Source organism: Liolophura sinensis, chromosome 12 (assembly GCF_032854445.1).
Source record: "Liolophura sinensis isolate JHLJ2023 chromosome 12, CUHK_Ljap_v2, whole genome shotgun sequence".
Taxonomy (NCBI): domain Eukaryota; kingdom Metazoa; phylum Mollusca; class Polyplacophora; order Chitonida; family Chitonidae; genus Liolophura; species Liolophura sinensis.
In genome coordinates this window covers 19614388-19673953 of record NC_088306.1, presented here as the reverse complement: position 1 = coordinate 19673953, position 59566 = coordinate 19614388, and the positions used below count along the sequence as shown (strand labels likewise).

Below are 59566 nucleotides of genomic sequence, written 5' to 3'. Positions count from 1 at the left end.
TGGAGCACTGATGCTAATTTGGTGTCCCCGGTTGCATGCCTCCCATGGGCGTGGCCATTTCCGGGATGAGGGTCCTTAGTGGGTGCTAACATAGCTCTGAGCTCCAGCCTCCGAGACCATACGTAATCATTTCGGAGAACATGGAATCGTTGATCCGCTGTGGGGACAGATATGTAGTCTTACGACACAGATCGCACCTGCTACCTATCAGAGGAGGGTGACACGAGACGCTGAAGAAAGTAGGAGAAACTTGAGACCTAAGCCCTTTGCATACTTAATCCCCTCCTCCCCTCCCCCACTGATTGACCCATCAGACACACACACAGTTTCTCTCGGTCTATCCCTGACGACTTGTACTGATAACAGTCACCCCATGCACTCGACCAGGCATTTCATTTAGAGATTTCCATCAGAACAAGTGGGGTTTTTGCTTCCACTCTCCGTGAGGATGTTTGGGACCATAATCAGTCCTGCAGAAAAACTCTCAAGGGTTAGTACAGAGAAATAGGACCGGTATAGACCGGTTGAGAAAGTCACCAACAACATGTAAGTGCGAGGGAGAGTTGAAGACATCAGCCTAAGGTATTACTCTCTGTGCCCAGCCCACGAGCTTTGTAGAGCGCACCTGCTAAACCTTGAATAAAGCCGGGGAGCTTTAATACCTTCGCGGTTCGAAGGTACCACGGATACGAAACAGTGACGTAGGCCTCCTCATGAGGAGAAGGACTGGCAGTAGCTCTGTCTCATTCAATTCGGTAAGTGTCTAACATCTTTTCGGGTATAACTGAAATAATATATGTAGTTCCATTAACTTTGAAATAGGTAAGTATTTAGCTGCTCTACTTACTGGATAGACGCACTGGGTCGGCCTGAATTCAGTTATGGCTCGATCGACTGCGGTATTAAGTCATGGGATTTGTCAGATAGCTGGCGGTCTTTAACTGTGGGGCTCTTCGGCTTTCTGTATCCATGAACCTGGCCGCCAGCATAAATATGTGAAATATTGTTGTGTATGACGTTAAATAAATAAATGAATGAATGAGTTAATTAATTAGTTAGTTAAATAATTAAAAGTAAATCAGTAAATAAATAAAATTAATTCCGTAAATGTTTATCTGGAAATCTGAGTCACATAGCATGTTTGTAGAATCACTTTTCTCTTTTTATTCTGAGTTTGATGTAGTTTTCATAAGTAAAGCGATCGAATTCCAACAGTGGGTCCATTTTGCTCAAATTAGTGTTGCTGCCCAACTCAGTGTGATCATTTTTGTTCGGTCACACATCACCATTATACGCAGACCCAATTCTGGTGATAATTGGCGTCCGGTACAAAGTTACCATTGTACACACACGCCGAACTATGTGATAATTGGTGTAAGGTTACATATTACCGCAGATATCCGGTCACATATAACCTGTGTACATGTACGCCGAACAGTGTGATATTTGGTGTCCGGTCAAACTTAACCAGTGTACACAGATGACAGTGTGATTACTGGTGTCCGGTCACATTTAACCTATGTACACGGACAACATTGTGATAATTGGTGTCCAGTCACACATGACCAGTGTACATGGACGACATTGTGATAATTGGTGTCCAATCACACATAACCAGTGTACATAGATGACATTGTGATAATTGGTTTCCGATAAGACATAACCACTACACATGGACAAACGTGTGACAATTAGCACACTTTTACACATGGCGGTATAGAGAGTCATTCCTTCATTATGTGTAACATTGTTTCCTTTGGAGCATCCCCCCCCCCTCCCCCCCCCCTCCTCCTCCTACATCCTTACTGCACTGTTATGATAAACTTTCTGCTCTATTGCTGCATCAATAACGGTAAATAGCATTTCTTGAAAATTGACTATTTCTATGTTGTACAAACACTTGATAAAATATATTCATACTATAAAAGGTATATGTAAAAAAATCTCTATTATAAAAACACTTTCAAATATGAATATATGCCCTTGGCTCAAGACTAATTATTTTGCACCTATTTGTGCTATCTTTTGATGAAAGTAATTTCTAAGGTGCATAATTTTGAAATTCCTTTATTTATTAAAATCCTTTCCTGTCACCATAATGCTGGCTGCCGTCGTATAAGTGAAACATTCTCGAGTACGGCGTAAAACGTCAATCAAAGAAATAAATTTATTAAAATCATACAATATGTATAGCTATAGGGAGAATTCGGTGAACGGAAATGCGGATGTTGCTTAGTGACAAGAATATTTTCCTGATCAGTGAATAGTTCACTTAATTTCTCTTTAGCGAGAGTTTGAAACGCCCCTCTGTTGCTATGGTGATTGGCAATAATACTTTTTTTTCTCTTTATGAACAGTAAGTTAGAGATGAGAGTACGGGAATTAGTGAGCGCTGTTCTGGGGCTGTCCCTGTGCTTCCCGCCGGAGATCCTCGTCCATGGACGTCCGGACTCAGGTCAGTATGCTGAAGACATTCCCGCCCCTAATCGCTTCCTAGGCCTTGTAGAGGCTAGCTGTAACGGTAGCCTTCCACCCGTCGCCTTGTCGGTATGCAGATAACATGTGGAGTTAAAACAGAAAACATGTTTACTTTTGCTCTGGGCCAATTCTCCTACACAAACATATTAGTTTCCGCTATATTTGTGCATTGGTCCGATTGATTTCGCAGCAAAAAGCCAATAACTGTTTTATCGACTTTTGAACCATGTATGGACGGAGGAGGATTCCATCCTGCTCATTGTCCCCTACTCTATATTTTCTATTGCCTTGTTCAAGTGATGTAATATGCTTGAGCATACCAAGAAAAAATGGTTTGAAAATAGTTCCTTATATCAGAGGATGATTATTCTGGGATCCTTTTTGACCGGAAATAGCTCAGCGTGCAAAAGGCATTTCTTTGCTAAGACATTTGAATGGAGACAAATGCCTTGTTTCTGTTTAAGGGTTTTGCAGATCCGAAACTTATACAAAAACACATTCTTTATCAAGGCATATAATACGGTAGTTTTATTAAAGTCTAGTCAAAAGGGCTTTTAGCGGTTCTATCTTAAACGCCTTTTATTCTGCAAACTGTCAGACTATTAAAGGTTGTGGGAAAATCAACTCTTAACGAGATGCCTTGGGCTCAATCTGAAGAAATAGCAAGGGTGTGTGTTTATGGGTGTGGGGGGTGGGGTGGGGTGTGGGGGTGGGGGGTGGGTGGCATGCTAGAGACGGCATTGCACACTGAGTGAAGACGGCAGAAATCTTATCAGATTGCCCTGTACCAATCTAGATTGTAAGTCAGAAATTGTCCTGTACCAGATTGTCGTGTACCTATAGCAAAATTTTACGTCAGAAAATTTGACCTGACGGTCCTGTACCTAGTGGGATTTTACGTCAAAATTTTTATCAGATAGTTCTGTACCTAGCCACATTTTACGTCAGAATTTTGTAAGGTTATCCAGTATCTTGCGAGATTTTACGTCAGAAATTTTGTAAGGTTATCCTGTATCTTGCGAGATTTTACGTCAGAAATTTTGTTAGGTTATCCTGTATCTTGCGAGATTTTACGTCAGAAATTTTGTAAGGTTATCCTGTATCTTGCGAGATTTTACGTCAGAAATTTTGTAAGGTTATCCTGTATCTTGCGAGATTTTACGTCAGAAATTTTGTAAGGTTATCCTGTATCTTGCGAGATTTTACGTCAGAAATTTTGTTAGGTTATCCTGTATCTTGCGAGATTTTACGTCAGAAATTTTGTTAGGTTATCCTGTATCTTGCGAGATTTTACGTCAGAAATTTTGTAAGGTTATCCTGTATCTTGCGAGATTTTACGTCAGAATTTTCATCAAGTAGTTCTGCACCAAGCCAGATTTTATGTCAGAAGTTTTACCAGGTAGTCCTGTACCTAGCCGGATTTTTACATCAGAAGTTTTAACAGGTAGTACTGTACCTAGCGAGATTTTACGTCAGAAGTATTATCACGTTTTCCTTTACAAAGCGAGATTTTACGTCAGACGTTGTGAGGCAATGTTGTAGCTAGCAAAATTTTGTGCCAGAAGCCCCACATCAAACAAACCAGGATACGAACCGTCTGTGCATTCGTTGCGTTTATTTCGATTGAGGAAAACGTTATTTTCTCAAATTTACGGATTGGACTACTCCGTTGGGTGAAAATTCTTCAATTTATTTATTGACACGTTCGACTTTGAGACGTTTTAAGATAACTTCGCAAATCTGGGCGATGTTAAATCAACTGTGAGTTAGATAAGGTTCAAAAGAGAGAAACATCCATTTTGGATTTCTCAAACAAACTTGCGTACTCAGTGATCAATTTTGAAATAGACTGGCCCGAAGAGGTTAGCTATATTAGAGACTAGCAGATGATAATGTAGGCCTATTAAGACCCTAGCATCACACATCTTGAACCCTTGTCGTGAGTTCTTATCTATAAGCTTGATCGACAGATATACCAGTCTGATACATAATATAAGTAATTAAACATGTAAGAATGTAATGTAAGACGTGGTTCCCATATATCGAAGTGACGTCATTTTGTGACGTAACGTGGCCTCTGTTCGGTACATGGTGAAGCAACCTGTCAAACTTTTCCCAATTATGATTCTCAGTTATGGGTTATTTTATACTTTATCACTTTAGTGCCCTATTGTAACATTTGCTATCAAGCGAAACAACATTTGCTACCAATGAAATGACCAATTCAAAATGGTGATACCATCACATTAGACCACTTTGAATCACTTATGTTAAAATGAACAGATGTTACCGAAACATCGTGTTAATGTATTTCATTGCTGTTTTACAATGTATACTCTACAATATTCTCCTTGTTTGACTGCGCTCACGTCTGCATAGTTAGTGGGACATTAGTTAGGAGCCCATCAAAGGTGTATGTGTGATAAGCCGAGCAACCCGGAAGTAGATTATGACGCGCGGTTTCATTGGTCAAGGGCTACTTGCCTGAACTGCAGCCATCTGGACCGGTACTTGTATAGTTTAAAGTTTATATGTGTACTTGGGGTGTTCAGCCATATGACGATGATTAAAGTTTGTAATACTTTAATACTACATGTATAACTGCTCAGTGGTTGAAGGCGTCCTTATTTAGCCTGTTTAGAGACTAGGTTTTATCCTTGTTATGCTTACCTGGCGTCATGCAAGTGGAACATTCAAGTGATCACGATGTAAAACACCAATCAAATAAATAAATAAAAACAAATAGCCCCGTAAATGCAGTTTAGGAATATGTGTCAATGGGGATTTGGCAAACTGACCGGCCTACCTACATGATGACAACCGCTCATGAACTTGATCGCCGTCATGTAAGTGAAACATTGTTCAGCACGTCGCAGTCACAGCCTATATATATATATATATATATATATATATATATATATATATATATATATATATATATACGCATAATGTTGTTGTTGGTTAAACACAAGTGTAAAAGTAGAACTCATAACAACTTCCGGAGCAAATGATTGGCACACATGAACCTTCTATTAAAACATAATAAAGCTGATCAGATCATCTTTGTATTTACAAAACGACTTAGTTTATGTGAAAATGCAAGGTCCGAATAAATGTGTAATATTAACCATCAGATCTTTCTCTTTGGTTATTGACTGTTATCTGAATGATTTGATTGGTTGTTGAGTGATTGTTGTCTGAAAGATTTGATTGATTGCTGTTAACTGTTGTCTGAATGATTTGATTGATTTCTGTTTGATTGTGGTCTGAATGATTTGATTGTTTGCTGTTTGATTGTTGTACGAATGATTCGATTGATTGCTGTTTGATTGTGGTCTGAATGATTTGATTGATTGCTGTTAACTGTTATCTGAATGATTTGTTTGATTGTTGACTGAATAATTTGATTGACTATTGTTTGATTGTTGTCTGTTGTCTGAAATAACTGACTTAGCGAAAGGTAAAGTTGATATGTACATACATAATACGCAGTTGTATGCAGCTCAGAATTCATAAAATAATGCAGGCTGAATTAATGTTGATAAATAAAACTTTGGGGTGAAATAGTCTTAGTGGTAGTGGTGGTAGTTGTATTTATTTATTTATTTATTTATTTATTCATTTATTCATTCATTTATTTAAGAGGTAATTGACTAAGTGCGGCAAAGTTAATGTGTACATTCACAATATTGCAGTCGTAATGTCTGGTAGTTGTATATGCAGAGAGCAGAAATACACGTACAAACTTATCAGGCTGTTTCTTCGACTTTCACAGAATTACACTAATTGACAGTTCTCAACACCTCGGACTGTACCTAAGTTTTTGTTTAAGGCCTCTGCAGAGATAGGAGTTCCTGGATTGTTGAAATAATGAACTCGAAACCATAATCAGATTGTCAGTACACGAGTATTAAGTTTTTTCACGTAAATATACTTCTACAGGCTTCAGAGCAGTCCAACCAGACACTAACGATAAGACAAGCTATCATTCATACCGTCTGTTTTGTATCAGAGCTTCTTGTCACTTAAAAAACGGCCCTTCTCTCACACCAACCCCTTCAGATTCGCGACCGCATGAGGGTAAACGAAGTTTTTGGTGTTGTACGGAAGCAAAAATACCGTTATTCTATCTGGTTCAGTCAAGGTGGTTATCCGATATGCTTAAACATACGGAGTTATCTTTCGCACCCGTCTGTTTCGTATTTACTGTTTTAACCCAGAGCTCCTAGAGCTAATTAGGCAGCCTTTGCTAATAAGACATTTAAAGAGCTTGTACACAGACTCAGCTTTTATACGTGCTATTGTGCTACTTCCAATAATGTGGTAGAGGCTGTACTTCGACAGACAGGACAGTGGCAGTGGTGGCGCCAGAAACACACGCTCTTTGGCAAAAACCTTGGATGTTGATCTTTTACCCATGCAATAGAAACGCATAAAAGTCTCTCTGACCATCGCCTAAGACAAATATTCTTGACTACGGTAGACCGTTAAACACCGATCAAACCATTCATCAATCAATCAGTAAATCATTCTGTACCAATGGTTATCATTCCAAATACAAAACCAATAACACGATAAAAATGATTAAACAAGGTGTGTAGATGTCATAGGGCTTTGAATAATGCAGTTAAATCGGCATTTTGTGATAAAAAAAAGTCACCGGTTAGTTACTTGCCAAATTGAATGTCAGTCAGGCATTCCAAGCATCATGCCACATCACCCTGCCCAAGTCAGTGTGCATGTTAACTAACTTCTAGATATATGTAGTATAGATATCAAAGACCAACAGACTAAAGGCGTGTAAGAAATATTTTGTCAGTCAACGAACCACATTGTCAGTCAACCACTCTTCAACTAACCAACCAGTCGGCCAGTCAGTTAGTCAACTGATCAATCAATATATCAATCATTCAATCAATCAGCCAGTCAGTCAGTCAGAATACAGAATAACGAACTAATTGGCCATTCTGTCAACCAGTCGACCAATCAGAGAGTTAACCGGCCTTTTAACCAGTCAGCCAGAATGCCAACCAACCAATCAATCAGCCATCGTGTCAACCAGTCCGTCATTCAACTAGTCGTTTAACCAACCAATTAGTCAGTCGACCATCCAGTTAGTATATAACTCATTTAGTTAGTGTCTCGAATGAATAGGCATCCGCTACCAGTGTCGCTGTTACAGCTTATCGATTCCAGACGTGCCAGATGTAATTTACTTTTCTTGCAGTTCGCAAGAAAATAAAAGAGATAAATCCTTTAAAAAAACACCCTGTACTTCAGAACAAACCTTAATTATAGAAACAACGTAGCTTTCTTTCAAGATTTTATCACGAAAAACACTAAAGCTTAATTAATCTAACTTTCAGCGCCACGGACATTCATTAAGGATCAAAGCTAAAACCAGGCGTAAAAATACACCATTAATGAATATTTTGATTAAAACTGCAAAAGATCCCAGGAAGTGGGTTAACTGTGTAGACCACGACAGGAAATTCTTCCCATCTAGAATAATGGCCAGAGATTGTGTGAATTATACGAATAATTACCAGTATGTCTATAGCTTCTTGTAATTTTCTTAACACTTATTTTATTTATTTATTTCACTGGTGTTTAACGCCATACTCAACAACGTGTCACTTATGCGACGGCGGTCAGCATTATAGTGGCAGGAACCCGGAGAAACCCAAGACCATCCAAAGCCCTATCCGGCCGTACGTCGTGCATGCGGATGGTCGTGGGTTTCTCCACGGGTTAACAAAGAAATCAAAAACTATGTACTCTTTTGTCGCTTCCTCTTTTACCTCACACTAATCGTTTTATGTGAGCTCATCAAAAACTTAGATAGTAGACCTACACGAGCCTTTCTGTGGGACATCGGGTTATGCGACTTGGACCACCCTGTTCGACAAGTAGCACGTACACGAGGTTCTTTTACGCCGGAAGAGCAACCCATGATTTACTTAGTAACTCATCCCTTCTGTCTTTTTCCATGAAGCCTCTACAGGGTTAGCCATTAAGTCCGTTTATAGTCTGAACAGACGTCCACAAATTGATAGCTTTCTTAAATCCCGAGTGGCGGGAAATTGGGAGGGGAAACTTTACACGCCAGCTAATTAAAGAAGAAATTCGACCAAAGAACCTAAACCATTTCTTCCTCGCACTATTAATTTGTGATCTTTGTTTTCTTCTCCAGTTTCGTTTGTTTTATTTCTTTGTATTTTGTTTTGCCTCTTGATTCAGTGAATCAGCAATTCACATTTTACTTTTTATACCATTTGGCGATGTATAGTTCCAAGGTTATACAAATGTTGTATGGTCATTGCTGCTCGGGAAACTCATCAAGAAGTTATCTGATGCCATTACACGTGCTGAAAAAGCCGTTCCTCTCAGGAACAACCACTTCTCCACATCAACACCACTCTGGCTAACTCGAGCGTGTCGGTTCACCGAAGTGCTTAACAGGGTGGCATAAAAAATAGGAAGGATTTCCGCCCTCGGAGAAGGATCTACATAATCTGGGCCAGATGTGAAAAATATCTATCTGCTCAGACAGATAACAGTTCTTTTTTTTTTTTTGATTCCCTAGCCATTTTATATGACCTGCTATGTGTAGATAAGGCTCCGTGTCTTATGAATGCTTTCTCGGAATTATTTTTATGGAAGACCAAGTGGCTGTTAGAAAAAAACGAACGGCGCCAGAGGTGGTATGGTCTTTTTTTGCTTCAAAGACGTTTGCATCCATCAAATTTGTTCTACGTGAAAAAGGTATCATTTTGCCTTGGTAATAATTCCTTTAGGGCTGTATCTGGTGTTATGTGATGTGCGCATGAGTTCTGGCTACAAGATTAATTTGGATCTGTTTGTTAGTTATCAATATAATATAATATCGATATTATTAATACATGTATCGAGATAACGCCTTGTATGATTTCGTACAGGAGGTAGAAAGAAGTAGCCCGGGTACAAGTTTAACCATTTAGAGCAATGGACTGCTGGCATTATGAGCGCATATATTTCTAGTTACCCGCGCTGTAGATATGAACTAGAAACTCATCACCCGATGTCATAAGGTTTTTGGTATCATTCTGTACCAGATATCGCAGGATATATATGAAATATATATTAACCTCGATACTATTTAAGAGCGAAAATACCTGTCTTTCAGACACCTTACTAAATGCAGCTGATGGGCTCGTGACCACAAAGTGCGCCAGCGCGAAGCCAGCTCTTAGCGGGGGGTTTATATAATGAGATTTGCTATAGGTTTATGCGTCGAAACAGACTCTTGTATAATAGCTGTTAACCAATATGGACGTTCCAGGGCAATAATCGCAAGGCCAATTCCCAAAAGGACGTCTAGCACAAACCACCTGACAATATGTGCAGGTGGTTTACTCCTAGCAAAATGTGAAGAGTTGTTCAAGACGACGTTAAAAACCAAGTCAATAAATAAATAAATAAATAAATAAATCAACCAGTCAGTGAATCAACCAATAAACCTGTAAGTAGCCAGCAAGCTTCAAGCCAGAAGAAAAAGAATTCGCAGACTGTACCCTGGATCTAACAGAATGACAGAGCTCTGTATTTGTCAGCATTTCTCGATCGTTACTGACAGAACAAAAACAGGACCAGCAAGAAACGACAGAAACACTATGCTATAGAAACGACGCAAAATGCCTCTAGGTGGAGACCTTGTGATGACCCACATGTTGTCCTAGCCATGTCAGAAAGGTCGTATTTACACCACTGCAACTGAGTGGCGGCGGTAGACCGGAAGTAACCGGAGTGCACCCCGACAGTTAAGCGCACACAGGCCATTATAGCGTGGAATTTATGTATTGATAGGAAAATGCTTTTATCGCCTTTTGTGTGCAAATTTAGAATTTCAGAAAGTAAACGGGGACATAAGTTCTCGGTTAGCTTGTCAGCGTATTTAGCTGTTTGAAAACTAAGCGAAGCTGAGAAAGTCAATTGTAAATTCTTCACAGTACTTTTATCTGTTGTAAAAATCTCTATATATATATATATATATTATCGCTCAGTTCTGATTCGGCTAACGTTTTACCTACACGAGATATCCGCCTTCCCGGTTTACCCGCTATAAAGCTGGAATAGACAGATAGGCCCTCTACCGGTGGTATAACATGAAGTTAGGCCTGTAGTTATGGCATTACACCGCGATGCCTTAGTGTGACGTTCAAATGTGTTATAGCTCCTACAGTCGTATACACAGGAAGTTGTCCTTTTCCCAGCGTTCAACAAGAACAGATAAAAGGCACTTCTGCCGAAATGCGTCAAATAATATCTTGCATAAAGCATCTTTTTGGCAAAATGCCATATGTTTTATGGAAAGAGAGTGTTGTTGTTTATTAGGGGTGGTGGTCTTCTTATTCTTGGTCGTGAAAGGGTGAGTTTTTGAAATGCGCATGCGCTGCAGCTTGATGCCGCACATATAGATTTTTCTTATTTTAAGAATGATCAGAATGCAATTCTCACTGGGCTATTTCCCCCCCACCCCCCCACCCCCCACCACCAAAAAAAAAGAGAGTAGCATGGATTACTTAATTGGTAAATATCAAGTAGAAAGTGGATTTTCAGTACCGTAATTAAAAAACTGCCACCCCTAATAACGACAATTCTATTACTTAAAAACCACTTTATAATTGACAGATACTAGTCTGATATATTCAGCTAAGCTGTGATATCCCTGATCATCAGACGGGTAGGCCTAATGCATGTTCGGTCAGCTGTGTCTCCTACCATGGGTCCATATGTACTTCTGGCGATGTTGTGCTTGCGGTGGCAAGTTCGAAACCGGTGATGATCTCGGCAAATTTTCAGTACTAGAATCTGTGCTATATCCAGGGCGCAGTTGTTCGAAGGTGTATCATTTAAAATTTTAGCCCAACTCAGCAGCCAATGCAGCCGTCCAATTCAAAGTATAACAGTAGCAAACTGAGTTCATATTTAACTCACTGTTCAGAACACAATTTCCTGGGGTTAAGTACAAAACTGAAGACTGGGCTTAAAGTTAAATCTGATATTAAATCTTAACCAGTTTTGAACAACAGGGCCCAGAAGTGTATCCCCTAACAACGATAATAAAATTGTAATGCTGAAAGACAAGTGTATGCAAGCATAAGCCTGTTGAAATGACATTAGAATACGCCGATATATTCATCACGTAAGTTTTAATTTATTTATTTATTTGATTGGTGTTTTACGGCCTACTGAAGAATATTTCACTTATACAACGGCGCCCAGCATTATTGTGGGAGGAAACCCGAAAGAGCCCGGGGGAAACCCACGACTATCCGCAGGCTGCTGAAGAACCTTCCCACTTACGGCCGGAGAGGAAGCCAGCTTGACCTGAACTTGAACTCACCAGCGACCGCACGTAGTTTTAACCAAGTATGCTAGTTTGGCTGTTTTATTGTCTTTATTTTATTATTATTATTTTTTTTTTGGTTTTTTGTTGTTGTTGTTGTTGTTGGTTTTTTTGGAGGGAGCAGAATATAGCAATTTGGTATGAAACATCTCCCATACCTGTGGATAACTTAGTCTACATATCTTTGGTTGTATCCAGTGTTTTACCACACTTACTCCTTAGACGGGAACACGAACAGCTAATCTCCGCTGCTCGATTTTCCTGGAGTGTTTCAGTGTTAGTTCCCTACCATCTGCGCACTGTGTCCCTCTCCCACGACATTAGGTTAGTAAATATTCCACTCAGTGACCACCCAATATTTCTAACGTAACCAGAAAGCTTACATTACTATCAAGAAAGCTGCTTTAGGACGCGGTATCAACATCTTTCAACACCCAAAGGGTTTTTTTTTTTAATCCAGAAAACTTTAGGCATCTGTCAAACAGATTTGAGGTTCGTGGCTGTGGCCTGTATAAACATAACGCGACTAGCTTTGGGAAAGGGGGGGGGGGGGGGTGGAATGTAGGGTTAAGTTTTACAACAAAACGGGGAAAGTACTTCTTCAGCGAGGACAAAATTATAACGTAACAAACCTACCGTATAGAGATAAAAAAACGGAACGCATTTGAGAAAGGCAAAATTAAAGACTAACAAACCTAGCACATCGTCCCATAAAATTATTATAAAGGCTGGACTTCAAACGGTTACTTCTAATTTACTTTTCAGCTACGTTTGTTTTGAAGAACCTCAGGCTCGATATGTAAATTGCTTTTTCAAGACGTAGACGTAGTTTGAAAATAAATCGGTACCAAGAATTTATAATCCGCATTTTATAGTGCTGGGATAACATGTTTTGATTTTCTGCTACTTCACCTACAGTGTCATTTGGAGTCAATGTATTCGAATAGCTAAAACAGGCTATCTGAAAATGCCTGCTAGGTCCATTCTCTGAGTCTTGCATTGTAGACTGACAATACTCACAAATAGTACTAGTAATCAGAGACATAATATATTGTGTTCAATTAATGAATAAAAAACACTTGATCCTCTGAATTTTTCTGGTAAGAACATATACATCAGAAATTTCTTGTGTAGAGGATAGTAAATAGACTGCATTAGAAAACTACAAAAAGATTAATACCTAAATATTCGATTTAATTATTTTAACTCAAATAAGTCAGAGTCACAGAAAGATTAAATTTCTACTGAGAAAAGTGTTCTTTTACACAGGCCTATACGTCTTTTATATAGCACGCATATTCATATAGAGTGAGTTTTACGACGAACAGCTTTTCGAAACATAGAAAAAAAATCAATCAGTCAGTCAATCCATAAATCGTTCTTTGTAGATCACAACGAGGCCAAGGAATTACGTAGACTGGAGAACACGTTTTACCAGTTTGCGTTACGACAGTACCCAGAACAGGCCACGCTATACAACCAGCACCAGCATGACGACAAACTGGAGGAGTTTACTATGGAAGCCTTCCGTAACAGAAAGGTAAGTCGTGTACCAGTCATGCCGACAAGCTGGGGAGTTTATCGTAGAAACCCTTTCGTAACAGAAAGGCAAGTCGTGTGCCAGCACGATGATAAACTGGAGGAGTTCACCATAGAAGCCTTACTTAACAGAAAAGTAAGTCGTTTACCAGCACAACGACAAGCTGCGCAGTTCATCATGAATGTCTTGTACCAGCACGACCTCAAACTGTGGGAGTTTACCATGGCAACTTTCCCTAACAAAAAGGTAAGTCTTGTATCAGCACGACGACAGACTGGGGGAGTTTATCATGGAAACCTTCCCTAACAAAACGGTAAGTCGTGTACCAGCACGACGACAAACTGGGGGAGTTTATCATGGAAACCTTCGGTAACAAAAAGGTAAGTCGTGTACCAGCAAGACGACAAACTGGGGGAGTTTATCATGGAAACCTTCCTTAACAAAACGGTAAATCGTGTACCAGCACGACGACAAACTGGGGGGAGTTTATCATGGAAACCTTCGGTAACAAAAAGGTAAGTCGTGTACCAGCAAGACGACAAACTGGGGGAGTTTATCATGGAAACCTTCGGTAACAAAAAGGTAAGTCGTGTACCAGCACAACGACAAACTGCGGGGAGTTTATCATGGAAACCTTCGGTAACAAAAAGGTAAGTCGTGTACCAGCACGACGACAAGCTGGGGGAGTTTATCATGGAAACCTTCGGTAACAAAAAGGTAAGTTGTGTACCAGCACAACGACAAACTATGGCAGTTTACCATGGAAACCTTCCGTAACAGTGATCTAAATCAAAGCAAAAGCAAAAGTGCAAACAATTATTACAATGAAAGTAGTCCGTAAAAGAAAAGCTCGTCTGTATTCCGTGACAGAAAGGTAACATAGTAGTTAAAAATAGTGACTGGGATGGTTTTACTCTGATGTCCCAATTATAACGATTATCTTTTAAGCACACTGTTAGATCCATCGGCCTTCTGAGCAACTAATTTCGACAGGAACGTTTGTTGATCGCAATTTGGGATGTTTTCGGAAAGTTTTGTCTTAACCACACAGCCATTTGGTAATCTGACGAAAGCAATGAATAATCAGCCCACACTGTCAACTTCCATATTAAAGTCATCGTTTATCTGTTAAACCAGCTGGAGTGTGACGTCATCCTGGAGTCAGCCAATCACATCGATCCTTCCAAACTCTCCTACTGGGATCGAAAGGACTTAAAAATTCTGAAATTGTCTTTAGAGACGTTCATTGAGGGCTATCAGTGGAAGAGGTATGCATTACTTTATTTATTTATTCATTTATTTATTTATTTATTATTTAATGGCCCAATCTGTTTATCTTGCCAGATTGTGATTATCATAATTCATCTGTAATAATGGTTCTTGGCGACAATTTCCATCAATAAAGTTATACACCTATATTGTCTATATGTAACAGGGGGATATATACCTACTGTCTACCTTCGAGCTGGAGGGGGAGTTGGGGGGGTATCCCTGTAGTCTAGTAATAGGCGCGTGGACTCTAATCCCAGAGATCAACGATTTAAATCCCCGACTGGTAAAATCCTCAAGATATACATTTACATTTTTAAGTTTAGGCCAATATATGAGTTGGACAATTTTGCTCAGTCACAAATTAAGATTGCCCCAAATGCTCCAAAATATTTTGCCATTTTGATCATACTGACAAATTAATCATGGACCATCCAGTAATCTTTTGTCACATTTTTAACACATAACAATATGAGGTTGTGCATTTAACAAACGACATCGCCATTAACTGTGGTTACAGTAGTAAAAGTTATTTCGCACTGTGTGAAAATTTTAGTGAAACTGGGTGTGTTTGAAAAGGCCACAGGCCTCACGCTCAAACAGTTTTTACATGTATTTCAGGCATTTTATTGCAAGAAAGCAAAAAAGTCTTAAACGCCTTCCTCACCTGCAGATGATTTCAGGTTGCCCAGGTAATGGAATTTGTTACTGAGATCCGGTCAATGGATTTCGTACTTGCTCTGATTGGCTAAAAGTTGATGCCATGCTGCACGAAAGAAAACTCCGATTGACAAAGCCTCGATTTGCGAGGATTTTAAAGTAAAAGTAGGTCAACCAATGCGTTAAAACAGATATTTGCATACCAATGGCCAACCAAGATGGACCTTCCAGATCAATAATCGCAAGGCCAGTTCCCAAAATGACGTTTAACACAAACCACCAAAGAATTAAGAAAGTATGTAAAGTACGAAAATACTATGGAATCATGGAAAGAGAAGCAGTCTAGTGAAGGAGAGAAATCAGTATCCAAACCGTATACCATGCTACTATACAAGTTGTCGATAGTAAAATATGGATCTCAGTTGGGTTTGCATGGGAACTGTTCGTGTATCCAATGTGACCATATGATTCAACACCGTGAATATACAGCCCCTAGCCCCGGGTTAAGCGCAATTAGATACAATCATGAAGCACCACCGATGTAAATATATTCCTCTGTGGAAATACACTACATGTATTTATTCATGCTGGTGTTACATTCCACTCACTGGGGATCCGCTATTGTTCTCCAAATCAGCATGTTAAGCAACCTGTTTTAAGGGGAAAGTGTTTATTGGGGGGAGGGAGGGGGTCGGGAAGCAGAATTCCGTGCCACTTTTTCTGCTGTAACAGTGTTTATCTGGGAAACGTTGACCATATGTGGCCTTATTTCGAAAGCAGTTTCCTGTGGTAGCGCGACTGTGCCATTTCTTCGCTATATCGAAAACAGGATAACTCCGTGTCTCTGTCGCGTTGTTGAACGTTAACATTCAACCGGAAAAGATCATCGGGTATGGAGTGGTGATGTATTTGTGATGATGCTGCGATATGTAGCTATACCAAACCGTCGTCCTAATAGCATTGCAGCATTGCTTCATGGCCCATTGATGCAGCAAATATCGGTTTCTACGTAGAAACCTGAGGTTGGCGATGGAGCGATGTCTCCGTTGTCGCTTTAGATGGCGTCCATACATTAGCAGTAATGCATGCAGCTTTCAGTACTGCTTCGGCTCAAACTGCGGTAGCTCTCAATCAGTGAGAAACAAAGTTTGATTTATTTATTTATTTGATTGGTGTTTTACGCCGTACTCAAGAGTATTTCACTTATGCGACGGCGTCCAGCATTATGGTGGGAGGAAACCAGGTACGATGTTTGAATCTAGGTTTGAATCTAGGCGGCTATTGCTATAGATCAGATATAGCAGACTATAGTTGGAGAGAGCTCCGTTGGTTTCTACCCCCCATTAACATCACAAGAGTTGTATAAGTGAACTATTCTTTGGTATATAAAAAGTCAAGAAATCTTTTAATAAATAGGACTATACTAAATACATATCAATTTATATCTGCGGATGGTCGTGGGTTTCCCCCGGGCTCTGCCCGGTTTCCTCCCACCATGATGCTGGCATCCGCCGTATAAGTGAAATATGAGTACGGCTTAAAACTCTAATCAAATAAATAAAGGAATATTAATCTATAGAACTATTGAATGTCAATCAGCAACTCGCTTTAATTTGAACTTATATGTCCCGTCTTAAACGTTTGGTTGCTAGAATTCAGCAATAGTAATCTAAGTACGACGACTAATTGAAATTTCAACACTATCATATCGGTTGAAACAATTTTACAAAATAAGAACAGAAATCTGCATCAGAATGATGCGACCACTTGTATGACTACTGTTTAAATATGACCGTAGGTAATAGTAAATGTCGTGGGAATGTCTTCCAGCAGCCTGCGGATGGTTGTGGGTTTCCCTAGGGCTCTGCACGGTTCCCTCTCATCATAATGGTGGCGGCCGTCGTATATGTGAAATGTTGTTGAGTACGTGATGGCAGGCAATACACCGGTGGAGAGTGAAATCAAGAGACTTTATTTGTTTATGACACAATTATTTAGAATTTTTCTTTGGAGACGCACATCAGTAGGAAGGGCAGGCGTTATTTTATTTGTTCATTTATTTATTTATTTTGCTGTACTCGTTTTTTTTATTAGCTTTATTAATAAAATGTTCAAGTTAATGGATGATTTAAGATAGCATTCAGGAACACGCGCCACTTATATCGGCAGTAAAAAATCCTATATGACTTCTGAAAATGTAGACGGTTTTATTCTCATGACTGTTCGAAGAAAATTTTAACATCGTTGTTTATATTATGCCATGTAGTTAAGCCTATATAGGGCGAAAACATATGGATCTTTGTGGACTTCGTCTATTACTATTGCTCGCATTTCCTTATACTCCATGTTTGTCACGGAAAAGCACAGAACAAATCTAATAAGCAATTCTTCTCTGATATCTCAAGCATGCTAACATAACTATCGGACCAATCTGACGTCACCATAGTTACGCATTGTCCAACTTCACCGTTCGAATCCAAGTTCCATTGCAGCTGATCGATTTTTGGAAGCAAAAAGACGCTGACTAATTGAATTTCAGAGCTGCATGCTTTGTATCTAAATTATCTCCACATTTACCTACTCAACCGTAAATATGTCTTTAAACCATTCCCGAGGGAAAGCTTCGCAAGTCTTGGCCGGTTTGTTGGCGGGAGAATGAACGGCCTTCTGTGGACCGACAAAAAAGCAAATTGGCTCTCCACAGGCACAGTTCTCATCTCAGTCTTCCTAGAAATATTTGAATCCATTTGAGGAACATATGTATAAATAACTATGTCTGAGCAGAATTGTTCGATTTACCATGTGTTGGCCCATTTGAAATTGTCTGTCCTCATGTTTTGTTTGTTTTCGCCTGCAATTGTTCTTTTGTTGCTATGGTTATTGTCTTCTATAATACAGAATAGAATCTTAAATCAATGTGTACGCAGAAATTAGTTGATCAGAATATCGCCTCGTTAACATAATAGTACAAATCCTAGTGGTTCTCATTCTTAGTTAAAACTATTTTAAGTCAGATTTCCTAGGATTTCAAAGGGATTCCAGTCCTTCTCGGTTAACTAGACGGTCTATCCATTTGGATTACACTCAAAACTTAATCCGTTAATTTTAAAAGAAACTCTTTGTATCTAAATTATCTCCACATTTACCTACTCAACCGTAAATATGTCTTTAAACCATTCCCGAGGGAAAGCTTCGCAAGTCTTGGCCGGTTTGTTGGCGGGAGAATGAACGGCCTTCTGTGGACCGACAAAAAAGCAAATTGGCTCTCCACAGGCACAGTTCTCATCTCAGTCTTCCTAGAAATATTTGAATCCATTTGAGGAACATATGTATAAATAACTATGTCTGAGCAGAATTGTTCGATTTACCATGTGTTGGCCCATTTGAAATTGTCTGTCCTCATGTTTTGTTTGTTTTCGCCTGCAATTGTTCTTTTGTTGCTATGGTTATTGTCTTCTATAATACAGAATAGAATCTTAATCAATGTGTACGCAGAAATTAGTTGATCAGAATATCGCCTCGTTAACATAATAGTACAAATCCTAGTGGTTCTCATTCTTAGTTAAAACTATTTTAAGTCAGATTTCCTAGGATTTCAAAGGGATTCCAGTCCTTCTCGGTTAACTAGACGGTCTATCCATTTGGATTACACTCAAAACTTAATCCGTTAATTTTAAAAGAAACTCTGTTGCCCGAGTGAGGATAGAATGCATTCTGTTATTATGACTTAATGTTCTGACATATTTTATATAATATACTGTTCGTCTAATAGACTCTTTATATTGAATATGTGTGTTACATTTAACAAAGTAATCTGCTGCAATAGTAGAATACATTCCTGTATCACTCAGACAACAGACAACAGATTATTTTGGAGTGTAAGATTCGAACTGTGTCTCACACTTTTTATCCGAAAGGTGTGGAAACGTTCTAGAGATATTCACATGATGGCGTGTGGTGTTTTTCCCAGCACCATCGTCAGCTACTCGTTGTTCACTCGTCAGCTAGTTGTTGTTCACTCGTCAGCTACTTGTTGTTCACTCGTCAGCTACTCGTTGTTCACAACCGTTTTCAACATATGGTATTTGCGTTTTTAGTCTACATTGGGAAAACTTTTCTGCTTTAAATAATCCAGGCTTAAACTGTGAATGACTGCAAAATTGTTAAGTACGACATGAAACTCTAACCATACATACATACAGACCGACAGACATACAGACACAGGCTCTACTAGTTGTTGATAATTCGTTTTGGTAATGCGAAACTCTCAAGCCGATGGTCTTGTCAAACAGCAGAGAATACATGTATACGTGTAATTCGCTGGCATCCACGTGTGTTTTCTTAGGGGTTCAAGAATCTTCATGTATCAAACCCGTCCTAAAGCCGAGAATTTTATTGTGTTGCCTGCCTCACTAAAACCCCAGGCCATACCCGGTTGCATGACATGGACGGAAAGGTGCAGTACTTGGTTTATTTAGTTGTGCCAAGAACCGAGCACCGAACGGACTACACTGCACATTTTACGGTGTTGGACATGGTGGATTTGAACCTCTGCGCGGATAGTTAACTGTCCCGGTCACCTATAAATAGGGTTGGTATTTTGGATGTAAAATACCTCGATATGGGATATATGATACACTTTAATCAGAGAGGTTGCACGTGATGACATGCAATCAGACTGGAAGCAAGGTTTTGTGTGCTAGTCTGTGCAAACATTTGCCGAACTAATCGCTGCCATAAACATCACTGCGTGTCATGGAATGTTTACGCGTTGCTAAACACGAACTCTCAAACCTGTGTACTGGCAGATGGTGCTGATTATTATGATGTCTGTAGATGTGTATATCATATCTTGCTTATTTTTATCTAAGCTAGGTAAAACAAATTTGGATCATTTATGTGCTTAATTTTGAGAATTATGTGCAATAGCGTCATAAAATGTATTTTGCCATATATATATATATATATATATATATATATAGAGAGAGAGAGAGAGAGAGAGAGAGAGGGGGAGAGGGGGGGAAGGGAGAGATTTTTTTATTTATTTATTTATTTATTTATTTATTTACTTATTTATTTATTTATTTATTTATTCTGCTTTCGTCCATAAACCTCATCGCCGTCATAAAAGTAAGAAATTCAGTACGGCAGTGAACTACAATTAAGTATCAAAATAACAAAGACATTAATTTTAAGCTCAAACGTTTAAACATCTTGACCAATGAGACCCTGTGTTCGAGTGCCGCTCTCTCTGATTTGGCAGAAGCATTAGGTCAGCAAGTTTGTCAGATAACTGCCAAAGGATAGTGGTTTATGCGGAACTCTCTGGTTTCTTCCACCCTAAAACCTGACCACCTTCATATAAGTGAAAAATGTCCCAAGTAAATAAATAAATATATTTACTTGTCACCTGCTTACTCTGTTTAGCGAACACCGAAACAGGAAATACGTTCCCAATACAACATACAGGTTACATTAAACTCTGACTTCCGCACACCTACAACAAGCTCGCGTGGCGATAACCAATAAACCAATCGGAATTCACTGCGTCAACATTTTGAGCTATACAATATCGTTTGTGTGTTTGAAACTTTTAACCGTTCCGCAATGAGACTCTGCACAGGACGCCAAGTAACGCGAGGCAGAAAAGATTCTGCGAGACTAACCAGTGCTCATTTTCACGCAGAATAGAATTCGTGATTAACACGACTTGAAAGCTGTCAATAATTTTTGTCACCTTCCATTCCACATTTTTATTTCAGCTTCGGAAACCTAAACACCATAACATTTCTGGGCGGAGTGGAAAGACCCCCCAGCTGGGCGAGAAGCGCGAATTTTGAAGACCAATCAGATTATGAGAAATACCTGAAGAGATTACAGGCATTTCCTGTTCAGGTAAGTCTATTTTGTTTACTCTCCAGTCCTTAGTATTTATGGTTGGGGTTTTACCGCGTACTTTTTTTTAGTCATTCAGACACCCCACGCAGTCACATTATATTAACACCGGGCCACCCAGTCCTGTTTCCTTGCTCCAACCTCTGGTGGTGGTGGTTGGGGAGAGGGGCGGGGGGGGGGGGCTACTTACCAGTTAATGGTGGGCTACTGGTGAACTAATGGAGGGCTACTGGTGACCTAGTAGTAGGCTATATGTGATAAGCTACTCGTGAACTAATGCTACATATGTTAAGCTACTTGTGAACTAGTGGTGGGTACGGGTGAACTAAAACTAAAAAGTGGTGAGATAGTGATTGGGTATGGATGAACTGATAGTTGGCTATTGTAGAGCTGGTGGTGGGGTATGGATGAACTGATAGTTGGCTATTGGTGAGCTAGTGGTGGGGTATGGGTGAATTGTTTGTTGGCTACTGGCCAACTAGTCGGCACTAATGAACCGATAGTTGGCTATTGGCCAACTAGCCGGCATTGGTGAACTGATAGTTGGCTAATGGTGAACTAGTGGTGGGGTATGGATGATCTGATAGTTGGCTATTGGTGAGCTAGTGGTGGGGTACCGGTGAACTGACAGTTGGCTACTTTTCAACTAGTCGACACTAGTGAACTGATAGTTGGCTACTGATAAATTAAGGGTGGGGTACTGGTAAAGCCGGAATGTCCGGTTCCTGGTTTCCACATTCTCATCATTGCTCTCCGGTTTATAAATACGAACAGTGTGCGCTGAGCTTTCTTAGAATTGTTGACATGCCTTGTCATGCTTTCATGCTTAGCACATCTTTATGCTAAGTGAATGGGCAGTTTAAAACCACAGTTTCCACCATGTAAACAAATCTGACCCTGTTTTAAGGCCATAATGTATAGCGCGTGCAGAAGGTGACATCATTATACAATGCATCTGTTTGGAATATCCCCGGAATTCGCTGTCATTTGATGGTTCTTATTTTACAATTCAGGAAAGTAGTTTGGACTATCTCGGTCCTTTTAGGAGGTAGTGGTTTTGACATTTATATAGTTCTTTATTACCGGAAACAACTTTCGCATGTATTACACACCTTTTAGCGTTAACCGGAAGTGGTCCATTTTGTGGCGATACTATGGACAATATATAGCTTTGTTGATTAAGTTCAACATTGACAAATAAGAATTTGTCTCTTTTTTCAGATAGATCAGAGGATAACGTTGATGAGATTGGCTATCAAACTGAATCGTACTTCACATAAAGTATCTCTGGTAAGTTTTCTTTCAAGCTTACAGGAGTTAATGGTGGCTATCAAATTTAATCGAACTTCACGTAAAGTATCTCTGGTAGGTTTTAGGTCAAGCTTGCATGACTTCCGCCACGAAATCGTAAAACTCTCTGTTTTCGATGAAATTCTGTTCATTTTTATCCTGCTATTTAATAAACCATAAAAGTTTTCATGGAAATTTTCACGAAAAATGCTTTCCTGAAATGCGTGGCACTTTTGCTGCATATTCGTGTAACACGTTATAATTCACTCACAAGAGCAGTGTAAAAGGAAATGCTGTATTGGACTGAAGTATATAGTTCTTTTGGAATCATAATCATATTTATGTATTTGGTAGGCCCACTTTTCACAGCTTTGCAACCAGTGAATATTGTCACAATATCAGTACATAAAATGATAACGGGGCCTTCATTGCCGAAGTGGTTAGCGTACCAGCGCGGCGCAGTGGCCCAGGAGCCTCTCACCAATGCGGTTGCTGTGAGTTCAAATGAATCTCATGCTGGCTCCCTCTACGGCCGTAAGTGTCGAGCTTCCAACAGCATGCGGATGGTCGTGAGATTCCCCCGGGCTCTGCGCGCTTTCCACCCACCAAAATGCTGACCGCCGTCGAATAAGTGAAATATTCTTGGGTACGGCTTAAAATATCAATCAAATAAATACATCAGATTTTAATTAAATTATGATTTTTGTCTTCGCAGACCTTTAAACTTTGCGCGTGTATTTAGTAGTTTAAACCTGTTTCTTTCATCAGGGAACAGTTCCTCGTCATCTATATGATCACCACCGTATGATCTACTACTCGCCGTTACAATATCAGCCTAGAATCATTCCAGACAGTGTGTGGTAAGTGGTTGGACATGGGAGTATATGGCATTCCAGTCCCAAAATATTACAGTTTGGAAGGAAATACCACCGAAGGAAGTTCCGAATATTGGAGTGGGTTCATTCCAGTACAGCTCGACCCTGACGATATATCTGGCACGGAAGTGGATCGGGAACGTCCGCGTCGGAAGGACGTAATATCACAGCAAGATGTTCATAACATACGCCGATCATAAAGCCAAGATGGGTGCACCATCCGCGAAGTATAGGCGTAGGATCCAACCATCATCCGCGTAGGGCTTCACGACATGCACTAACATTCACGCATAAACTCATCTACCTTATAACAAATTCGGTGTTTTTCGACACCAACCTTGTTTATTCTTTCGTAATAACAAAAATGCTCACAAACGGTCTAGTTTCCGGTGTGGTTACTAATTCACACATAATGAAGATAATACGCAGGTCGAAGTTTGACTGCTTCCGCAATTATTCAGTAAACGCAAAACCATAACTTACATGTTCAATACACGATTTTCTTCACTGCAAAATTATCTGTGGCAGGGAATTTAAGTGTCAAATATAGTGTATATTTATAACAGAACTTGTACATGATAATTTAGGTAATATTTATAATATTAGTACAGCGCTTGGCTAAAACTTACATTATCTCCGGAATACGATTACGATTTTGGGCTAGCTCACCTTTTTAATGGCTTGAATGAGTGTGAGATAGATAAATGATAGACCATTCACTAATACTTTTCTCACCACCACACCTGCCTTACCAGGTAAGCAAACTGAAGATACATCGTGTCATATCTATAGCTAGCGTGTAGACAAAGGCTAAAGTACCCTGCAACGGTTTAAACGAGACTACATGTACCAGCCGATCAAGATCCAGGTAGGCCACCCATCATGGCTGTATGATCCGTGTAGGATCTCCCCCTCCCCCCCTCCTCCTCCCCCCCTCCTCCTCCCCCCACAGACACACACATCCGATCAAGATGCGCTTAGGATGGCCGGATGACACGCGAAGATTACATCATTAACATCGGGCAGTACTGACAAAATTTTTATTGCATTTCATACCTATCTAAACTTCTTGGACCTACATTTTACAAGAAATGTCAATTAAGAGAATTGTAAGGGGAAATCATCATTATTCTAAATTATCCACCCGACCTCATAACATGAAAACGATGCAAAGTTTTCCACACTACAACAAAAGCGAATACAATTCAAAGCGAATAACAAGTCTAGAAAACCAAATACGATCTTCTATATCTATCAATAATGTATTATGAGGTATTTGTAATTCTCAACTATCTAAATGGCATAACTGAAGATTCATGGTAGGCTGCATAATTACAACAGCATATCGAAGTTTACCGAATATCTCCCGTCGCTTATACTACAAGGAGAAGTAACCCATTCAAAAAGTCAAACTTTGGCCATGTTTCTAAATATAACGACTTTAGTGAGTTGATGGTCGAATGGAAAGAGGATTAGACTGAATATTCGATTGTTTACTCAAAGTCAGATACATGTCAGTAAACATCTGGACGTCTCAACTTTATGTAGATCACGTCTATAAAAATAACAGCACACCTTGACACATGAAATAATTTCATCCACACACACGTCAGTGTCACAGTTGGGAGTGGTTTTCATACTTCAAAATATCAAAATGCTATATTTTATACGTTGATAATTTCATCCACACATTCGTCTGTGTCTCAGCTGCATTCATCCAAATACTTTCATCCGCACATGCGGTCGTGTCACAGTTTCAGATGTGTCGCACCTTAAAGCGTGCAATATTTCATACATTGATAATTTCATCCACACATACGTCAGTGTCGCAGTTGTAAGTGTTTTTCATACTTCAAAAGTGTCGCAGCTCTAAGCGTGCAATATTTCATACATTGATAATTTCATCCACACATACGTCAGTGTCACAGTTGTAAGTATTTTCCATACTTCAAAAGTGTCGCAGCTTTAAGCGTACAATATTTCATACATTGGCATCAGTATAGCCCGTCAAGCCCACCACAAATTTCCAAGGTACTATCTGTATAGCCCATAAAGCCCAACATGGATTTCCAATGTACTGTCTGTATAGCCCAACAACCGCACCACAGATTGCCAAGTTACTGTCTGTATAGCCCATAAAGCCCACCACAGATTTCCAATGTACTGTCTGTACAGCCCATCAAACCTACCACAGATTGCCAAGGCACTGTCTGTATAGCCCATAAAGCCCACCACAGATTTCCAAGGTACTGTCTGTATAGCCCATAAAGCCCACCACAGATTTCCAAGGTACTATCTGTACAGCCCATAAAGCCCACCACGGATTTCCAATGTACTGTCTGTATAGCCCATCAAACCCACCATAGATTTCCAAGTTACTGTCTGTATAGCCCATAAAGCCCAACATGGATTTCCAATGTACTGCTGTATAGCCCAACAACCGCACCACAGATTGCCAAAGTACTGTCTGTATAGCCCATCAAGCCCACCACAGATTTCCAAAGTACTGTCTGTATAGCCCATAAAGACTACCACAGATTTCCAACATACTGTCTGTAAAGCCCATAAAGCCCATCACAGATTTCCAAAGTACTGTCTGTATAGCCCATCAAGCCTACCACAGATTTCCAAATTACTGTCTGTATAGCCCATAAAGCCCACCACAGATTTCCAAGGTACTATAAGTATAGCCAATAAAGCCCACAACAGATTTTCAATGTACTGCCTGTATAGCCCAACAACCCCACCACAGATTGCCAAAGTACTGTCTGTATAGCCCATCAAGCCTACCACAGATTTCCAAGGTACTATCTGTATAGCCCATAAAGCCCACCACAGATTTTCAATGTACTATAAGTATAGCCCAACAACCCCACCACAGATTGCCAAAGTACTGCCTGTATAGCCCAACAAACCCACCACAGATTTCCAAGGCACTGTCTGTATAGCCCATAAAGCCCACCACAGATTTCCAAGGTGCTATCAGTATAGCCAATAAAGCCCACCACAGATTTCCAAGGTACTGTCTGTATAGCCCATAAAGCCCACCACAGGTTTCCAAGGTACTGTCTGTATAACCCATAAAGCCCACCACAGGTTTCCAAGGTACTATCTGTATAACCCATAAAGCCCACCACGGATTTCCAATGTACTGTCTGTATAACCCATAAAGCCCACCACAGATTTCCAAGGTGCTATCAGTATAGCCAATAAAGCCCACCACAGATTTCCAAGGTACTATCTGTATAACCCATCAAGCCCACCACGGATTTCCAATGTACTGTCTGTATAGCCCATCAAGCCCACCACAGATATCCAATATCTGAATACCTTTAAACACTCTTCAAACAAATCCCAAAAAAGATTAATGAAAATATTTTTGCGCATTTCAGTTGTCTATGTGATGAACCTTACTTCATATGTTAGCTTTCTTTTTCTTTATGCCCGTACTTTCAGAATTTAGCTTATTCATTGCACCCAACCCAGCCTATTTCTAACTGCAGTGTTGCGTCTACATGTACTCTTCGTTTATGAACCAAAATGCATAAGTTGTTTGGATGCAATATTTAAATTTATGTTTACAGGTCCAGTATTTTCAACCGGGCCTCTAAATTAATTGACCATGACATTAAGGCAGCCTACGAAAAGTTACAAAACTTTTTAACCGGCGTAAGTTAAATAATTATTCATATTTTAATTATGCTATAAAACGACTATCCTCAATCTGTATGATCGCCATTACTTCCAAAAGACGCCATGTTTGGAAACTAAAAGTCATCCGGGGGCCACAGTGGCTCAGTCGGTTAGCGCGCTAGCGCAGCGTAATGACCCAGAAGCCTCTCACCAATGCGGTCGCTGTGAGTTCAAGACCAGCTCATGCTGCCTTCCTCTCCGGCCGTACGTAGGAAGGTCTGCCAGCAACCTGCGGATGGTCGTGGGTTTCCCCCGGGCTCTGCCCGGTTTCCACTCACCATAATGCTGGCCGCCATCGTATAAGTGAAATATGAGTACGGCGTAAAACACCAATCAAAAAATAAATAAATAAATAAAAGTCATCCGGTCATTAAGATGCGAAGCGCACTTTGTTTCTTCAACAATTGCTTGCTTGGCGAAACTTGATTCTAATGCTAAGCCGTAATTGTTTCCTAGATGCCATTTCCACTTGGCAGATGTCTAGCGGATTTTTCGTGAGATTTTAATTCGGCTTTATTTTGATTTCCGATTTTAAAATTCGGTTATGAGAATGTTACTTAGTTTGGAAGATGCTTGTTTAGCAGGCTGTTTGTGAGATTTTAATTTGGTTTATAACATTTTATTTTGATTTCTTAGATTTAAATTCGGTTGTGGGACTGTTATTTAGTTTTGGAAAAGGTTTTTCAATTAAGATACGCATTTTTGGCAGTTGTTTACCTTCTTGGCTGTACTATTTCCACCAGCCCCGAAGGATCAGTCTTTCTCAGTCCCACAAGTAAGAGAGTAAGTGTTGCTTTTGTCCACAAAAAAACCCCACTCGCTTCGTGTGATTGACAAGTGGTATAAAATGCAAGCACATGGTTGAGGATTATGATCGTGGAAACTGTTAGAGAGATAACGGTATTAAAAGCTTCATGTTACCGTGTACTGCTCTTCTCTATTAACTTTCTTACTTGTAATCGAATGTATTTAGTCAGTACTTTTAATATCCCAATTCACATTTGTCCGGCAGGAGTACCTTCCCGTCACTCGCCCTACGGTGGGAGTTTTCTCCTGGCACCGGGGTAAGGAATACTACAGAGCCTGTCTTCAGTGGCACGTTGGGGTGGATGTCTCTCCAGAGGAGGTCCATAACCTGGGTTTGAGTGAGGTGGAGAGGATTCAACGACAGATAAGAGACAATGTAAGGTCATGTAGCGGACGAAGCAATATATGAGCGGAGATATTGCGAACGAGACAATTTAAGGACGGGCAGGTTGCAGGCGAGACAATGGAAGAGCATGTGGCGGACGAGACAAAGTAAGGACATGTAGGGGACGAGACAATGTAAGAGCATTTGTCGGACGAGACATTGTAAGAATATGTGGCGGACGAGACAAAGTAAGGGCATGTGGCTGACGACACAGTATAAGAGCATACGTTGGACGAAACAATATAAAGGCATGTGGCGGACGAAACAAGTAACGGCATGTAGCGGATGACATTTTGAAAGTATGTAGCGGAAGAGACAATTTAAGGGCATATAGCGGAAAAGACAATGTAAGGGCATGTAGTGGATAAGACAGTGTCAGAACATGTAGCACACGAGATAAACTAAGGGCACGTAGCGGACGAGATATTGTGATGACGCAAAGCAGACGAGACAATGCAAAGGCATGTAGAGGTCGCTGCAAATTAAGAGCATGTAGCAGACGCCACATTGTAAGAGCAGGTAGTGAACAAAAAAAGAATCCTAGAATATTGTCTGGCTAGAACTTGTCGCCAAAACAGTAAGAGCTGGATTTGAGCGTTTGATCTCTGCTTAATGGCCTACTGGGTGATGAGAACCCTGTCTTTATTTATTTATTTATTTGATTGGTGTTTTATGGAGTATTCAAAAATATTTTACTTATACGACGGCGGCCAGCATTATTGTGGGAGAAAAGCGGGCAGAGCCCGGGGAAACCCACGACCATCCGTAGGTTGCTGCCAGATACGACCGGAGGAAGAAGTTATACTTGATATGAATATGTACATCATCCAGTTGGAGGGCTATTGAAAAGTCCTCAACGAACTTTCGACTTGCTGTGCAGACGTCCAGACCACCTACTTTTTGTCACCAATGCACCACAAGCGAAAAGGCAATTGCCTGACCAAAGCCAGATTTGAATCCCTAACTTTTGTACGTCCTAGTGATTGAAATCCAAGCATTTCACAACGAACCATTCCCCTAAAACAACATTGCCATTAACAGGTCCGTCCAATGCGCCCGGTTGTATAGACGAAAAACGCTCTTCGTTACAGGTTATGAAGAAAATTCAATTTGAAGGCTCTTTGGGGGAATTCTTCACCCATGTCCAGACCATTCCACGCTACCTCAACCACTCTGCCGTGAGTACATTTTACCAGTCCAAGGAGTTCAAGACCGGTGACTGATTTATTATTTGATCCTTTTCATGAAGAATAAAACCCTGACTGAGGTAAATTGACAAGAAGCCGCATGTCGCCGCTGCTTCGGTTTTACTGTAACAGTATGGGGTGTATACCTGTATGTCACACGTAGAAGGTTCTGTCAGTAACTTGCCAAAGGTCAGTAGTTCACCCTTGTTTCCTTCACTCTTAAAACTGACCGTCATAGTATAGGTAAAACAATGCGTGAGTATGGTTCACGCAACAGTCATATAAATAAGTCCAATTATATGACGACATTCAATGTTCATGGGTACACCATACTTCAAAGATCGATTTTAATTTTTCAAATTTTTCAAAACTATTACTTTTTACCAGTAACAGTAACTTTAATAGTAGAACTATTTTCAACGTCCATTCGTTTGCACTTCTAATGCAATGTAATTCGTCCTAGTCGTCATCTTTTCATTTGCCATAATATAACAATTTAGGTGTGATACCTCTCTCATCTTATAAGCAACCCGCAAATTAGACTGTGCTGCTTATTATAGCTGATATGTATTTGGCAAGGCATAGCCATTTTTCTTGTATGAACATTTCAATGTCATATACCGATATTTGTCTTTGCAGGCGTATTTGTTGGAAGAATACAAAAATATTGTCCACGTTAAAATACAGAAAAAGCTCTTCAAGCTGTTCAAGTACATATATGTGCCAAAAATAAGGTAGGTGGAGTAGTCTCCCTTTACATTATGTTTGCGTTACTGATCTATTTGGCTACCTTACCTTGTTGAAATAAAATACATACCTTCATATTACAGATCAGTTTTTGCTGAAGAAGAAATATATTCTCTTTACCTCATTAATAATTATTACTGAACAAAGTGAATAAAAAAAAATTAATAAGTTCTCATTCCATCTATACTTTTCTCTTCATGATTGCATCCATGCTCTCTTCGCTCGCTGACCCCACTAGACAATGTTGACCTTTGTAACCTGTGCAACCCACGTAAGTTTGCTCAGGTTTAGCCTCACCACTGTTGTCCTCACGCGGAGCCATTTAATCGGCGTTTATTATGCTCTGCCTGTATTTAGATAAGGTAATGCATGTGTACAAAACACTATGAGAAGTGAAGGATGTGGCAGAGTTTTTATGCTTTCTGACATCATTTGCTGCCTCACTGATGTGATGTGTTGACAGTGACGTGAAGCGGGCGTAGAGAGCGGCACATGCATGCGGCGTAAGGAGTATTGATTGTGTGATCGACTTAAATATTTTTTTTTCACAGAATAGTTCAGTTATTTCATGACGGGCCATGGGGCTCATACGGGGGTAACACGTTCTTTGTGAACCTTCTGGAACCGGAAACCAGGTGAGGCTCTAAACAGGGGACTTTCTCGTCAAAATGAACGAATTCGACCGAAACCATGCAGTCTTTACCATATTCTGTTGTTACTGCGGTTTTATCTGTTACTTCTTTGTAATTTATTTATTTATTTAATTTGTGTTTTACGCCATACTCAAGAAATATTTCACTTATACGACGGCGGCCAGCATTATGTGGGGAGGAAACCAGACAGAGCCCAAGGGAAACCCACGAACATCCGCAGACTGCCATCCACCTTTTGTAAACTTTTATTGTCTTTCCTGCTATTTTTAGTGTTTACTTTATGCACGGTCTAGTATTCAACACTGCAATTTTTGGACACAATTCCACACTTTACACACTGAGGGCGCCGTGCCACAGTTGAATTTATTTAATTCCAACCCGCTTGTCCTAATTTCGACATCATGTTGACTTCCTCACTGTCGTAAGTTGGAAGGTCTTGCAGGAATCTGTGGATGGTCGTGGGTTTCTAATGAGCTCTACCCAATTTCCTCAAACCATAATGCTGGTCGCCGGCATTATAGGGGAAATATTCTTAAGTATACAGCGTCAAACACCAATCAAGTAAATAAAAAATACTGTTTGAAACATGACTTCTGTAACAGAGCTACAGATGGCAATTAAAGATGGCAATTTCTATGAGATGAATGCAGTTGTAAAAGTCAAAATTACACTACCAATACACAGGTTTTATAGTTTTACAGGCCTAATTTATATCTACTTGGGCAATGTTATAAAACTTGATTGAGTTGAGTTTTATACATTCTATACAGACGATGCTATGATAATTCACATTCCTCTGAGCGCTCGTATGGGTGTTATCGCAGTCTAGCGTCCGGAGACCACTTGTCTTTCACCAGATTGAATCGTGTGTTTCTCTCGGGTTCTCTTCGGTTTCCTCCCATCATAATGCTGACCGCCGTTGTATAAGTGAAATATTCTTGAGTACGGCATAAAACACCAATCAAATAAATCAATCAATCGGTTATGGAATCAATTTTGGTTACATCTTACAGATCTACGTTGATGATGTTGCCCTTGGCCCTTCACGAGGTCAACCCGGGTCACCATTTCCAGGTAAGTCTTCTGTAAGATGTGTCGTGTTCATCAAGATTTCCAAGAATGTTCCAAGAACACAAAATGTTGACTTGAGATAAGACACGGTTTCAAATTTCTGTTTTCTATCACAGCCGGCTGAAAATAGCAAGTTTCAGTCACGAGATCGCGATAGAAGGCAATATGCTTTTCGATAAGAATGTCATATGTAATAGATCCCAGCAACCTGCGGATGGTCGTGGGTTTCCCCCGGACTTTGCCCGCTTTCCTCCCACCATAATACTGGCAGCCGTCGTATAAGTGAAATATACTTGAGTTCGGCGTAAAACATCAATGAAATAAATAAATCATATTTAATATGCAGATTCATATTTAGGGGAAATTAGTTCCTCTAATTATAATTAAAACTTGGGTTGATTCGATCAAGTTTCTGAATTCCATGGCAGTCGACTGAAAAAAAGCCAAATTTCAACGACGTGAATACAATAGAAATCATGTGGTTTAACTCAGGGATTCCGAATTCGGGTTCAAAGGCTTATGTAGGAACAAAATGCTTTTAATATAAACTGTGACGCTATCGATCAGATTTCATGTGTCTAATATAGCAAGTTAAAATTCTTACAGTTTCGTGGACGCAATTAAAACAGACGTGTGACAGTGACTTCTGGGTCTGATAGTTTGGATGTATTCATTAAAAGTTATGCTCAAGTATATTTTCGTTTTCCAGGTGGCTTATGCAAACATGCATGACGTCCCCAAATACAGAGGCCGCAACATTTATGGAGACATGTCGGCGGTGCCGTTTGTTATTCCAGCTTATCAAGTCTACATAGAGGTAAAGTCAAGGGTTATGATAAGCACAAACTGACATATCGGTATTAAAGTTTTCAGTGGTTCTGAGGCCACTGTCATGAAATTTAGTGCAAACAATTTTATCTTCAATTATAACCTGTCACTCTCAACAGAGATGCGATACTTAGCTAGCACTTTGTAAGCACTGGGCGCCGTTTCACTAAGCGATTTCCTGTGAAAGCCGAAAGAGCACCTTTCGATGTCTCGATGCATCGAAGTAGCGAAACAGCAGGGTAGAGAGACAGCGAGGTAGCAAGACAGAAGGGTTGCGCGACAGCGGGGTAGCAAGATAGCGGGGTGGCGAGATAACGAAGTAGTGGGGTAGCGAGACAGTGGAGTAGCGAGACAGTGGGTAACTAGGCAGCGTGTAGCAGGGCATCGGGGTAACAAGACAGTGCGGTAGCGAGGAACGGGGTAGCGAGATAGATGTGTGAAGATGTGCGCAAGTGTTTTCTTTTTGTAGCTTAATTGAGGATGGCGGATGACCACCTTCCCACATATAATACCGTACTTGATTTACCCCTGTGGGGCTAGGGGTCATGCTATCTGATAACAAGGCAATGGAGTACGGAGACGGCGGATTAGCTAGACAGCAAATTAGGGAGACAACGGGTTAGCGAGGCAGTAGGATAGCGAGACAGTGGGGCACAGAGTTAGCAAGATAGCCAGGTGGCGAGGCAGCGGGGTATGGCGGGGAAGGGTGACACAGGGCTAGCGAGACAGTGGGGTATCGGGGCAGCGAGACAGTGGGGTATCGAGACAGCGAGGCAGCAGTGTTGCTGGGGAGTGGAGCGAGACAGTGGAGAAGCGAGACAGCGGGGTAGAGCGGTCATGGAATAGTGCGGTGGGAGGAACGCGGTAGCGAGACTGTGGGGTATCGAGACAGCCGGACAGCGAGGCTGCGGGGTAGCGAGACAGTGGGGTAGCGAGACAGTGGGGGTAGCGGGACAGACAAGTAACAGAATAGTGCCATGGCGAGGAACGAGGTAGTGAGACCGCGGGGTATCGGGGCAGTGCGGTAGCGAGACAGCGGAGTAGCGAGGAGCAAGGTAGCGAGGAACGAGGTGGCGACTAATCCTGCGAAAAATGTCAAATGCATTACACCGTGCTTGTATATTTCAGGGCTGGGCATTGTATGCGGAATACCTTGGAGAAGAGATGGGTCTCTTTGAAAACCCGTATTACCTGTAAGTCCAGATGAATTCATGAAAATATTACAAATAAAACCAAATTTTGAAAAACCGTTCTTATTTCATCTCTGATGCTATGAGCGCCCGCTATTCTTATCGGGTGCTCATAATATTAGACACATTAGTACACATGCATACAGGCTCACTGTTTTGGTTGGTCAGGATTCCTGACTATTGGGGCCTTCCTTTGGTATTAATTTATGTCATTTATTTATTTCATTGGAGTTCTACGCCGTTCTCAATAATATTTCCCTTATATGATGGCAGCTAGTATAATGATGGAAGGAAACCGAACATAGTTCGTGGAAACACAAAATGACTGCGCAGAAAGCCAGCATTTTCTGGACATGAACTCAGAGCGATCGCATTAATTGCTGAGAGGTTCCTGGATGATTGTGCAGCTCCAGCACCCTAACCACGTCACTCGGTCACGGATGCCCCTCCCTTGATATTAAATGTATAACAGTATAAGATCTGGGAATATGTACATCTGGTAACATATGTACGACAAGAATCTAAATATTTTCATATTACTACTCACTGGATAGATCTGCAGATCAATTAATGGATGATAAAATTAAAATCAACCATTGGTTGTTTAAATTAAAATCAACTTTTGGATGATGAAATTAAAATCAACTTTTGGATGATGAAATTAGAATCAACCACTGAATGATAAAATCGGTGTTAACCTGTTTGGTAAATCAGTAATTCACTCAACGTGTATCACTGATTAAGCCTTTTGCACATTTGTTAAGTTGGTCTGCCATTTAAACAATAAATCAATAGTCAATAATAGTTGGTAATACCCTTCGTTCACTGCGTTAGATAGTCAACCATATAAACAATAACCCAGCCACTCAATCCCGCTTCAGATACGGCCGCTACATGTCGGAGATCTTCAGGGCCTGTCGACTTGTAGTGGATACTGGTATTCATGCTTTCGGGTGAGTAGATGTGTGGTTATACCCCTTATTTAGGCGGCTTCAATTTCCCGGGCAAAACATGGGTAAAGAGCTTAAAGATAAAATTACTTAAGGTTGAGATGAAAGAGTGCAAAAATTATTTGCGATTTTTCTGTAAGGAGAATAAGACACTTCTTCTAACCGCTGTTTGTTCTAACCGCATGTCGGTGCACATATTGTAAAACAAATTACTCTTCCAGCCTATTGTCCAGCATGCCACTTGTTTTTGAATAATTATGACGTCATCCGAGGCAAAGAGTTGTAGGTGTAGAAACCAGGATTCGGGAGTTTAAAATAATGGATTAGAAAAAGTATTCCAACTGCATTTTCCTTGTAATAATATAAATGTACAACATATCAATGTGTAGAGCTTGTGGTCTTACGAAAGGCAATTTTGGTAGCGAGTACGACTTAGCTATGAATTAGCTAAAACTGTTAGTTGCAGTTCTTTCGGCATCAATTGTCCAGAATTACTCACGTGTCCTAACGTCCTAACGTGAGGTGAAACTTATACAATATCTATAGTGCGATGACTGAAGAGGTGAAATAAGTTCAGGACCCAAGATCACGACGCTTTTTTAAACCTATGTCAGACGTAGTCCTAGCTTATTGCGCTGAAATTGTGACTTATTTGGCAAATATTCATCTTAGTACTAAGTTGGTTTTGGCTCCCATGACATTCTACAGTATTCCATTTGCATTATTTTAAGGTGATTGTTTTTTTAATGTGATGACAACACAGCAGTTTGAGTAATTCTAGACCACTGACGTCTAATAAATTGCAATTAACATCAGCCATGGTGCTAGGGGATGTGTAATTTGTTACTATTTACGCATTTACATGAGCAGTTAGAATAAAAACCTGGCTGAGATAAACAGACCGTATTTCACCGGTTAAGTGGGATCGTTTGCCAGCTATCACACTGTCGTTGCTGCTCTGGTTTTACTCTCTATGCTGTACGCCTATAATTATATTAATATGGAAAAAGAATATATATGTTCAGGAATGAGGCCATAATCTGACTTAAGTCTAAGACAAGTTCGTGATTCTGCAGCCTTCGGCCATACTTATCACATCTTTAGACTTAAATCCGAAATTCAAATATACCTGTAATTAAAGTATTTTGCTCGAGGACGTTTAAAAGTCCAACACTGATTCTTTCTTATAGGACAGTGTACCAATCATAGTTTAAGTTCTTCCTTGTTCTCAGTTTGGCTCTTTAGCCCTTGCAGTTTAGGACTTAGTCTTAAGTTGCCTAATAAATACGGACCAAGGTTTTTAGCTGCATTGTGTTTTCATCTCGTCTTTTTCTTCACGTGCAGCTGGACTCGACAACGTGCCATAGACTACATCGCTAACCACACAATCTTCCCGATCAAGCAGATCCAGATCGAGGTTGACCGTTATATCACTTGGCCAGCTCAGTCAGTCGCCTACAAGCTCGGGGAGATGAAGATCAAGGAACTAAGACGAAAAGCCGAAACGGAACTAGGTATGATTTTTGGTAATTAGAAATATAACATATGGCTTACAGCATCGGCGTAAAACGAGAGCAGTTTGATAGTTGGCAAATGCTCAGACGTATCTGATGAAATGACGTATCTTGTCAATTCACCTCAGTTAGGGTTTTATCTTATTTTAACTGTTCATGTAAAAGTTTCAAAAGTAGCAAAATACACGCCCATAGCACCAAAATACACGCCCCCTCCCCCCCCCCCCAAGTGGGATCGTTTGCCAGCTATCACACTGTCGTCGCAGCTGTGGTTTGACTCTCTATGCTGTACGTCTATAATTATGTTAATATGGTAAAAGAATATATATGTTTAGGAACGAGGCCATAATCTGACTTAAGTCTACATACACGCCTCCTAACATCATTGCTGAAGACAATTTACTTCGCCTGGATTGCTGATAACAGTTCAGATGTTGCCGCAAATCCAGGCTGCACACCGAGTAAGATTTTAATATTTTGCGTTTTTGGAAAAGCTTTTCTCGTGCAGCAGCCTGACCTTCAAGTCAATACTTCATCTGAGAATTTACGTGGTCCCGTGTGACACAGATGTTGAATTGCTGAGACATGAGACGGCCCATTTCCCCCCAGTGCACTGTTTTTTTTTTCTTGGACAGATACTTTAGAGTGTGTATATCATTTGTGTTTAAACATAGTTATACACGAGTTTCTTTTCTCACGTTTATCGGGTGGTAATCTTTAACAAAAAACGCACTGAAACACAATACTAACTATATTTCAGTGTTTTAACCTACTAATGTTGACAGAAAAGCACCCCAAAGCTTTTCCCTGTGAAATCCTTGAAATCATAGATCGGACGGTAATAGATGTGTTCATCGCTTTTTCTGAAAGATGCACCTGTATGCTTTAAATGAAAGGAAAACACCTACAAAATCAAAGTAGGTATCACTAAATAGACCACTTAAAACTAGAGCATAAATATACTTTCATTTATTTTTTTACATTTTTGTGAAAAGAGTTAAAAGCGTCCAAACATTTGAATTCTAAGGTGAGCTCTACGAACCATACTATCAGTGTTCAGGAACTCTGACGTCACGTAAAGTTTTCCAAACTCTAATCACGACACTGATGAGTACCATGAGTAAAATATAACTGAAATAATGTTCCCAAAAATTCCTTCCTTATGGTGAACATTAGGGGAAAATGGTGATGTGACGTCAAAGTTCCTATATACCGTCGGCGTTGCCCATAAAAGCACACGATAGTATTCAAGTTTTGGAATGCCTTTCAGCACTCTGTAAAAATCTGAAAAAATAAATAAAAGTATTTTTACGCATAGTTTTTAATTGTCTATATGAAGAACCTTAGTTTGTATTTCAGCTTTATTTTATCTGAACAGAATGAAAACAAACAGTCAACTTTTATCTACTTTCTGTTTTATTTTGTTTTTTTTTTAGGGAACCAATTTGACATTAAGGAATTCCATGATCAAGTACTGAAGCATGGCCGAGTTCCAATGGTAATACTGGAGGAAACTATTAATGATTGGATAAAATCTTTCACCGGTGAAAGGACAAATGACTTTGAGGTCAACTATCACTTCCGGCCTACCCAAAACAGATGTTCTCAAACTTCAAGGAAATGTGATATTTTCATTTTAATTAGCATTCTTGTCATGGCAATTTTGTCTTTGCGGATCTGAAGAATGGTACAAGTTTGTATTCTCAAAACTCTAGTCTTAAACGTCTTCTCTCCCTCAACTTTGCTGTGCCTCTGCTTATTGGAGATGGACACGATACAAGATGGACACAGGGACGCAACTCTGCTGATATAAACATAAACGGACAGCGACCCTCTCCCCAAATTATTGCACATGGCGGCTGTTCGCATTCGAAAAAAAGCAGATTGGACCCTCTGGACGCAGTGAATATCACGTGGGTTGATGTGGGCCAACTACCAGCTGGAGAGAAGGGCAGAAACTTTGTGTAGATGTAAGAACCTTAACTACACATACTGAACTTTGACAATGGTTGTGTATGTAGACATTCGACCTAAGATGAGAATGTTTTACTTTTGACGTACTTCAGGAGATTGTCTACTTTGTATGATGATTCAGCTTGACAAATTGTACTCAAATTTAACTAGTCTGCTGAATGATTATATCACCATGGTAATACGAACCTCAGGGGAAACCTCATTTAACATTCAACTTCCCTTTAAAATGTAATTTCTTTCAACCTTGGAGGTAAGTTTCGCAAGTCCTTCAAGCGATGATAAATTTACCAAAGGCTAAGCCAAATTCTCGCACTCTTTCTACCTTTAATTTTGGAGAGCGCACAAAGGGAAGCTTAGTGAAGCCTCTGACTAAGTTGAACGCCTGGCCCCAGGGTCACAAAACTGTCTTACAGTTGAATCAGACTTGGTCTTAATTTCAAAACATTTCACAAGGTTAACATTAAAACACGCCTGAGGAGTTTTTATATTAATTACAAGAGTTGTCTTAAACTTTCATGACAAAATTGGAAAATAGTTCATATGTAAGACTGACTTCAGTTTCAGACAGCTTTGTTTTACGCCAGATTGGCAGTATTTTACCTGTTATCTTAAGTAATTAATGTACATTAGTGTGATAAACTCCTTCAATTTATGGTAGTATAATTAAAGTTGGTTGTCATTTTACCACGAAAAATCGTATTGAGGAAATGCATGACCCAGTATCCATTACCTAATCATTAGTTTTCATGATTAAATTTCTTCTAATGTACTAACGCCACTGTTTTGAACCGACCAATCAGCGCGTGTTTCTATCTGCTCAAAAGATATATACACCTAGTCATTCCTTTAACTCTAAAATATATATGTATGAAAGTAATAGGTGAAAATTATTATTATTGTTTGTATATATAAAAAGGGACAAAATGTGATTTATTATACTTGCTGGTAATGCACTGCATAAAGAAAAATTGAAATGCATAATAAATAGGCCTAGATGTAATAAAGGGCTTACAGCCGAAATACGGCCACTTGTTGAAATGCTCCCCCCGTTTTATGATACATTTTCAACTAGCTCGTCTTGATTTTTAAAAATCAAAACTTCATTATTTGGAATACGTAACTATACCAAGTTTTGAAGACACAGACATCCTGGTACCTAGGTTCACTAAAACCTGTTTCATTTTTTTGCGGGTAATAACTATTTATAGTTTATCTGATTGGAATTGAACTCCGTAGGCCTACCCAAGATGTATTTAGTTTTATGACGTCAATCAGATATACGGTCAGGGCGGAGGATATACGGTCAGGGTGGAGAACATACGGTCAGGGTGGAAGATATACCGCTAGGGTGGTGGATATACCATCAGGGTGGAGAATATAGTTTATTTATTTATTTATTTGATTGGTGTTTTACGCCGTACTCAAGAATATTTCACTTATACGACGGCGGCCAGCATTATCGTGGGTGGAAACCGGGCACAGCCCGGGGGAAACACACGACCATCCGCAGGTTGCTGGAGAATATAGGTCAGGGTGGAGGATATACGGTCAGGGTGGAGAATATAGGTCAGGGTGGAGGATATACGGTCAGGGTGGAAGATATACGGTCAGGGTGGAGAATATACGGCCACGGTGGAGAATATAGGTCAGGGTGGAGAATATAGGTCAGGGTGGAGGATATAGAGCCAGGGTGGAGGATATACGATCAGAGTGGAAGATATAGAGTCAGGGTGGAGAATATACCGCTAGGGTGGTGGATATACCATCAGGGTGAAGAATATAGGTCACGGTGGAGAATATAGGTCACGGTGGAGGATATAGTGTCAGGGTGGAGGATATAGGTCACGGTGGAGAATATAGGTCAGGGTGGAGGATATACGGTCAGGGTGGAGAACATAGGTCAGGGTGGAGGATATACGGTCAGGGTGGAGGATATAGAGTTAGGGTGGAAAATATACGGTCAGGGTGAGGGATATAGGTCAGGGTGGAGAATATAGGTCAGGGTAGAGGATATAGAGTCAGGGTGGAGGATATAGAGTCTGGGTGGAGGAAACGGGTAGATAGGAATAATCTACTACCCCTCGTCACGAACCTTGGAAAACTCTAACAAACGATTCATTAGACTAAAAAATGAAAATTATGGTTATGCGGGAGATACAAAAATTGTAACAATTTTTTACTTTTTATTTATTTTTCTTTTTAATTGTCATGTTTGGAACATATTTTATGTCATAAAATTATGCCTCCATGACCTGCATATTTCCCGTCAGTGTTTTCCGTCAATGTGGCGTAAAATATGAACATACAGTCTTTAATTGAGAGACTACCTTCGACACTGCTCCACCACCCCACCCCCTTCCACCAACACACGCATACACACAGTTCGAACTGTTTTTTCTTCGCAGAACTATTTTGGCAGTTCTCCGCGTTGACGTCATGCCTGCAAATTATTTCATTTCCTGAATGACCGTTGGGTGAACTAGAAAAATTGTAGTTTAAAGCCAATTTTAACCCTCAACACAAGGCTCAGAATTTAAGCCAAACCATATTTTGTGACTGACAAAAAAACATGCGTCAAGAGCTGGATTCGAACTCTCTGCCTCATTGTGCAGGAGCTTACTGCCTGCGGGAATAGTTAGTGGGTCGAATTTTTGTTATACAGTTTGCCAAATGAATACAGGGTAGCATAAAACAAACGCATCAGAGGATTTTCTCATAACAAATCTTTAGTTTGTATAATTTACTGTCATTCAAGTTACACGGTAAGAAAGTGAGATTATCAATAATCATAAAATGCCTTATGCAATGGCATCAGAAGAGGATGTTCATCTCAGCATCTGGCCTCGGGATCAGGAAGAGATCTTAGACTTACAGTCTAAGACTTACAGTCAAAATTTCAATGATTTAATCTTGGTATGTTCCTTTCCATTATTTTAGCTGAACTTCATCCAGAAGTCAAGTCATATTTTGACCTTGTTACGTAAGAAATGACAATTTTTAAAGTCATTTGAAATTGTGGCTTAAATCTAAAAATAGGCCTACTTTGTGATACCGGGTCCTGATGTCACCACCATGTGACAATTAGGCTTTTCAATTTGAGGAGAATACAGAACAGTTAAAAAATACATGGAGCCGCGGAACCACGTCTTGCAGTTACACCGACCTGTCCTTACTTTCTTCATGTTTCTCGGTGTTTGTTGTATAATCCGTTGTGTAGCTACATGTATGTTGCTAATGTTATTTCCTTTGTTTATATCTGTCTATATGTAAGTATAGTATTCAAATAAAAATCATTTTTTGTTCTCTCTCGTTCGACATTATTTTTTTTACTTAATGTCAAAATGACTTTTCTCGAATTATTGGTGAGAAGCTCCTGGATCATTAACTATCTTGGCCACGGAAATGAAGACGATCTTTTTCAGTTTGGTTAGAATTCTACACTGAAGCCAATTGTAAGGTGAGTGAGTGAGTACTTAGGGCTTAACGTCGTACTTAACAATTTTTCAGTCATTTGACGACGAAGGCCAATCGTAAGGTACCGTTAGAGACAATGACTCCAATTACGTGGTAGACACTTATCTCAATTGCAAAGTGTAGACACTGATTCCAACTGTAAGGTAGACACACTGACGCCATTTGTATGGTAGAGACACTGATCCCAGTTCTAAAGCAGAGACACTGATCCCAGCTATAAAGTAGAGACATCGATCCCAATTATAAGATAAACACACTGATCTCAATTATGAGGCAGAGATACTTCCGACAGTAAGAGTTTGAGGTAGATATAAGCTCTAACCGTAAATGAACTTCCTTTTCAGGACGCCTTCCCACAATGCGCTAAAGAGAAAGACCAAAATGGCTGCTGCGGCTAGGACGATATAAAGGAGGAAGACACCCCCAAGTTTGTTGAGTGCAAGCATCTTCTGTCTTGAACTGGAACTGCTTGAGCACCTTACTTTATCGTGTGTCCACTTCTTCCACCAAACATCGATCAGACCGGCCTCCACAATCTTCATCATGCTATAAGAAAAAGCAATCGTCAAAGTAAACAACAAATATATCTTCGTTACCTGCATATGGAGACATCTAAGTCGTCGTCCATCTTCATGAATATACTAGTATTCAACTAATTTTTGAAATATCTTCAAAGTCTTACGCTGGAACCTGTAATAAGTACATCTTCTCACAACAAGACTATGAACCACATCAAACCTACTTGAAGTTGATTGCGTCCAGATACGGGGACCCTTTAGGCAGAATGAATGCGTAGGAGCCCTTGTTGAATCTCTCCTCTGCAACAACGAAACGTCCACACGAGCTTGAAGCTATCCATTCTAAACCCATAGCGTCCGAGATGAAGGCATAAGAACCAGTTCGTACCAACTCTACAGCCTCCTTCTCTAACTCCACAACCGGCGTTCCTCGGGATTTCTGCCACACTTGTTTGTAAGTGCTGATTTTAGAATCCTATAACAAACACGAAAAGTGACTCAGTAGCCTGTAATTTCTACACTTTTACTTTGTACGCTAACAACTCTTGGTTACACAGTCATAGCATCTGATGACCACTGTCCCAGTAAGAATACTAAAAATCGACACAGACCGTGGCAGCGATGTACAAAAGCTCCACCTTACCGCCTCTTGTCATTTACAAATTTCCAACATAAAGTGCAAGGACAAAACGTCTCGTGTGTATTCAGAACACAATATTACCTTAAAAAGGCTGTACATGTTACTTCCGGCGGCCAGTAAAGGTTTGACGTCTGACTGAGCGACAAGATCAGAGAGGCTACCGATGTGGGGTGGCGTGGACGTGACGGTGAGGAAGGCAGCAAGCACGGCCGTATACATAGAGACCACCAGGGTGGAGAAAACCAACCAGACGCCCATGATGTAGCGGCCAGGCACAGAGGCTGGGTGGTAGATTGGACCTGTAGTGCACAGATCAGAGTGGCACAGATGAAAACGCAAAGAAAGGGGATGTAGAAGACAGGCCATGTATTCTGACAAAGCTCACGTATTACAAGGAAAGGAGATTACCGCAAAACCAAAAACTGGCCCTCTCGCTTCTCTGTGTCTTTTATAAGAAGATTTCCTTCATTTCAACTCACTGATTTTTCATTGATCTAGTTTCCACTATATCTTTACACGGTAATTATTTGCAATGGTTTTTAAGCGGAAATAAAAAATGAGATTTGTTCTATTTGGACACCTAATAATGGTTGCATTAATAGAAATGAATATAAAAGTTCATACAACATTACACAACATTTTCATCTTCACCTACCTTGATCAACCAGAGAACTATAGACTGACCAAATGTTCTGCCATATGCTTTTTTCATACACAGACAGGATGGGGTTGTCTTTTCCAGCCCGGGAGGGGGAGCACCGATTGGCTAAGGCACATGAAAATCCAACAACAAACACGGCCGCTGCTATGGACGACCATACCTCTATTGGAAACGGTTTGAAGACTTGATACCAATTATCGGACTCGGCGTTAATTTTTCTGCTGATGATAGATGAACTAATCTCCATGTAGGATTTAGAAAAGTCCACGACGGTGGCTCTCTCAGCGGTCACCGTGAACGGTCCAGCTGCCATGAAGACCTCCTACAAAACAGTTAGAAACAAATGTAGAAGAGGGTATTACGAAAGTAACAGAACAAGAAAGAATGATACATAGGACTAACATTTATACCCCACAATATCCAATCCAAATAAGATATCCAATTTCTTGCAAAAGAGTACAGATGAGCACTGTCATGACGTGAATCCATCCTTACCCCTCTGGTTACCATGCCAACCATGCCATTCCAGGTAGCGTTGCCAGGTGGTCCGTCTAGGGCACCGTACTGGTTGTCAGGGGGCTCGATAATTCGGTAACTGTAACAGGTAGGCACTAAGGTTTGATCACCTTAATTAGAGGAATAGTGCTGAATAGCCGGTCACAATTGCACAAATTATTAGATGTTCACGGTATTATTAGGTCATTGTGAAGTGCTTAGCACATTATGGAGTGGTAAGCCTTCTGCACGAGTCCATAATGTGTTGAAGATCCGTATTTTAAGGAGCACAAATCCAATGCGGGTTTCCAACAAAGGAGTACAATGCCAATCAATAATGTACAAAACACTTCACAATGACCTATTTATTATATAGCTCAACTTCTCCGATGACTTAAACCTCGCGAGCAAAAAACAAAAGTACGCGTACAGAATCAGCCGGCTGGTAGGGAGTTCCTTCGATTTATTTCACCGTTTACATTTCCTCGTCAATGTTTACAGAAATGTGGAGAGCAAAGGAGTAAACACAGCAGCGCCCCCACCCAATGCTTTTAGCATATAAAGTTACCTCCCTTTGCTATCGTACAGCATGAAAAAATACGGCTGTCCGGGATCCAATATGGCTCAGGACGGTCACATCCGTCTGATCTCATTGGATCACATTTATAGCTATATAATAAATCATCATATTCTGACATCAGCACGTAGCGGACTGGGAAAGTCTGCACAAATGAATATGAATCCGCTGGAATGATTAGGCCTAAGCCAAGTATCACATTTTAAAATATCTCAAAATTACACTGTATATCTATTAAGCAATGACTTACCTGAAATTCAGCCTTTTGGCCAACTCATCTACTATGTCCAGGCAGAACCCAATGTGCACTGACCGATTTCCATTCATTTCAGTCATATAAAACGGACTATGCTGAAACATCATAACAATAATATAAGAATACCCATATACAGTGAAGTTTATGTACATAAATAGAGAAAAGTTATTTTGTCCATGTCATTTGTTTCAGATTTCTGTTCATTGTTTTGTTACTTTATGAGGCCGTGGACCAGGTTGTTCCAGACTGTCTTAAGACATAATAACAGGTTTACCAGAAGTGAAGTCTTCAGGTTTGCACTAGGTCTAAAAACAATGGCGTAGAAATAGTGTATCAGATAAGAACTAAATCCGCTGCTGTTTCATATGGTCTCTGTACAACAGTACGATCAAACTGACATGACAAGCTGTATAACACAGCTGTATAACACAAGTAATACCACGATCAAACTGACATGACAAGCTGTATAACACAGCTGTTGAACAAGTAATACCACGATCAAACTGACATAACAAGCTGTATAACACAGAGGTATAACACAAATAATACCACGATCAAACTGACATGACAAGCTGTATAACACAGCTGTATAACACAAGTAATGCCACGATCAAACTGACATGACAAACTGTATAACACAGCTGTATAACACAAGTAATTCCACGATCAAACTGACATGACAAGCTGTATAACACAGCTGTATAACACAAGTAATGCCACGATCAAACTGACATGACAAACTGTATAACACAGCTGTATAACACAAGTAATGCCACGATCAAACTGACATGACAAGCTGTATAACACAAGTAATTCCACGATCAAACTGACATGACAAGCTGTATAACACAGCTGTATAACACAAGTAATGCCACGATCAAACTGACATGACAAGCTGTATAACACAGCTGTATAACACAGCTGTATAACACAGCTGTATAACACAAGTAATTCCACGATCAAACTGACATGACAAGCTGTATAGCACAGCTGTATAACACAAGTAATGCCACGATCAAACTGATTTTCCACGGAGTGCATTCATACCACTAATGAAGCCATATTGAGTATTAATTACTGCTGCGCCCAATTGACAAATTCTATGGCTATATTAGCTTAATGCTAAAATTATAATACGTCATAACACAAACCACAAGCGCTGTGATTGGTATCTCCCGTCCACCAAAATCCACAAACTTGTTGAGAAAGAATCGCTTGTGCAGTGAAATACCATGGCGATTTGTCCAGTTTCCAATCTTAGATAACGGCTGGTCGGCGTGTTTGGATGTGCTGAGTAGATCATACATGGTGGCTCGTGGGTTACCTCTGGCATCGAATCCACTAACAACGCCATATCCATTGCGTATTCTCTGTGTGTAAGTACGAGAAATATTTCCTTTATTCCTCGACTCAGAAAAAGTAAAATGTATTAGCTGATAGAGATCAATGCATCTTATAAATTAGAACATAATGGAAATAATCGTCAGCTCAACTCTTTCCACGCACCACGGTTCATCTTCGATAGAAGTCACTTTTATGGTGTTTTCCCTGGGTCCTGCCCGGTTTCCTCTCACCATAAGCTGGCCGCAGCCGTATAAGTGAAATAATCTTGAGTAAGGCGTAAAACACCAATAAAATAAATAAATAAAAAAATAAATAACTTTTATGGGTAATATCCGACGTAAATCTAAAAACAATAATCGAACTACTTTCCTAGATGGCGTTCATTGGACTTAAATCTGAGATATACTTCACGTTAGTGCTGTCTTTGAATTTAAAACCATTTTGGATACCCTTAGAAGAAGGCGAGAAACTCTCTTAGACTTTTATATGTTAGGCCACATCGCAAAAACTCCATATTAAGGGATAAAAACAAAGCGTTTCGTGCATCTTTTAAGGTGCCATTGGTTGTGAACACAAGTTCACTCCCTTCTTACCTTATGAAGCTCTACTATCATATGAGATACCCAGTGATCCCCTTCACTCTTGGAACTCCGAGATGATGCCTGGCAACAGCTGACAATAGAGGCTGCCCTGTACAGCAAACTTACAGCCTCCAACAGTTTTATCTCTAACACCTGTAAAGAACCGTTTTTAATACACATGTCGTTTTCACGAGTATGGATTTTTTCTTACTTTTTTCGTGAACGTAAAAATAAAATATTTCTGTGGTTTTTTTCTAGTTTAGTACCTCAGTATATAGGTAATAAGAAAACAGTGGGAAAATATTATACCTTCTATTCCGTTGCACAATTCACCCACGGGTCTTTTGTGTTTTTGTACAAAAATAGCGTAAGGCTAAAAGAAAATAAAACTTTTCGATTTTTACCAAAAATATAATTATATATATGGTTCCTTAGCCAGTATAGAATTCCGGACGTCTCTTTACGCCACTGGTTTGGTTGTACACAAATGTTATCCAGCGCCCCCTAGTAGCTGACATATGGCAGTGCACATCGTGAGCGAGATGAGTAGAAATCAGTTCCCTATTCGGGAATATGTAATTCCGTGAATATCATGGTGTAAAGTCATTTTTCGGTGGCGGACGGTCATTATCGGTGCAGGTACATGCTTGGTATGAAAATAAAGGAAACTGATTCCAATCTCGATAGGTATGCGTTTTATTGATGAAAGTTTGTAAGTCTTGGCGAGAGGACACAAGGTGTCAGATAGTCATGAGGCTGCGAGTGACGTCCCCTTGGCGTTGCCAAGTAGGGCCTACGGCTCGTAACTACTGGCATAAGAAGGTACATATTCTGACGATCAACCTACGTCACCCGATGTTTAAGGCTGCTTTCTCACAGGTTCATTGGACACGGAATGTTTGGGAGCTACAGCACTAAACGTGATCAATAATCGCAAGACCAATTCCCAAAACGACGTTTAACACAAACTACCAACGAACTAAAAAAAGGGTATATAAAATACGAAAGCAGGACGGAAACATACAAAGTGAAGCAGTCAACAGTTTTCAAATGATGTCGATAATAAAGTACGTATCTCAAATGCGCTTTGATTGCAACTGTTCATATATCCAAAATGACGATCTAATTCAACAATGATGAATATACGACCCCTAGCCCCGAGGTCTGTAAGCACGTAGATCTGTTGAAGGTTATACAACATTAACTCCAAGCACAGAAGAGCGCAGGGTCAAACCAGCCAAACATGGCGTCCCCAAAGTATTTTTAAAATCGTGAAAAGTCATAAAAATTATAAAGAAAAATTAACTTTAAATACTTTATTGTTTTTAAAAGGCAATATCTCAGGTCTTATCTAGAAGAGTTTTCTTTTCTTTTAAGTATGGTGACAATACGTAAACACCTTAATGTTAGCGTTCAGTAATAGTAGATGCCCTGTTATCACCTGGACTACTCACTGTGTTGTTAGGGAAGAATGAAGACAGGTTGTGACGGTTGGAATGGCCATCGCAGCAGGCAGTGAACGGTTCCCAGTGATGCTTGACCACTAGAGCGTTACCCAAAGACAGCGGCTTAAATAGCTTCTCATGGCTCTCCAGGAATTCGTTGCCAGAGAAAAATATCCAAAAATAGCTCGAACTCAGCATATCCAAAGATTCTGCCTGAACAGAAACAATTCTGTGGTCATTTGTTACATAAAACCTACTGTTAAAATAATGATATCTTCATGGATATCAAAATTAAAAACTATAACTATTCATTTCTAATATTTTACAGATAAACGCAGAGTGAACATAACGATATATCTACATTATATAACACAGCAATGAATTCAACGCAACACTTGTCCTGGAACGTCCTTACTGCTTGACGACTGGTGTACGATCTGTTTCGACACATAGATTCGTGATGTTTTATAATGTTACTTACAGAAAACTTAACGACAAATGTCAAACTATTAAAATGTCCAAATGCCAAAGGATGGTGCAATTCCGTAATGTATTACACCTAAACATACAGTGAACATTGCGATATTTAACGTGACCGTTAAACTGATCAATTCAAACACTATAAAGTATTTATTTATTTATTTATTTATTTATTTGATTTGATTTGATTTGATGTTTTACGCAATACTCAAGAATGTTTCACTTATACGGCGGCGACCAGCATTATGGTGGGGGGAAACCGGTCAGTGCCCGGGGCAAATCCACGGCCAAATCATTAAAATACTATAAAATTAATTACGGAGATGCTGAAACTTGCTATTCTGAAAGACAGATCAGAACTTAAATCGAAAAGAACTCACAGAATCTGTTCGTTTACCTGATCTATTACACGTTTTTGTGTGTTTAATTCCGCCAGGACAACCACAAATTGAGTTCCTTTCCGCTGTGTCAGAGTTAACATAACTCTAAGCTGCTGGTCCCGGGTAAAGCTATCGATCTGCAGCAGTCTCGCCTCTACATACAGCCTTGTGAGGTGAAATATCAAGTCTTGTAGTCCTGTAGCACCTAAATATCAAATAAGATAAATTACAACTAACTACATAAGACGTACAACAAAGAGAGCACACCAGAGCAGCGAAGACAGTGTGGTAATTGCCAGATGATCAACAGTAAACAGTGATGTAGGGCCTGTTGTCAATTTACCTGATGACGCCACATTTAGGGGGTCTTTCCAACTTACGCGCCCCTGCCACCGTGGCGTAATCAGAATTGGGTAAAAAAGGGCAGTGATGTTAATTGCAATTTGTAAGGCGTCACTGGACTAGAACTAATCAAAGTGATGTGTTCATCTCATGTAATAAAGAATAACATGAAATAAATGCAAAAGGAACTAATTAGTCAAATGTTGATTTCGGAAAAGAAGCCCTGCATTTTACTGAGTTCCTGTCATGAAAAGTGCATTTTAACTCAAATGTCTCAAAACTGTGTGAAGAGCGATCCATGATTCGAATGACTCATAAGCATGTGAAGAGTGCTTTATGACTATAATGTCTCAAGATTGTGTGAAGAGTGTCCTAGGACTCAAATGTCTCAAGAATGTGTGAAGAGCCCTGTTTGGCTCAAATGTCTCAAGATTGTGTGAAGAGTGTCCTAGGACTCAAATGTCTCAAGAATGTGTGAAGAGCCCTGTTTGGCTCAAATGTCTCAAGACTGTGTTAAGAGCCCTCTTTGGCTCAAATGTCTCAAGACTCTGTGAAGAGCCCTCTTTGGCTCAAATGTCTCAAGACTCTGTGAAGAGCCCTGTTTGGCTCAAATGTCTCAAAACTGTATGAAGAGCCCTGTTTGGCTCAAATGTCTCAAGACTCTGTGAAGAGCCCTCTTTGGCTCAAATGTCTCAAGACTCTGTGAAGAGCCCTCTTTGGCTCAAATGTCTCAAGACTCTGTGAAGAGCCCTGTTTGGCTTAAATGTCTCAAAACTGTATGAAGAGTGTTCTATGACTCAAATGTCTCAAAACTGTGTGAAGAGTGCTCTATGACTCAAATGTCCCAAGACTGTGTGAAGAGCCCTCTTTGGCTCAAATGTCTCAAGACTGTATGAAGAGTGCTCTATGACTTAAATGTCTCAAGACTGTGTGAAGAGTGCTCTATGACTCAAATGTCTCAAGACTGTGTGAAGAGTGCTCTATGACTCAAATGTCTCAAAACTGTGTGAAGAGTGCTCTATGACTCAAATGTCTCAAGACTGTGTGAAGAGTGCTCTATGACTTAAATGTCTCAAGACTGTGTGAAGAGTGTTCTATGACTCAAATGTCTCAAGACTGTGTGAAGAGTGTTCTATGACTCAAATGTCTCAAGACTGTGTGAAGAGTGCTCTATGACTTAAATGTCTCAAGACTGTGTGAAGAGTGTTCTATGACTTAAATGTCACAAGACTGTGTGAAGAGTGCTCTATGACTTAAATGTCTCAAGACTGTGTGAAGAGTGCTCTATGACTTAAATGTCTCAAGACTGTGTAAAGAGTGTTCTATGACTTAAATGTCTCAAGACTATGTGAAGAACCCTCTTGACTCAAATGTCTCAAGACTGTGTGAAGAGTGTTTTATGACTCAAGTGCCTCAAGATAATGTGGACAGTGCTTTTAACTCGAGGGACTCAAGTTACATATACATGTACATGCAAAACGCAACCGATATACATATTTTGATTAACGATTTGGATATTGATTTAATTCACTGGCTAAAGAATATTAAGTCGCCATTGAATGAATGAATGAATGAATGAATGCTTTGGGTTTAACGTCGTGCTTAACCAAAGTTTTTCTATGACGACGAGGAGTCATTAGGTGTGTCTACATATACTGTGTCTTCTTGTGGCAGGGCGAGTCCTGGCCGCCAGAGTGCTGCCGCCACTGAAGTATCATGCCGAAGGCACCAGACATGACACCCCACCCAATCACATTATCCTGGCACCGGACCAACCAAGCCCAGTTTCCTTGCCCAAACCTCTCAGTGCTGAGCGCCAGGTATGGCAGCAACAAGAACCATTTTTAAAGTCTTTGGTATATCCCAACTTGAGCGCGGACACTCTAACCATTAGGCCACCGAAGCAGAAAACTGTTAACTGCTTCACTTTGCATGAATCCGTCCTAATGTCGGTAGTGTATCAAGTATCATATTGACTTGAGGAAAGAATATGACGTCACAGGTGTGCGTTGTCATGCTTACAGTATAAATTCGTGAAGTGCTCCTCAAATATCATGACATCAACAGCTTGTTCAGAACATGGTTAAACCAAGAAACCAAATCCTACAAAAGCGTAATAATGACATCAACACCTTGTTCAGAAGACGATCAAACCAAGAAACGAAGTCCGACAAGGGGATGACGTTCGTACAAGTATCCAGCATGGTCGGTCAGTCGATTATTAACATTCAGGGTTGCCGGTTAGGTGTGTTGCAATGTATTACAAAGGTGAAGAGCCAGGAGGTTAGTTACATTTTTGTACAACGACTACAAAGCCTGATCTAACAACATGGTTTACGCTTGGGCTATTCGCAATCTCCTTTTATCCCAACAAGGTGCGTTTCCGTTCTTCGCCTTTACGGCTATATCTGAACTGTTTAAACCAAACGAACAATTAATGGATGGAATCGATTGGCCGTTCACAAGATTCGTTTAATAATTAACCATACTGCCTTTCAGCACTTTCTGCTAACGGCCATAATCATAATGAGAACGGATACACGTATATGGAATGGACGAATCTTTTATGTTATACTCCTGCATAAAACAGGATTCGGCTCGTGGATTGAGCCCCGGGGCCTGGTCTCTTTGGATTGTTCTTGTGATTTATTAAATATCATGAAAGCACACCATTTCGAGTAATTCTAGACCACTGACGTGTAAAATTGCAAATAACATCACCACATTTTTTTTACCTAATTCTGCTGAAGTCATGGCGCTAATAGGCGTGTAATTTGCTACTGTTTAAGCATTTACAGAAATAAATAATCCTAACTGAGGTAAATTGACAAGAGGCTGTATTTCACGTGTGATCATTGCCATCTGACTCACAATAAAACCCTGACTGAAGTAAATTGAAAAGAGGCTGTATTTCACCTGTTATGGGTGACCATGCCTTTGCCGACCATTACACCGTCGTCGCCGCTCTGGTTTTACACTATATGCTACATGTACAGTCTCTTATTTTAAATTATTTATTTATTGATTAGTTTCATTGTTTTTTTACGCCATACTCAACAGTATTTCACATATACGATGGCGGCCAGCATTATGGTGGGAGGAAACCCACGATCATTCACAGCTTGCAGACTTTTCCACGTACGATCTGAGCATGAGACGAAACCAGCATGATCTGAGCTTTAACTCACAACGACCGCATTGGTGAGAGGCTCATAAGTCATTGCGCCGTGCTGGCACGATGCTCACCATGGTGGCACATTTTGAATTAATTAAAATTATGCGGTCTTCATAAATGGAAACCTGCACAGATGAGCAACCTGAGCAACGCTATTAAGAGGAGATACCTCCTGAGTCCTGATATGCATCGTTCTAATTCGAAGACTATCCAACGTTATAGCCTCTGAATAATGCTATTACAAAAGAGTGACTCTGGGCAACAAATACAGAAAACCGATGCTTCACCAGTCCATTAATAACTGTAGTAATATTTCACGTCGTGTGTTTTTTATCATTTTTACAGAACAATAATGACAACAGTATTTTTTTTTCTATGTTGTGCTCAACTGAAAAGCAAGGACAAAACGCATCACATGTATATTTCATTGAATTAACGCGGCGAAAATATATGTCTGTTAATCTACAGTTTCAATCCATCGGACACAGCCGACGAAAGTGCTGCTGCAAAACAGTAACGGCATTATTAAGTTTCTGACGGAAACATAGGACCCGGACAGGAACACTTATTGTCACATAGCCATGGAACTAACACGAAATTTCTGCAGGGTGCTAGGACAAGCCGGAATACAGATCAAAAGCTACTGCATTTGTCAGCATGAAGCGTTCACCAGGGCACCATATGCCTATAGCGTTTACAGGATTTTATTTATTATTTATTTGATTGGTGATTTACGCTGTACTCAAGACTATTTCACGTATGCGGACGGCATCCATTATGGTGGGAGAAAACCGGACAGAGATGTCTATATTAATAAATATTTTCAATCCAAAAATATGGAAAGTAATGTTGCTGGCCAGAAATAACGGATATTGCTTTGTACTATTACGTTTTTTGACGGAACCCGGATATTAACACTTATCGTCACATAGCCATGGAACTGACACGGTATTTCTGCAGTGTGCTAGGACAAGCCGGAATACAGAACAAAACGTACTGCATTTGTCCACATGTAGCGTTCTCCAGGGCACCATATTGCTTTAACCGTTACACAGCTTGATATATTTAATTGATATATTTAAAAAGTGGTGTTTTACGCCCTACTAAGGAATTTTCACTTATACGGACGACGACCAGCATTATGGTGGAAGAAAACCGGACGAAGCCAAAGGGAAAGCTACTACCATGAGCACACCTCCTTGGCCGAGGTGGTTAGTCTACCAGCATGGCGCAATGGCCCCGGAGCCTTTCGCCAAAGTGAATTCAAATCCAGCCTATGCTGGCTTCCTCTTCTGCAATACATGGGAATGCTTGCCGACAGCCTGCATATGGCCGTGGGTTTCCCCGGACAAAGAGCCCGGTTTCCTCCCACCATAATGTTGATCGTCGTCGTATAAGTGAAATATTCTTGTGTACGGCGCAAAACACCAATCTAATAAATAAATATGTTATGCGTGTACTCACCAAAGCTCTGATCCAAAATGATGGTTACGCTTTTCCAGTTGTTCTGCCGGAGGACAGCATCCATTACAGCTATCAGGACGTCACTGCGCGTGAATGATTCGGGTGAGGTGTAAACTGTGTGCAGATTTGCCCGCCTCAGTTGACCTGTGTTTTCACCCACGGCCACGTGCGGCAGCCTGAGAACCTCGGTCGCCTGTACCATTTTCTTCCGCAATTGCGCAGAGAGGACGGACACCACGCCATGTATTCCGTCTTTGGCCAACTCTGACACTATCAGAGAACAAAAAACCACGATCATACGTAGACATATGGAAACTCGAATTCAAATGAAAGTTGAATCAAAAACCCTCCCTCTTACCCATACATGGATACCTGCTCTTTACCACACTTCATCAACATTTCAATGAATGCAACCATTCATAAACTTGTAAGATATGAAAATTTTAAGCAAGATAAATTTACACTTATCATTGGGTGTTATAGAGCTTTTAGTTCAATATACATCACATCTGATACTACACACAAAGGCAAAGCATTTTGAGTTTTGGGATTCGGTATAAACCAATCGGTTAGAATCACGATTGGTCAAAATGGAGGCTCCAGTCTAGTGACTCTCCAACGGTCTGAATCCAAATAACCTAGAATTCAGGAAACTTATCTCTCTGCTAAAGGTTATCATTATTCCAGTTATTTGGCTTTCATGAGACTGTGGCATCTACAGAAACTCGGGGCCTCCGTGGCTCAGTTGGTTAGCGCGCTAGCACAGCGTAATGACCCAGGAGTCTCTCACCAATGCGGTCGCTGTGAGTTCAAGTCGAGCTCATGCTGGCTTCCTCTCCGGCCGTACGTGGCAAGGTCTTCCAGCAACCTGCGGATGGTCGTGGGTTTCCCCCGGGCTCTGCCAGATTTCCTCCCACCATAATGCTGGCCGCCGTCGTATAAGTGAAATATTCTTGAGTACGGAGTAAAACACCAATCTATTAAATAAATAAATCTAGAGAAACTCTACGTTTCTGAAGCTGGAAAGGGTTTAATCCCATAAAGGATCATGTTACAGCTTTAACATATGCAATCTTGCTCTACTTCCCCGAGCATAATGGGATAGGCCAAATATCGGTCAGTTGGATGTCGTTGTACTGTGACTGGATCGGTGTCGTGTCGTGTGTTTTGGACATTGTCTTCCTGTGAGATTAACACTATGAATGGTCGGTAATGCGACCGAATTTTTAAGTCAGGCGCTGTTATCGATCAGAGATTTCAGTCTCATGTTTTGAGCCCATTCAGCAAAATTTACTGAAAAGATTATAACATGTGAATATGTATGTGTACAAATGAACAGCATGATGCTTACCGTGTGTTAATACACTGTGTCTGTCGCTGGCATGCAGTCGGCGCATTACTAGTTCGATTGGATGAGTCTGGCAGATATCACTTTCCACTCGGAAGTATTTCTCCAAGCTTTCCGTAATCCTAAATCCATCTCCCTCAGCATCCACCACAATTCCTGTTTTGAGAATAAAATGACACGCGATAGCAGTCAGCTGCAAAACGCTCGTGCCTAAACTTGACTAAATAAGGTGTTATGAAAAGAGGAAATGAGAGGCCATTTATCTGCTATACAAAACTATCTTCATCAGTAAAGCCAAGCTCTCATTTTTCGTCGTGAACTGGTGACACAAGTTGTTGACGGCTCTTGTGGGATCATGACTTGTCTATACCGCCAATATGACGTACAAGTTTGTCTGTCACACATTGTAAAGCCCATCAGTAATAATTGTGCGTTTACCCCGGGCACTTCGGAATCATGCATCCATGAAACTAAATATTTTTTAACAAAACCAATGGAGATTGCTAGATACACTTGGAGGAATATATTGTGTAAATTAAAGTATGCTCACCAAAAGCTGTTTTTCTGTAATTCACCGCCACATCACAGCCAAACACGATTCCCCACGCGGAAATCATAAAGAGAAAGTGCGTAAATCTCCACTGGCCTCCCATAACAGCAGATATTCAGTGTTTGGCCATTCAGTCATGCCTCAATATGTCTTCACACTCACAACATCTACAACAATTTGCGGACTTCAAAGAAAAATACCGAATTCAAGCATTAATACACTTATGTTATTAAGGCTTTAGCATTTCAGTGCCCTAAGTGCGTTAACGAGAACTTATCAACCTAAAATAATAACTTAGAGATTTCGAATTAGGAAAAACTACCATCTGTGACATGTCCGACAGATATTCCACCTGCAAATCTCCTTGTAAAGAGAGTAAAGAACATGAAAAGTAAAGTATTCGTCCGGTAAAGGGCGTCGATATTTGTACAATTGTTCCCAACGACATTAGTCACAAACCGAAAATTTCTTTAGGAATCCAATCAGTGATTGCTTGTATCCTCTGCCACACCCTACAAGGAAATAGCCAATCCAGTCTAGGAATCAAACGAACGTGGACAAATTTTGCTCTGTACAGAAATGTAGAAACTCACGTGAACATATGCTTTGGATGAATGGGTGTCAGGATATACCTTACATCCGAATACGACGATATCAGTTATTGAAAACCATTGAACGCAACGAATGGAAACCCGTGAGCATCGATAATCGAGTGTGACGAATCAAAACAAGCAGGATGGACCTTGGTCTGGGTAACGAAGGCCATCCAATCTGTGCGGGGAAGAGATTTGGTTGCGAGGTATTTAAGAGACAGAATACTTGGTATCAAACAAATCACCAATGGTCAAATCAATAACGATCGGTATGGACAGGTGTCATTCGCTGTGCATAATACATAGCACCTGCATGCATAAATAGCAATTCACAGGCTAATGTTCAGACGAACAAATTGTGCCTTACAGGCTTATTTATAAGCGGAACGTTTACTACTTTCTGTTTAGATGAATAAATAATAGGACAGCGCAGTACAGTGTAAGAATATTTATGCACCATTAGCTAGAATTAATCATTTACGCCAGAAAGACTTGTGTGCTTCCAAATTCTGAACAATTGGCTGATTATTTTCAGTGGCGGTAGTTTACTATACAGCTTACAAAGCGTGAGTGCGTGCGCATAAGTGATAGCTTACTTCCCTCATTACCAGAACAATCGTGCCCACTTAATCAACTAGAAAATATTAGTTACGGCAGGTTTAATTAATTAATTTTATTCAACTTTAACAAATAATTTGGTGTTTGAAGTACTGTGTTTCTATTTTTTTATATTTCTCTTGTTTCGTAAAAATATCTATGGATTGCTCATGTCTGAAAAAAAATATTATTATTATTATTATTTTAAATTAGTATTGGAATTGTGCTCTATCTTATTAATATATTTGTATTTAGCTGTTGTGCAGTTTGCAGAAAGCTGTAGATGATTCGATATTTATAGTACCTAAAGGCACCGTGTTGCACTCCACCTATCTAATGCAGTTGAAGGAGTCCGTTTTCCCTGATCTTTCTGACTGAAGAGACTAAGTGGTTCATGTATAAACAGTGTACGCTACAAAAAACACAGAGTACATTATTCATGAACTCGAGATTCTTGTCCTTTTAATTCAAGACCTGCAAGGTCGAACATTATCTTTTGTTTGGAAGGAAAGTCTGTGAAGAATTTTGCAAGATCTTTCAGTAGCAATTACTGTAATATTAACGAAATAGATGTTTCCTGTTTTCGGTCCAGTGTTGGATAGTACATGTTGTTTTGTGGAAGTGGAACTGCAGGATATTTGTCCTGAAAGCTATCTACACGTTGCATATTTGAGTGGTGGTCAGCGTGATTGAATCTGTGTGTAATTGTTCATCGGGAGATAAGCGTCTGAAATTATACCTCCATTGGTGTTCCCTGAATGGAGCCAGAGGACTGATGTAGAGTGAGAAGAGGAAAACTTATTCCAATAATCCTCAAAAAAAGATATAGGTCTACGTTATAATAAAACACTTACAGCATGGAGACTAAAACCAGGGCATCGACGACAGTGTGAACTGACAAATGGTCACACGCAATTATTATTGATTACACTGATGTTTTACTACACTTATATGGTGGGGACCAGTTTGTTTTATTGCCCTATTCTAGGATATTAAAACACATTTTGTGTTAAAATATCAGACAAATAAGTCGGAGCTGGATACGAATCCGCGAATTCCTCAGTTATGAGCTGGAAGGCTTTAAGCCAGAGGGCCAGTGAAGTCCCTTTTTTTAAATTCTAGTTTGAAGCCCGCGACATCGTTCAGAGGCCTTTTGCATTTATATCAATTAGCCAGCTACATTGATTCTAGCCTGTAACCGTCTCGGCCGATGGTCCATCGGCGTGCGGCTTTTTTTCATTCGTCGTAGGTCTGATGTCTTTTATATAGTTGAGAAACGATGAGCAACAACTGTATCAACCGTTGCGAGTTCTTTCTCCTACTTAAACGTCTTGGTTGTAATGTAACAACTATCGATTCTTTTTCAGGAATCGCACGGTGTCGTTTCAATATTGTCATTTCAAACAAGTATTTAAAAAAACCTTACCTCCCAATTAGCGTGAATGAATTCTCTTTCGTGCCGGCTGAGCTCCATTATGTGCACGGTGGGAAATAGTACGTAGCATGGTTAATCTTTCGTGACGGTGTTACATGAAGTTTTAGTGCAATAGAGTTAGTACTTTCAGCCAATGAGAGCCCAGTCGGTTGTACTATATATACAATGGACAGCGACGCGGTCTATGATTAGTTATGCGGGAAAGTGAATTGATGGAAGCTTACATATTATGTGGGGAAATCTGACAGTAGATTCGAAATATCCAGAATGTTCGTAATCAGAATGCCACACATTATACCCACCTGTTCACCTTAGTACAAACTCTGTTTTGCTGTTTATATAATATATTTTTGCCCTTTATCACACTGGCAACATTTGGTGTATAGGAATTGAGTGGGTGAGTGAGTGCTTGGGGTTTAACGTCGTACTTAACAATTTTTCAGTCGTACGACGACGAAGGAATCCTTAGAGTGTATGTAGTGTGCCTCCTTGATGTAGGACGGATTTCCACCGCTGCTGGTGCTGCTTCACTGAGACGCCTTACCGGAGGGAAACTAAGCCGCCCGCCCGAGCCATTGATACGGGTCAACCAGTCGTTGGACTATTCCCTTCATGCTGAACGTCAAGCGAGGAAGTTACAATTTCCTCTTTTAAAGTCTTAGGTGTGACTCGGCCCAGGACTGACCCTGGATCTACCGCTCCCGAAACGGACGCTGTATATGAATTGAAGGCCAAGAACGAAACTGTCAGAAAATAAATTTCACTTTGGTCAGAAAAGAATGGATCCTTCATATACAATATACTTATGGTCGATTAG

General features: G+C 40.2%; 1 protein-coding gene across 1 annotated transcript; it reads left to right on the top strand.

The window, feature by feature from the left end:
- Nucleotides 1-284: 284 nt before the first annotated feature.
- On the top strand, nucleotides 285-38287 carry LOC135479285 (uncharacterized). Its single transcript, XM_064759105.1, has 18 exons — nucleotides 285-755; nucleotides 2358-2455; nucleotides 13255-13406; nucleotides 14544-14674; nucleotides 21098-21230; nucleotides 22452-22520; nucleotides 23289-23380; nucleotides 26980-27064; nucleotides 28101-28271; nucleotides 29372-29458; nucleotides 30107-30201; nucleotides 30766-30849; nucleotides 31881-31941; nucleotides 32648-32755; nucleotides 33895-33959; nucleotides 34838-34909; nucleotides 36251-36420; nucleotides 37857-38287. Exons 2-18 carry the CDS (start codon nucleotides 2368-2370, stop codon nucleotides 38099-38101), a joined length of 1908 nt encoding a protein of 635 aa, XP_064615175.1. The 5' UTR covers nucleotides 285-755; nucleotides 2358-2367; the 3' UTR covers nucleotides 38102-38287.
- The last annotated feature ends 21279 nt before the right edge of the window (nucleotides 38288-59566 follow it).

Coding starts and splice junctions, on each gene's coding strand:
- LOC135479285 (XM_064759105.1), top strand. CDS start 2,368: ATGAGAGTACGGGAATTAGTGAGCGCTGTTCTGGGGCTGTCCCTGTGC. Junction 31,942..32,647: donor ACCCGGGTCACCATTTCCAG/GTAAGTCTTCTG, acceptor TTCGTTTTCCAG/GTGGCTTATGCAAACATGCA. Junction 33,960..34,837: donor TTTGAAAACCCGTATTACCT/GTAAGTCCAGAT, acceptor ATCCCGCTTCAG/ATACGGCCGCTACATGTCGG.